Source organism: Prionailurus bengalensis, chromosome X (assembly GCF_016509475.1).
Source record: "Prionailurus bengalensis isolate Pbe53 chromosome X, Fcat_Pben_1.1_paternal_pri, whole genome shotgun sequence".
Lineage (NCBI taxonomy): Eukaryota > Metazoa > Chordata > Mammalia > Carnivora > Felidae > Prionailurus > Prionailurus bengalensis.
This window is the reverse complement of record NC_057361.1, coordinates 64,415,751-64,487,839: the sequence shown is the minus strand read 5'-3', so window position 1 is coordinate 64,487,839 and position 72,089 is coordinate 64,415,751. Positions and strand designations below refer to the sequence as shown.

At 36.5% G+C, this 72,089-nt stretch overlaps 1 protein-coding gene across 1 annotated transcript; it reads left to right on the top strand.

Moving 5' to 3' along the window:
* The first annotated feature begins 16,956 nt into the window (after positions 1–16,956).
* Positions 16,957–65,826, top strand: CYSLTR1 (cysteinyl leukotriene receptor 1). The gene is given in 5 exon segments (XM_043569893.1): positions 16,957–17,460; positions 19,264–19,413; positions 58,151–58,236; positions 61,913–62,302; positions 62,304–65,826. Coding segments are annotated over 2 exon segments (1,023 nt in total). The 5' UTR covers positions 16,957–17,460; positions 19,264–19,413; positions 58,151–58,236; positions 61,913–61,939; the 3' UTR covers positions 62,964–65,826.
* Positions 65,827–72,089: the final 6,263 nt, after the last annotated feature.

Genomic DNA, 72,089 nt, shown 5'->3' with positions numbered 1-72,089 from the left:
CATTTTAATTGGCTTTCATGTACTTTTTAATTTCCTCTTTAACTTATTGGTTAACCCATTTATTCTTGAGTACTCTTTTTTTCTAATGTTTATTTATTTTAGAGAGAGAGGAATGAGCCAGAGAGGGGCAGAGACATAGGGAAACACAGAATCTTAAGCAGGCTCCAGGCTCTGAGCTGTCAGCACAGAGCTCAACGTGGGGCTCAAAACCACAAACAGTGAGATCATGATCTGAGCTGAAGTTGGACACTCAACCAACTGAGCCACTCAGGCACCCCATGTTAGGATGTTCTTTAATCTCCAAGTATTTCTTGTTCCAAATTTTTTTCTTGTGGTTGATTTCAAGTTTCTTAGCATTGTGGTCTGAAAACATGCACAGTATGATCTCAATATTTTTAAACTTGTTGAGTGCTGATTTGTGCCCCAGTATGTGATTTATTCTGGAAATATTCCATGTGCATTTGAGAAGAATGCTTATTTCACTGCTTTAGGATGAAATGTTCTGAATATATCTGTTAAGTCCATCTGGTCCAGTGTGTCATTCAAAGCCATTGTTTCCTTGTCGATTTTCTATTTAGATGATTTGTCCATTGTTCTAAGTGGAGTGTTGAAGTCCCTTACTATTATGTTATTATCAATGAGTTTCTTTATGTTTGTGATTAATTAATGGGGCATAAATGTTTACAATTGTTAGATCTTCTTGGTGGATAGACCCCTTGATTATGATATAATGTCCTTCTTCATCTCTTGTTACAATCTTTATTTTAAAATCTAGATTGTCTGAGATAAGTATGGCTACTCTAGCTTTCTTTTGGTGACCATTAATATGAGAGATGGTTCTCTATCCCCTTACTTTCAATCTGAAGGTGTGTTTAGATCTAAAATGGGTCTCTTGTAAACAGCATATAGATGTATTTGGTTTTCTTATCCATTCTGCTACCCTATGTCTTTTGATTGGAGCATTTAGTCCATTGACATTTAGAATTAATACTGAAAGATATGAACTTAATTCTACTGTGTTTCCTGTAGAATTCAAGTTTCTGATGGTGTTTTCTGGTCCTTTTTAGTTTATGTTGTTTTTGGTCTTTTTTGCTTTGTCTTTTCTCCCATCAGAGGGCCCCTCTTAAAATTTCTTGCGGGCTGGTTTAGTGTTCACCATACTCGCTTAGTTTTTTTTTTTGTTTGTTTGTTTGTTTTGGTCTGGGAAACTATCTCTTCTTCTATTTTGAATGACAGCCTTGTTGGATAAAGAATTCTTGGCTGCATATTTTTCCAATTCAGCACGTTGAATATATCCTGCCACTCCTTTCTTGCCTGCCAAGTTTCTGTGGGTAGGTCTGTTGTAAACCTGATCTGTCTTCCTTTATAGGTTAATGACTTTTTTCTCTTGCTGCTTTCATGATTCCTTCCTTGTCTGTGTACTTTGTGAATTTGACTATTATATGCCTTGTTGATGGTCAGTTTTTGTTGAATTTAATGGAGGTTCTCTGTGATTCTTGGATTTTGATGTCTGTGTCTTTCCCCAGGTTAAGAAACTTTTCCACTATGATTTGCTTGCATAAACCCTCTACACCTTTTCCTCATTTTTCATCTTCTGGGACTCTTAGGATTTGGATGTTCTTCCTTTTCAGTGAGTCACTGACTTCTCTAATTCTTATATAATGCTCTTTTGCCTTAGTTTCCGTCTTTTTTTCTGCTTCATTACTCTCCATAATTTTGTCTTCTATATCTCTTATTCACTGCTCAGATTCATCCATCCTTGCCACTGTGGCATCCATTCAAGATTGCACCTCAGTTATAGCATTTTTAATTTAGTCCAAACTAAATTTTACTTATTTTATCTCCACAGAAAGGGATTCTATGCTTGTTTCAATCCAAGCTAGTACTCTTATTATCGTGATTCTAAATTATAATTCAGACATCTTGTTTATATCTGTGTTGATTAAGTCCCTGGCTGTACTTTCTTTCTGTTCTTTCTTTTGGGGTGAATTCCTTTGTTTTGTCATTTTGGAGGAAGAAAAACAATTAATAAAATAAAAACTAAAAATTAAAAAGAGCAAAAACAAAACAATAAAATCAAATAAAAGAACCTATATCCTATGTATGTTTTGGTCTGATTGTTGGAATAAGCTTGACTGAATAGAGAAAAAAGGGAAAAATAAAAGAAAAAAAATAAGAAAACATCTAAAATTTTAAAAAATGTTTACAGGGGTGCCTGGGTGGCTCAATTGGTTGAGTGTCCGACTTCAGCTCAGGTCATGATCTCACAGCTTGTGGGTTCAGGCCCTGCATCGGGCTCTGTGCTGATGGCTCAGAGCCTGGAGCTGCTTTGGATTCTGTTTCCCCTCTCTCTGCCCCTCTACCACTTGCACTCTGTCTCTCAAAAATAATAAAATAATAAAACATTAAAATTTTCTTAAATAATTTATACAATAAAATAGAATAAAATTAATTGAAGAAGGTAAAATAGAATAAAAAATAAATTTATAAAAATAAAAATATAGTAAAAATTTTTTAATTTTATATAAAAACAGAAAACAAAAATAAATCTTTTTTTGTATCCAAGAATAAGAAAAAAAATAGATGGACCAGCAAACAGAATGATATCTGAATGAAATTACATCCACTTTCCCCTAGAAGTCAAACTATGAAGCACTTTATTGTCCATACATTAAACAGGTAGACAGACTTGTGATGGTCCTCTAGGCCTTGGTTGGTGAAGTTGGATGAGGCTTGGTGTAACGGCTCCATTCTCCACTAGGTGGTGCTTCTTAGTTTACTGGGGTGGATCAGTGTGGTGCTCCAGCCTGTGTGTGTACATGTGTAGAAGAGGTGAAAATGGCGCCACCCAACTTCCCAGTCTCTAGTACCAGAACTCTGTGCTCTCACCAAATGGCAATCAAGCACCCCCCCCCCCCCGCTTCATCTCTGGCTTCCATGCACTCCCTGCTTCTCTACTGTCTGCCTCCAAACCATTGGCCTGTCAGGCAGCACCTCCCCCCTGAATTTTATCTCAGATGGGTCTGTGTTTCCAAACCCCTCACTTCTGAGGGCCCTGCTGCTAGGACCCAATCTGACCCTCTGGGGGAGGGTCTCACCAAGCAATGGCCAAGTGCCAGAATGCCCCTGGGAACATACTTGTGATCACAATGTTGCAGAGGCTCAGAAGTTGTGGCCAGGTGTTGGCTTGCCCCAGAATAAGTTCATGATATCACAAAGAGACAGTGGTTCAGGGATTATGGTAATTCACAACACACAACCAGCTCCAGGTTTCACTGCACCCTAGACACTTTGTCCAATACCAGCAACTGTGTTCCCTAGGGTCCCCTAGGACCTTTGCCTGTGGGGAGGCTGTACAGCCTCTACCAAATTCTCTCCTAGTAGGGGACCCCCTTATCCCAGTGTGGCCCACAGACCCCTCGGACCTTGCTACCAGCTCCTGAGGATTTGCCCTTCCAAACAGAATGTTTCCAGCCATTGGGGAGTGGAATTCCAACACTGCTCTGCCTTTTTTATAGAGTCCTAATGGTATTGGAAGCCTCTCCTTTCTCCCTTTCTTGTTCAGTCACTTGTGGATGTTTCCACTCTTTCTCTTTCTCCCAGCTACTTTCAGGGTGAGTGCTTTTCCTGTACTCTCCCCACTTTCTCTGTCTTCTCTCTATAAATACTGCTCACTACCTCCCACAACTTCTCTATCCCCCAATTCACCTCGCTGCACCATGTGTCTGCCAAGTTCTGCAGCTCTAGTTATGCAGATTGTTGTGTTAATCCTAAGATCAGTTTTCTAGGTGTGCAAAATGGTTTGATTCTGATTTAGCTGCATTTCAGGGAGGAGAGAAGCAGAGAACTTCCATGCTGCCCCACCATGTTGGGACCCTGCCACTGCTCTGCCAGCCTACATTCATTCTTTAGTAGGATGTTCCTTCCAATTTTTTTTCTTGTGGTTGACATCAAGTTTAACAAGAGTTTTTCTCTAAAAATATGCATGGTATGATCTCGATCTTTTTTGACTTCTTGAGGGCTGATTTGTAACCCAGTATGTGATCTATTCTGGAGAACATTCCATATGCAATTGAAAAAAAATGTGTATTCTGATGTTTTCAGATGAAATGTTCTGAATATATCTGTTACCCATCTGTTCCAGTGTGTCATTCAAAGTCATTGTTTCTTTATTGATTTTCCACTTAGCTGATCTGTCCATTGCTAACAACCAGGACATTTAAGAAGAAATTACAAAATACATGGAAGCAAATGAAAATGAAAACATGACAGTCCAAAACCTGTGGGATGCAACTAAGGTGGTTCTAAGAGGGGAGTATATTGCTTGCAATACAGGACTACCTAAAGAAGTAAAACTAGTCTCAAATACACAACATAACTTTATGGTAAAGGAGCTACAGAAAGGAACAGCAAATAAAGACTAAAGCCAGTGGAAGAAGAGAAATAATAAAGATTAGTGCAGAAATAAATATGGAAATAAAAAACAGGTAGAACAGATCAACAAAACTAAGAGCAGGTTCTTTGAAAGAATTAATAAAAGTGATAAACCCCTAGCCAGAATTATCAAAAAGAAAAGAGAAAAAACTCTAATACATGACAGAGGAGAGAACACAACCAACATCACATAATTATAAGCAATTATAAGAGCATATTACACACACACACACACACACACACCAACAAACTCAGCAATCTGGAAGAAGTGAATAAATTCCTGCAATCATGCAAACTACCAAAATGGAAGCAGGAAGAAATAGAAAATTTGAGCAGACCCATAACCAGCAAAGAAATTGAATCAGTAATCAAAAATCTCCCAAAACAGAAAAATCCAAGACCAGATGGCTTCCCAGTGGAATTCTACCAGACATGTAAAGAGTTAATACTTATTCTTCTCAAACTGTTCCAAAAAATAGAAAGGGAAGGAAAATTTCCAAACTCATTCTATGAGACATTACATTGATTCCACAACCAAAGATCCCAATAAAAAAGAGAATTACAAGCCGATATTGCTTGAACATGGATGCAAAAATTCTCAACAAGATATTACCAAATCGGATTCAACAGTACATTAAAAGAATTATTCACCACGAACAAGTGGGATTTGTTCTGGGACTGTAAGAGTGGTTCAATATTCACAAATCAATCAACGTGACACATCACATTAGTAAAAGAAAAGAACCATATGATCTTCTCAATAGGTGCAGAAAAATTATTTGACAAAATACAGCATCCATTCTTGACAAAAACTCTCAGTTGAGTAGTTATTAATGAAACATACTTCAACATCATGAAGTCCATATATGAAAGACCCACAGCTAGTATCATCCTCAATGGGGAAAACGTGAGAGCTTTTCCTCTATGGTTAAAAACAAGACAAGGATATCCACTCTCACCATTACTATTTAACATAGTAGTGGAAGTCTTAGCCTCAGCAATCAACAACAAAAAGAAATAAAAAGCATCCAAATAGACAAAGAAGTTAAACTTTCACTATTTGCTGATGACATGATGTTATATGTATAAAACCTGAAAGACTCCATGAAAAAAATTGCTAAAACTAATACATGAGTTCAGCAAAGTTGCAGGATATAAAGCCAATGTACAGAAATCTGTTGCATTTCTATACACCAATAATGAAGCAGCAGAAAATTAAATCAAGGAATCAATCCCATTTACACTTTCAGCAAAAACATTAGATAACTAGGAATAAACCTAACCACAGAAGTAAAAGATCTGCACTCTGAAAACTAAAGAACACTTATGAAAGAGGTTGAAAAAACACAAAGAATCATTCCATGTTTGGAATATTCATAGATTGGAAGAACAAATATTTTTAAAATGTCTACAGTATCCAAAGCAATCTACAGATTTAATACAATCCCTATCAAAATAACACCAACATTTTTCACCGAGCTAGAACAAACAATCTTAAGATTTGTATGAAACCACAACAGACCCCAAATAACCAACGCAATCATGAAAAAAGAAAGCAAAGTGGGGACATCATAATTCCAGACTTCAAGTTATATTATAAAGCTGTAGTCATCAAGATAGTACTGGTACAAAAGCAGACACATAGATCAATGGAACAGAATAGAAAACCCAGAAATGAACCCACAATTATATGGTTAACTAATCTTCAACAAAGCAGGAAAGGATATCCAATGGTATAAAAACACTCTGTTCAACAAATGGTGTTGGGAAAACTGGAGAGAAACATGCAAAAAGAATGAAATTGGATCACTTTCTTACACCATACACAAAAAATAAATTGAAAATGGATGAAAGATCTAAATGTGAGACAGGAAACCATCAAAATCCTAGAGGAGAAAACAGACAGCAATCTCTTTGACCTTGGCCTAAGCAACTTCTTACTATACACATCACCAGAAGCACGGGAAACAAAAGCAAAAATGAACTATTGGGACCTCATCAAGATCAAAAACTTCTGCACAGCAAAGTAAATAAGCAACAAAGCTACAAGACAGCCTAAAAAATGGGGGAATATATTTTCAAATGACATATCTTATAAAGGGTTAGTATCCAAAATATATAAAAAACTTATCAAACTCAACACCCAAAAAACAAATAATACAGTTAAGAAACGGGAAGAAGACATGAATCAACATTTTCCCAAAATTGACATAGAGATAGCCAACAGACACATGAAAGATGCTCAATATCACTAATCATCAGGGAAATATAAATCTAAACTGTGAAGAAATACCACCTCATACCTGTCAGAATGCCTAAAATTAACAACACAGGAAACAACAGATGTTGGCCCATATTCAGAGAAAGGGGAACCATCTTACACTGTTGGTGTGAATGCAAACTGGTGCAGCCGCTCTGGAAAACAGTATGGAGGTTCCTCAAAAAAGTTAAAAATATACTTTAATAAAATACTAAAATTTAAAAAGGAAAATAGTTTTTTAAATAAAACATAAGTCAAGAAGTGCTCACTTCACTTATTCCTAATTTTCTTCAGGGGTTATCCTATTGGACTGACAAGTTCTGAGTTAATTTCACATGTGCAGTAGACAAAACATGGCCCCAAGAAAAATGTAGTATGAAGAGATTTTTAGGTTTCTAGCCTCTTTCTTCTGTGTTTAAAATGTTCTTCTGACTTGCTGCCCTGAGAACCTATTAAGTACAACTAAACTATCTGATACACTCTTAAAAGTCTGAAAGGAGGCACAGTTATGCAACATGGAGTGCTTATTTATATATAATGCTACCAGCACTTCCTGCTTAAAACAGGAAGGAAGAGAAGGACTGACAGTTATAAAACAAAAATAAGTAAATTATGAGTCCTCTTTATCTCAGAAACAAAGAGACAGACTTTTACAGGTACCATTTTGACTAATCCTGATGACTCCTCATTTGTTTAAATGATAATGGACTCAAGACAGCCTAGAGATTGAATAGTCATCATATTCAAAAACAAAAAGTAGAATCAGACCTATAAATACAGAAAACAAGCTGATGTTTACCAGAGGGAAGTGTTGTGAGGGGATGAGCAAAATGCGTGAAGGAGAGTGAGAGATACAGGTTTCCAGTTATGGAATGAAAAAGTCCCAGGAATAAAAGGCACATCATAAGGAATATGGACAGTGATATTATAATAACATTGTATGGTGACAGATGGCAGCTACGCTTGTGGTGAGCATAGCATAACATTGAGAATTTGAATCACTCTGTTGTACTCTTGAGACTAATGCAACATTTGTATCTATATTCAAATAAAAAGAAAATTTTAAGAAAAATCTTAAAAATAAGTCAATAATTTTTAATCTATTTATAAATTGAGTTTGACCTAAATATAGTTACCATCTGATTATGTTCTGTATGTGGAAATTTTATTGGCAGTAAGAATAAACAAATAATATTTGTGCGAATCCAAAGAGAAAAAAAGTGCTTCATTTAGAAAAAAGTGGACATTAGAACCATTTCAGAGGAGGGTGCATACAAATAATATCTTTATGCAAATGATAAATTTCAATATTCTCTAAAAAGAGCATTTCTCCATCAACATTAAGCTAATAACAAATAATGATCTCAGAATTTTACAGTGAATTCCTATTTTTTAAAGTGCTTTCATAAACTTCGTTTGATCAACAGTGAAGAATTGGAAGATAACAGTTCAGATTCCATGCTAAGAGATGTAATAGGGGCGCCTGGATGGTTCAGTCGGATGAGCACCAACTCTTTATTTTGGCTCAGGTCATGATCCCAGGGTTGTGGGATTGAGCCCATGTCCAGCTTTGTGCTGAGCATGGAGCCTGCTTGAGATTCTCTCTCTCTCCCCCTCTGCCTCTCTCCCTGGATCACATTCTCTCTCTCTCTCTCTCTCTCTCTCTAAAAAAGAATAAAAGAAAGAAAATAGATGTAACAAAAGTGATCAGTTTATGTTCCTGAACACCAGATAAACCTTTACTCCTCATCCTATTAAGTGTATTTTCCTGCTATAAGGAAAATGTTCAACCAACCAGTAACCACACATTTGTCTCCTTCCTTTCCCATATTTCTTCTCTATGGGTGAGAAATAAATTGTCATGTACAACTTCATGGAACAAAAGGTAATCTCTAAACTAACAAAATGAACTTGAGGTTGATCCATAGAAGTATGTTCAAAATCAAAAATCATGAAATTAAACAAACTAATCCCTTTTTTCCATAACCATATCTATTATACTTCTAAGGATTCAGCTTAGTCCCATGAGACAAATACTATATTCTGTGTGTTTTTTTAAGAACAGTAAACAAAATCTTCATTTTTGTTTGTTTTAGTCAAGTTCAAAGCTTCAAGCAGCCAATCTAGGTACCAGGTACTAGGTACTAGGTATTTAGTAGTGAGGAGCCTTCTGGGCTAAATTGTGATGCATGTATTTATTGGGATATAATCAATATCAAGTAAAGCACTTTGGTCACCTGAAAGCAAAAGTAAAAAAAAAAATTACCAAAAAGTGTAAATTGGAAAAACTGCGGAAATAGAAATGAAAACAAAAAGTAAAGATTCTACATTGTATTCAAATTTGTGCCTAATATTTCCTGAGGGTTGGCTCACTTGTACAAATCACCAAATCACCAAACCAGAAAGGCTACAATGTGGGAAAGTTCTTAACACTCCAAACCAGAAGTCATCCTTCAGGACAGTGTCTAATTCCTGGTTGGTAATTTTAAAATATAATAACTCTGAGTGAGCAAAACCATAGTGTGAATAAAAATAAAGCTATGTTTATTGGAAACATTATGCCAGGCACTATTGCATTTAAGCCTTGTAACAACCCCATAAGGTAGTGTAATTATTGGTTCCATTTTACAGACCAGGAATTTAAGGAGCTAAGAGGTTGAATAACTTACCCAAGATCACAAATAGTAAATGGTGGAACCAAGATTGAGCCCAGATCTGTCTGTCTCCAGAGCTTACACTATTAACTACTAGTGCATACAATGCCTCAGAATATAGTTACTTCTGCTACCAACTACTCCATCTAAAGGAGGGGTTCTGAAAGGAAAAATGAAAAAGGGGAGTCATTGAAAACACTTCCATTGAAGCACTTTCCCTTCTTGGCCAGAGAATTGATTGGTCCCTGCCTAAATAAAGGAAATGCATCAAAGACAGCTTCTAAACACGTCCCTGGGGCATTTCCCAAGATACTAGGAAATAACAATTACGTTGTTTGTATAGCTACTGACAGTTCACAAGCATTTTCACATGCATTAGCTCACTCTTATTTCTAGTGAAGTGATATAGTCGCAATTATTAACCCTTTACTGTTATTAATTACAAATGGGAGAACTGACACTCAGAAAATTCAAGTGACTTTCTCTCTTCCAGGTCACACCAAAAGTGATGTAGCCACAGTGAAACCAGGTTTTGGGATTTCATTTTCAAGTCAAATAAATGTTTTCACTTTACCTTCAGAAATCTCAGGTAGCTAAGGCAGTTTTACAAATAGCACTTCAGTAGCCCATACACACAGAAAACACATACAAGTAGGCCTGTCAGATATTGTCTCTGTGCAAGCTTACCTCCAGGTATAAAAATAGCCTTTTGCAACTAGATCCTCAATGGCATCAATTCTCTGCTCTTGGATTATAACACCCTACAGGGTCCCAAATTATCTCAAAGTTACCTAAATTTCCCTCAAAAAATTTGCATGAGAACTCATGCAATATTTTAGGTGAGAAGTAGCACTGTGTAGAAGAGAATGGAGAAATAGTTAATGAAATAATTTTATCTGCATATTTCCTTATAGCTTATAAAGCATTTTTATGGCTCTCATTTTATTTTAAATGTTACAAAATAGGGATTGTTGATATTTTTTTCTAATAAGAACACTTAGATTCCCCATCCATAGTGGATGACCTCTCCTATGAGAATCAGTTCTTGGTTCACTTCTCCTTAGTGAACTTGGTTTTAAAGGCATCTAAGAGAGGACTCTCAGTGTGCACTACATTTAATAGTATTTCAGGCTTATGCTAGCAAGTATGGAGTAGCAAGAGCTTTGAGGAACTGTGGATTTCTTAAATACTCCTAAAATAACTCTTAGTAGTTGCCAGTCTCAACAGGAATTTATACTACTGTGATTTCATAGAAAATTTTGTTTCCCTGAAGAAACCTGAACTAATACACTTTTAAGTTGTTGTAGATAATCACTACAATTAAGGAAAGACCTACTTCTCACTAAAGATTTTGTCTAATTACTCCATTACTGGTCATCTCCTGGATCAAAAGCTGAGGTGGTGTCAAGTCCAACCAGCCCTAGTTCCTAGGTTTGCAGTCTATTTGCAGGTTCCCTGACCACACACATCCAGCATACTCTCTCTTATTTCAGTGGCCAAACTGACCTACCAGTCCAGCCAGTTTCCCCACAAACACCCATCTCTGCTCAACTCAGGGGCATTAAATGTAAGGAAGTAAAGCTGGAGTTGATCATCATTACTACACTTTCCATTTGTATACCTTTTTTTTCACTCCACTTTTATGTATACTATCGCTTTTGGTCCTGTCAGGGAAGACAGATAAGAACTGTACAAATCCATGTAAAGGAGGTCCCTCATTCATTCTAACTAGATGCTTTCCTCCCAAAACTTCAAACCCACAAATAAAGTTACATACAGTCAGTGTACCTCAGTTATGCCCATAGATCTATAATGAGATAGAAATAACTGCAGGGTATGGAAATAAATCTGTTTACTCTTTGTTTTCTATTTTTTTAATGTTTATTTATTTTTGAGGGGGAGAGAGACAGAGCATGAGTGGAGGAGTTCAGAGAGAGACCGACACACACACAGAATCTGAAGCAGGCTCCATCCAGGCTCTGAACTGTCAGCACAGAGCCTGATAAGGGACTCAAACCCAGGAGCCATGATATCATGACCTGAGCTTAAGTCAGATGCTTAACTGAGCCACCCAGATGCCCCAAACTGCTCATTTTAGATTGGGAATTCCGAAACCTGATTCTTTTTACCAATTTTGGCAGTTAATTATATGACCTTGCACTTGTGATATTTCTTACTCCAATCTAGATATTTATTTTAAAATCTGTTCTATTTTTGGGGCGCCTGAGTGGCACAGTTGGTTGGGCATCCGACTTCAGCTCAGGTCATGATCTCACAGTTCATGAGTTTCAGCCCCGCATTGGGCTCTGTGCTAGCAGCTCAGAGCATGTATGGATCCTTCTCTCTCTCTCTCTCTCTCTCTCTCTCTCTCTCTGCCCCTCCCCTGCTCATGCTGTTTGTCTCTCTCTCAGAAATAAATAAAAATTAATTTTTTTAAGTTCTAACTTGTCAATTATTTTAATGAAAGCTGTAAAGTTTTACTTACAGTGCTTTTGGAAAATGTCATATACTGTTAGAAGCAACATTTTTTTTAAATTTAGATTCAAATTAGTTAGCATGTAGTGCAACAATGATTTCAGGAGTAGGTTCCTTAGTTCCCCTTACCCATTTAGCCCACCCCCCTCCCTCTTTTTGTTCTCCATATTTGTGAGTCTCTTATGTTTTGTTCCACTCCCTGTTTTTATATTATTTTTGTTTCCCTTCCCTTATGTTCATCTGTTTTGTCTCTTGAAGTCCTCATATGAGCGAAATCATATCACTCATATGAGGACTTCAAGAGATAAAAAAAATTTTAATAAAATCTATTCTATTTTTTATTTTAATTCTAGTACAGTTAACATACAGTGTTATGTTAGTTTCAAGTGTACAAGATAAATGTACTCTCACTCCCATTCACTTATTTCACCATTCCCCCAACCACCTCCTCTCTAGTAACCATCACTTTCTTCTCTACAGTGAAGAGTTTTTTGGTTTGTCTCTCTTTTTCTTCCTTTGTTCATTTGTTTCTTAAATTCCACATACGACTAAAATCATGTAATATTTCTCTTTCTCTGACTGACTTCTTTCACTTAGAATTATACTGTCTAGCTCTATCCATGTTGTCGCAAATGGCAAGATTTGGTCCTTTTTTTTCTGGCTAAATTATGTAACACCTTTATCCATTCATCTGTCAGTCGACAACATGGGTTGCTTCCATAATTTGGCTACTGTAAATAATATTGCAATAAATATAGGGGTGCATGTATCCATTTGAATTAGTGTTTTTGTACTTTTTGTGTAAATACCAAGTAGTGTTGCTCCTGGACCATAGGATATTTCTATTTTTAACCTTTTGAGGAACTTCCATACTGTTTTCCACAGTGGTTACACCAGTTTACATTCTCTCACCAATAGTGCAAGAGGGTTCCCCTTTTTCAACATACTTGCCAACACTTGTTATTCCTTGTGTTGTTGATTTCAGCCATTTTGACAGGTGTGAGGTGATATCTCATTGTAGTTTTGATTTATATCTCCTTGATTATGAGTGATGTTGAGCATCTTTTCATATGTCTGTTGGCCATTCTGAATGTCTTCTTTGCAAAAATGTCTATTCATATCTTCTGCCCATTTTTTAACTGGATTATTAATTTTTGAGTGTTGAGTTCGATAAGTTATATTTTGCATACTAACCCTTTATCAGATATGTCATTTGCAAATATCTTCTCCCATTCCATAGGTTGTCTCTCAGTTTTGTTGGTTGTTTCATTTGCTGTGCAGAAGCTTTTTATTTTTATGTAGTCCCAAGAGTTGTTTTGTTTTTGTTTTTTGAGAGAGAAAGAGAGAGAGAGAGAGAGACAGTGTGTGTGTTTGAGCAGGGGAGGGGCAGAAGGAGAGGGAGAGAGAGAATCTTAAGTAGGCTACACGCCCAGCAAGGAGCCTGATGTGAGGTTTGATCTCACGACCATGAGATGATGACCTGAGCCAAAATCAAAAGTTGGACACTCTACAAACTGAGATAACCAGACACACCAGTTTATTTTTGTTTTTTTTTCTCTTGTCTGAGGAGACATATCTAGAAAAATGTTGCTGTAGCATATGTCAGAGAAGTTACTGCCTGTGTTCTAGGATTTTTATGGTTTAAGGTCTCCATTTTGAGTTTATTTTTGTATATGATGAAAGAAAGTGGTCCACTTTCATTCTTTTACAGGTGGCTGGCCAGTTTTCCCAATACCATTTGCTGAAAAGATTTTTGTTTTACGTTGCATATTCTTGCCTCCTTTGTCAGAGATTAATTGACCATATAATTGTGGGTTTATTTCTGGGCTTTCTGCCCTATTCCATTGACCTATGTGGGGTTTTTTTTTCATGCCAGTAGCGTACTGTTTTGATTACTACAGCTTTCTAGTATAACTTGAAATCTGGAATTGTGATACATCCAGCTTTGTTTTTCTTTTTCAAGATTGCTTTGGCTATTTTGGGTTTTTTGTGGTTCCATAAAAATTTTCAAGATTGTTTTTTCTAGTTCTGTGAAAATGCTGTTGGAATTTTGATAAGGATTGAGTTAAATCTGTATATTGCTTTAGGGTGCATGGGAATTTTATCAATATTTCTTCTTCCAATCCATGAATATGGAATATCTTTCCATTTGTTTATATCATCTTCAATTTCTTTCATCAATGTTTTAGTTTTCAGAGTACAGGTCTTTTTTCCTAGGTATGTTATTATTTTGCACGCAATTATAAATTTGATTATTTTTTTAATTTCTTTTTCTGTTGCTGCATTATTATGGTATAGAAACAAAACAGATTTCTGTAAATTGATTTAGTATCCTGCAACTTTACTGAATTCATTTATCAGTTCTGGTAATTTTTTGGTGGAGTCTTTAAAGTTTTCTACATATAATATCATGTATCTGAAAATAGTGAAACTTTTTGCTTCTTCCCTACTAATTTGGATGCTTTTTATTTCTTTTTGTTGTATGATTGCTGTGGCTAAGATTTCCAATACTATGCTGAATAAGAGTGGTGAAAGGGGACATCCTTATCTTGTTCCTGACTTTATGGGAGAAGCTCCCAGTTTTTCACCATTGATCGTCACTAAAATCTATTTTAAATCTGTGGTTTTCAATGCAGTTGCCACTATCCACATTACATGTGCCTATGAGCATCTGAAGATGGCTAGTTTTATTGAAGTATTTTATTTTATTTTATTTTATTATTATTCTACATTTTAGTTTAAATAATCACTTTGACTAGTGGCTACCACATTGGACAGAACAGAATAACATAAGGATGTTGACTTTAATGACCTGTATGATCTGTCCTAGGTTATCTATGCTATTCTGTACAAGTTTTATTCAAACTCATCTAAAATTCTGTTAGTGTACCCTGACCTCACCAGAAGTGAAAATCCGGGGTTGCTTTATACTCATGCAGTGAGTGGGCCCTGAGGCAGGAAGAAAGTGTTGAATGCCATATTTTCACAGCTTAGACTGATATATTTTTATTGTCTCTGAGTTTCCATGAATTGAAATAAAAGGATGAATCACAGCTATCTCGGTCTCTGTGAATGAATGTACATGTGTGTATATCACTGTACTATGAGTATAGTAATACTCTTTATCTTCCTTTCCAAAGTGCCATTAGTGTTTATTGTGGAACAATTTCAGTTCTTGGAGGAAAAAAAAATGATTCCTCTTGATTTTATGGTGAAATGAATACATCTTAAGAAAGTCTCTTTCTCTCTGGTTTCAGTTTCCTCATCTCTAATATGAGAGAGTTGGACTAGATTTATTTGGTTGACAAAACAAACAAGGCAGAAAGCTAACAGCTGGTGACACATGATAAATTAGACCTGTGATCAATTAGACCCTCAGGGACTCTATTGAATAAAAAGTCTAAGCAAAATGATTTTAAGGCTCCTTTTTCAGCTCTATAAGCTCATGTAAACTATGAATCCTGTAGCTCATAATTAATGAGTAAACATTCTATGACTGAAAATCCTTTAACCTTGTACCAAAGTCCTAGTTAATTAAGACAGTGTCTCCATCCAACTATATATTATTCCCCCTCTTCTTCACCATTCCCTACTTGGTCCTCTCCAACTCAGTAATAAAATAAGAACTGAAATAATCTGGGAAAATGAGAAAGAGTAGAGAGAAGGCAGCAAAGAGGTATCAGTTTTGGCATTTCATCATTTCCTGGAATGGTAAAAAAAATGTTAGTTATTATATCAAACATGATATAAATTGATGCAGCTATACAGGGAAAAGACCCAATTGTGGATGGATGGAGCACTGCCCTTCCCATCACTCAGGAAGCAGAGAAGCAGCTAAGGAAGGAAATAAGTAGGGGAGCACACATGAGCATCACATGGCATCCCCTCTCTGTCATAGCTATTGTGGTGACATCTTGAAGCTCAAATATGTTAAAACCTTTCTCTTTTCTTCATTATCTGAGTACAAACTACTTTTCCACTATAGCTCAAGATGACTGTAATAGTCCAGACTAGAGATGAAGTGATAACTCATATTCTGCCTCCCTTATTAACTTTCCCCTAGGCCTCTGGGGATCCAAACTCAGCTGAAAAAATTCTAGTTATAATGTCACTTTAGCTAGTAAATGCCCCAGGGGAGGATTGAAGAGTCTGGTCTTGGATCCAAATGTTATCTCTCCCTTTAATTTGCTTGGACAGCTTTCTCTCTCATCCACTACCATAACTAAGAATTCTATGAAAGAAAAAGTAGGTTTCAGAATTTTTAGTGCCCTTGCCTCAAGTTTCCTGTCATATAATTGAGGTACCTACATATGCAAAGTTTGAGTATATGACTTTGCATCTACAGCAAGTAGTAAACAGAGGGCTGTTGCTGGGCTCATGTTTTACTGAGTACCAAATTAATTATTAATTATTAGTTATGGGAACATGTTTAAAAGGTGTTAAAATGAACATACTTGTACCCATCCCCATATATACCACCCTAATGTAGCTCAATATAATTGATGTAAACAATTCACACCTTGTTGTTCTCATCCATTTTGTTTATAATATCAAAGTGCCACCCCAAGCTCCAATCAAGGCATAGCAGACTGCCATATCCCTATTCTCCAGAAGACAGGGCATCCCATTGTTCCAACACTCCAGAGCCTAACCAAAATCTAAGAGTATTTACCTGCCTTCCAGATTCCTAATACAGGACTACTGATGGCAAGTCTAGCCATTCCAGGTCATTCTCAGCGTGATGGAAACAAAACTACCTTTAATCCAATGGAGGCAATGTCTGTCATGGAGATTTGGGGAAATCAGACTCAAACTAAGACAATTATTTTCCAGAACATAAGTCACCAAAAAGAAAAAGAATTTTTTAGAGTATGGATAGAGCCACAAATACAATTAAGGAAAGAGAGACAGACACAGAGAAAGAGACAGAGAAAGAGAGAGATACAAGGAGGGTGAGGGAGACAGAGAGAGATACAAGGAGGGTGAGGGAGACAGAGAAAAAAAGAGAGAAAGAGAGGTGAAATTTATCTTGCCTAAAATCAAGTTTCACATAATGGCAGTTAGATTACCATATCCTGGTAGGACTATCTTTCTCCGCCTACAAATACTCTAACCACCCTTAAGTCGTAAAAATTAGAACTAAACTTCACAGAGTATACGCCTTCCTGCTTCCCATCTCAGTGCAGCTACAAGATTTCCCGAGGATTCTGTTGCTAGAGCTAGGCATAAAGTCTCACTTATATACACAACAACCTGCACGTCTCCAGTTTCTATTCCTCCTCCTTCCCTCTGCTTTCCCCTCCCCCACTTTGCACCAGAGAAGCCAAATTTAGGCGTGCTTTACAGTATGAGGACTAATCTGAAAGAGGAAGAAGAATCTGTATACATTGGCTAGCATATGTGCCCTGCCCTCTCTCTTCTTGAAAATCGCAGCAACTCATCTTTTCAAAGAAGTCTGCCTAAAGAACAGGCATCCTGTGAATGGAGTGTGCTTTTAGAACCCTCTAGGGTATTGAAATTCATTGTGGAGCTCACTAAGAAGGTTACCTCTCCAAGGGACGACTTATGGAAGACTTGGAGCTTGCCTCTGAGAATGAATGCAAAAGGACCCTAAACTGTCAGTCTTGAAGGTAGCAGGTAAGAAGATTTGATGTTTCAATGCTATGACTAAAATAGTTTGTAGTAAAATTCTTCTTTTGGCTTTTTGGCTTTTGGCTTTTTGGGATTTTAGCAAATTCCCAGGAGTTTGAGGGTAGCTAATCTGCCTTGCCTGTTTTAAATTAGACTGCTATTATGAATTCTTTATACTTTACTTATTGGCCAGAGATTTGATAATCTAATCAGTCTGTCAACAAGTGTTGTTCAGTGCTTCTGTTGGGGCTCAATATGGCAAAATATACAGGGGACACTACCCAAGTCTCCAGCACATTTGCAATTAAGTTAGAAATATATGAGTGAAGTCATATGATTTTTGTCTTTCTCTGACTAATTTCACTTAGCATAATACCCTCCAGTCCCATCCACGTAGTTGCAAATGGCAAGATTTAATTCTTTTTGATTGCCGAGGGAAGGGAAACAAAAATAATATAAAAACAGGGAGGGGGACAAAACAGAAGAGACTCATAAATATGGAGAACAAACTGAGGGTTACAGGAGGGGTTGTGGGAGGGGGATGGGATAAATGGGTAAGGGGCACTAAGGAATCTACTCCTAAAATCATTGTTGCACTATATGCTAATTTGGATGTAAATTTAAAAAATAAAAAATAAAATAAAATAAACAAATAAATAAAGTACCTCATAATAATTTTAAAAAAGAAAAAGAAATATAAGGCATATTTTAGAATCTTATTTCAAGGGCTCAGAGGAGTTTCTCTAATCTGTAGTGGCAGTTTCTTTCATTATGGAAAAAAAAAACTATAAAGGGTTATCCTGAGTATACATGCAAACTCTCAAGTTTGGCCAAGCAGACAAGTTTCCACATTGCTGATAAAAGTAAAACAAATAGTGAAGAATGACCTAGCTTATTCACAAAGTAGTTTCACATTCATTATCCCACTTGAACCTCTCATCCTCATGCATTTTAGACAGGGTAAGTGTTACTATCCCTGTTTTGCAAATAAGGAAATAGACTCAGAGGCATTAATAAATTTTCTAACAGATTCTAACTAGCAACTGCAAACAGAAAGCTCTCACAACTATAAATCGATATAAGGAAATTACATGATCTATTTAGTAATTTAGACATATCTGACATACACCAGGTTTCCACAGAGCCAACACTGTATACATTTCAATGAAAATTTTTGACCAGGAACATAACTCTACTTAGCAGCAAAGAAGCTTTTTTCAAGGGTAAACAAATGAGTCGATGAGTTCCACCCCTAGATAAAAAGAAAAAAAATCCTTGAATTTAGTGGTTCTGCCTTTCAGTACTCTGATTGTTTTGAAGACTAGAGAGAGGCCATGACATATAATTATCAGCTGATTATTCTAAAATAAAATGTAAGTAAACCTGGACTTCAGACTGTACTATGTTTCAAATACATTAGTGAAATTTGCTTCTAGATAATTTTAAGTTTTGGTATCTATTGCAATCACTCAAAAATATTTTCTGTTGTTGTTTTGCTATTAATTTCCCAATTAGAACTAAAGGTGGTCTCTGTTTATATATCAAATTAATGACCTCAGGTACTACATTTACATCCTTAATACACCCTTAATAAAAACTGTTTCCCTGGTCCCCAAAATAATCAAATGACTGCACTAGCCAATCAATTCCTATAAATGACAGTGAACCCAAACAGTATAGGTAAAAGAAAGTTTCCAGATTGAGTCCAGTCTGAATCCAGCATTTTTGTGTCTTCCTAGCCCAAAATCATCAATTTCATTTTCTACTACTTTGCTTTCTTACTCTTAATCAAACTTTTGATGTGTTTAGGAAGTACTTATCTGAGAAAAAGCAAGATTCTACCATGGTGCAGGAAATTATAAATTTGCCTTTGCGAATCACTGACTGATAATAAGGCATTAAAGGATGGCACTGATCCTAAGGGACATATCTAATATTGTGGATTTGATGCCATGAAAGGTAACTATCATAATCTCTTAAATAACATAGCTCTGCATTGATCTACTTTGATCCATTTTGTTATTTCTTATGTTCTTATTAAAATATCTAGAATCTATTGTAATCCAGTTAAACAAATGTCAGTTAACCTCAATACAGTGTGTGACACAAAGGTAAGATGAAGTTCCTGCTCTTGGGGAACTTACAATGTTGGTGGGGATATAAGACTTACAGAACATAAAAATATGAGACAGTAAACCAATGTTATATTTTTAATGGCAAAGGGGTTTGGAGAAGAAAGATAGCAGTGGGTTGGGCTGAATGGAGATGGCTTCATAGAGGAGATAAAACGAGATAGGCTTAAATAAACGTCTACAATATGGGACCATGCTAAACAAACCTTCTGTGCACATAGTAAGTGTTCAATGTACGTTGTTTGCATTCAATTCTAGTCATAGAAATGACAGAAATACATTGCATCAAAAGTGAATTTGGTACCTGTAGTGTACACCAAAGAACCTGATTTGGCTAGAGTAAAGGGACTGAGTTGAGGAGTAACAGTAAATAAATTTGGACAGAAATGTAAGCCCAGATTATTAGACTTTGAATTCCGGGCACTTTTTAATGGGAAATCATATCAGCAAGCTTTGAATAAATGAGTATATGATGGAAAAACATTTTTAGTTGATTAATCTAGCAGAGTTTCATAGGCTTAAGTACATTTGAGAAAACTGGAGATGGAGAAGCCACTTAAAGAGTAGAAATTAATTAGACTATAGGATAGGTGGATGCCAGTGGAAATGGAATGGAGAAACACTCAAGGAGACATTTAAGAGGAATAATAGATGGAAATTGGTGAGTGATTAGATATAGGCAGCATAAGAAAGTCAGAGCTGTCCCTAAAATTTTGAACCTGTGGGATCTGGGAAGTGGTGCTACACTATACACAATAGGTAATTTGGGGATGGAAATTGGGAATGTAAGACGTGATGAGTTCTGTTTTTGACCTGTCAAGTTTGAGGAGATGGCAAAAATTCCAAGAAGCAATGTCTTATGGATAGTTGGAAATAATGACCCTGACTGTGAGTGATGGTTAAGTGGTGGAAGCCAAAATTAAATCTGGGGCATGTGACAACCAAGGCCATAAGATTGGCCCATCTTAGAGAAAGCAAATCTAAGAGATGACCAAAGACTGAAACTTGTGCAGTGCATACATTTTCGGTCAAGAGAAAGAAGAGACTCCTGAGAAATAAAAGCCACAGAAATATAGTTCTTCTCAAAATATACCAAGAGTCTTGACAAAAGGTGTCAGGTTATATATTCTTTTAAACTTCCTCTCCCCAAGTATAACTAGCATAGTGCCTTATACATACCATGAGCACCCAAAAAAATATTGTTATTCTACTATAAACAAGCATGGAGATATTTTGTTTCAAGTTATCTTTGAAACTGGACTCTGTCATAAACTCTGCAACCTAACAGTGGTATCTTTAAACTACCTTGCTGCATGTATTTCAATGGGAAGGAAACTTGGCCTGGGTAACTGGAAGTTTATCCTAGATTTGCCTTTTAATCAGTTGTGTGTCCTCTAGGAAATTGTTGAACATCAGTATTTCTTGGTTACCTCATGTATCCAATGTAATAATGAGCTTATAAAGATATTTTTCAGATCTGCTAAAATGATAAAGTGAAAGGGACTTGAAAATACAAACCATCATCCAAAAGGATTTTGTTTAAATTCCATTCTAGGAGAATAAGACACATAACAAGACTGCATGTGGACTGAGTAGGACCAGATACTTTCTGCTCCCAATACTGTACCTCTAAACAGGGGCCTCATTCTAAGTAAGCATCAGCAACTGCAATCAGCAATTCTAAGTAAGCATCCTATTTTTAGGACGCCAGTAGGAGCCAACTCTCTGGTTACTTTTAATTCTACCATACCTATGCAGTCCTCAATGTGCATGCCAATTTGTTGATTTGCATTGAGGAAATACAACTGCTAAGAGGTCTGCTGTACTCATAGCAGGTGGTGGCACATTCTCATCCTTACAGAAAAGGCACCAAAGTAAGCCATTTAACTTGATTTGATAAATCCAGACATCTCAGATCCATTAATTCATGTTACAGTACTGGTGTTAGTTACAATTACTTTTGCTTTCAACTGATAATTCTTCATAGGCCGGTAGAAAAGACCACTGTTTAAACAGGTTGTGCACAGCAAAACTCTTCTATCTTGCTTCCTCATTCCATCCCATTTTACTACATCCTATCATAACTTCTCTTTTCTTTGTGCCCCACCAGTTTTTCTTCTGGATTTAGGAGAGAAAACAGAAACAAAAATATTTAAATATTTGGGGCAAGTTAGAGATGGGCTCTGGTAGAAATAGGGGGAAAGACACAAAACAGAAAAGTAAACATAGACCCCTGAGCATTTAAACACAGAGGTGGTTTTCCTTTTGATGAATAAAATGTCATTATCATATTTACAGTGTTTGTAGAATCAATACATCCCAGACATTTGAGATCCTACTTAAATGTAGCTAATGGAAAAAGAAAAGGAGCTGATATCTAGACCTAGAGTCCCCTGGAACATTCAGGCTTTCTTTTATTATTTTTTAATTCCCTCCTTAAAAAGGAAAGAAAAATCCAATTTGGTATCACATTTTAAGATCTCTAACATGTAAGAATCCTAAAATTTCTCATCTATTTGAGATTAACAGTCTGTTTTTACACATGGCTGTATTTGTGTTGTCATGGATTTAAAATAAGTGGAATTAAGCTAACAATAACAACACTCAAACCTCTCTGACACACCTTATGTAAATATTCCAAAGTTCATAGGAAATTCAGGCCTCAGAAAATATAAAAAGTTTCTTTTCATCATAAATTGGTTACCTATTTGTTTAATCTGAATTTAAATTATTTGAAGACCTTATTTGGGCCTTCAATAAAAAACAGTCTCCTAGAAAACAGTTATCCTGCTTCCAAGATCCAGGCATCTAAATTCCAAGAAGTTAGAGGTAGGCCTCAGAGTCAGCTGTGATCAATGGTTTCAGAACGTAGGGGGATTCCAAGTTGCTGGTAATTAGGTAAAGACTTAACAGGTATCCCTGGAAGAAAGTAGGTCCTCTAGTTAGTGCTTTATAAAAAGTCCAAAAGTATGTAAGCTGTCTGTAACATATTTCTATCACCCAGACTAAAGTTAGAACTGTCTTCACACTATGCACTCCCACCACACCCATGCACTCCTCAATATCTCTATTGCTATTTTGTGACTTGTGTATCCCTTCAGGTATGTTCCCGATCACTTTATTCTGATTATACAGGATAAAACATTTGTGTCACAGTACTATGTAAAGGGACACACTGTGTCTTTAGCTCTGAATACCACATTCCAAGTTCGTTTGGGGCTTAACACTGTCCTGGGTTTGGAATCCAGCTGTCTGACAACAGAGTGGCCCAGTGTTATTAATGTAATGTTCTCCCCTTAATGGTAAATAAGCTATTGGAGGGAAAAACTTCTTAGAAATGTCAACAATGTAGTGACTCCCATGTAGTTTCTAATACCAGTGAGAATGCCGCTAAGCATTTCCATGGAAATGCCAACGTAAAAAGCTACTTATTGTGATAATAAAGTTATAGTGATGAGAGGAGGGTCTTTCTGCTCCCCTCCCCAAAATTATTTATTGCCATGGAGGAAAGCCACTGAAATCATTAATACAAGCCATGTTGTTTATAGATTAAAACCTTATGGAGGATGTGTAGCTTTGCTCCAATTAATGACCAATCACTCAATAAGCACTTATTGCACATTTTTCTTTTTTTAATTCTATTTTTTAGAGAGAGAAAACACACAAGTGGGGGAGGGGTAGAGAAAGAGGGAGATAGGATCCAAAACAGGCTCTGCACTAACAGCAGAAAGTCCAATGTAGGTCTTGAACTCAGGAACCGCGTCATGACCTGAGCAGAAATCAGATGCTTAACCGACTGAGCCACCCAGGTGCCTCTATTACACATTTTTCTATTTGCAAAACATTGTGACAGGCTAGGTTTGTGGTTCACAGAGCTTAAGAATAAAAAGGCTGGACTTTTTTTCTCCCACCCTATGGGAGTTCACAATCTACCTATGGAGACAAGATTTATTCTCATTAAAAGATACAAGATAATAGAATAATGACTGCCATATTATTGGTAAAGACAATAAACATAATACAAGTTGAAAGAAGAGAGATATTAGTGTAGAATGGGGTGGCCAAAGTAGGTGTCAGGAAAAAGAACCTGAGCTGAGCCTAGTATGAGTATGAAAAAGTCATAAAAATTTACATCTGTGTAGTGTTCTACAGTTAACAAAACATTTATATTTGCTGGTTCTCCTATTTATTATGCATCATTCAACAAACACCTGCTGTATTAAAAAATTAACTAAACTTTGTCCCCATTTATTAAGTTGATGGGGAGAATCCCTTCATAATGTATATGTACACTTTAAATACATTACAATTTTATTTGTCTATTATACTTTAATAAAGCTGGGGAAAAATTGTACCTCACCTCCTTGAGATTATCTTTATAGGGTAAACAGAACAACTAACTTTTATCATTTGGCAATAATAGGATCATAAAGAAAGCAAAAAGGTCACTGTGGCATTGGCCAAATAAAAGTAGGGCCCCACTGAGCTGTACTTTCATGAAAATTAAGTTTCCTGCATCTTGCCGCTGCTCAGCAGAAGTATCTGCCTTAGAAGACTGAACCCTATGTCCTAACCTCCCCCACTTCCTCTTCTGCCTTGGCCCTGCCCTCCTCACCCTATCCCTGTTGGCAGTCGTCCAACACATGCACACACCATCCGGTGCATGCTAGCATTTATTAGAAAGGTAAAGGAAGTCTTGAGTGAGGCATTATGCTTAATGTAATCATAAACTACCCCCAAATATTGATTTAATTTTTAAGTCTCTCCTGGAGGCTGAATTAAAAAATACTCATAAACCCCCAACCCCAAACCTTGTATAGCCAGACACATCCTTGGGTCTTGGGATTCTCATCAATCTCTCACCTATACCACTTCTGATTTCTCCTTCAGTCCCACTAAACTACTTTTGCTTTCTTGGTTTTATGTTCTTTGCCTTCTGTTCCTTCCTAAATATGTGGATTCTTCTGCCCCACCCCTTTTACTTTCTTCTCCAGTGATCTGTAGTGTTAATCCACAGGTCACAGTCCCTTACACTTTTTTTTTTCAGGTTTCTTTTTTAATAGACTCTACCCTGCTAGCGAAGTCCATATTTTACTTCCACTTTATGCCATTATCTAGATTCCTGCACAATAGCATCTGTGTTTCCACACTAAAAACTTGCTCCTTCCTCCACCCACCCCTAGACACCCATCCTGAGGAATTAAATACTGTATTACTCAAAAGTGCCTAATACTGCACAGTTATTCTTCCAAAGTTGCTCGATTAGGAGAGGAAGAGAGCAAAACTGAATAAAGCAGACTCACTGTCTTTAATAGGCTCACTGTCTAAATGGATATGACAGATATGTAATCAAGAAGAGTGATTACAGCACTCTAATAAATATGGTAATAGTATCACAAACAAGGGAACATTTACAAATAATAAAAACTTCAACTTAAATCTTGAAGTATAAGTATACATTTTCCAAGTTCACCTCTTTGTCTAGTGAAAGAAGGTACATAGTTTGAGTATCTTCAAGTAGACAAGATATGCTGATATAAGGATCCTGATCTAAGTTGGTGAGAGAAGGTCAGGAGAACTGCAAGATAAGCCTCAACAGAACTTTGAATTTACACATGAGAAATGAGGTCAGTAAAGATCAACTCTGACTACCAGCTTCTGTGCCAGAGTGACTGGAAGATGTTTAATGTCAATGAAAAAAAAAAGTCCTTTGGAAGAGTTGATTTGGGAAGGAAGATAATATATTTGTATTTAAGCATGTTTAAATTGAGGGAGGAAAACATAAGATTCAAGAAGAGCAATATTCTAGGCAGTTGAAAATGAAAGACTAAAGTTCAGGTGAATAGTTTGTGGCTAAGACAGAGATTTGAGTCATCCACATGAAAGTGATCATTTTAAAACATGAGAGTTAAGTTATCCAAGGGAAAGAGAGAACCAAAGAGATAAACACCAAACATTCGCATTTCACAGATCTTAGATACACTAACAACCTCAATTGGCTATCTGAAAAAAACTGTCATTGACGAAAGGAGACCAAAGGGAAGAGTGGGTATTGGGGTATCAGTGTGGTAGTAGCAGATTTGGACTGAAGGTTGTAGTGCCTGGGTTCTAGTCCCAGCCCTGTCATTATCAATACACTCTTGAGCAAGTCATCACTACTTCACTCCCATTCATAGGTTTCATTTTTAAACATGTAAAAGTACATTGGAACAGGATCTCTAAAATCACTTCGACTCAATCTGGCACCTGTTCTTTGAATAGCAAAAAGCACATTCTACTGACATGGCTCAGTAATACAATTTTCTTTTAAAATAATGGTATAGAGGGGTGCCTGGGTGACTCAGTCCATTGAGCATCCAACTCTTGATCTCAGCTCAGGTCATGATCTCACGGTTTGTGAGATGGAGCCCCACATGGAGCTCTTTGCTGACAGCACACAGCCTGCTTGGGATTCTCTCTCTTTCTCTCCCAAAATAAATAAACTTTAAAAAAATAATGGCATAGAATCTCACTAGACATTCATTGTGTTCCTGCTGTGTATGCAAATTACTATGGTAACCACTCTAGAAGAAAACTGGGGAAGTATAAAAGGAAGTAAAGTGGGAAAAGAAAACATGAAGATATAATCCCTGTTTCCAAGGAACTTGAAATCTAGTTGAAATTACTGGCCTCATATTCAGCTTATGCACAGTAAGTCATAATTCTGCTGCCAGACTTGTGTATCATTTTTATATTGTTTTGTTTAAATGTTTGTTTATTTTGAAAGAGAGAGAGAGCAGGGAAAAGGTAGAGAGGGAGGGAGACAAAGAATCCAAAGCAGGCTCTGCACTGTGTAGGGCTTGAACTGACAAACCATGAGATCATGACCTGAGCCCAAATCAAGCATCAGACACTTAGCCGAATGAGTCACCAAGGTGTCCCCATACTTGTGTATCACTGTAGTTTGATGAGAAACAAGCAGCTTAAATTTATCTCTTATACAAATTTGTACCTATTTTTTGCTTTCATAAAATGCTCTGGAAAAAAATCCCTGCTCCTGTTTCAAAAGTTACAACAAAGGAAAAATAAGTAGTAATATAATAAAAGAACTATACATCTAAGGTGACTCAGTAAAACAATTCTGAAATGAGTTGGTCTGATTCAACATATTTACTGAGCAACAAGTGTAATGTTCCTTACTAGGTTCTACAGAAACTATTTTATTATAAATTATATCTTATCTTTGTCCTCAAAAGTGTCTAAAAGTTAGTAGTGGACATTATGTAAATATACAAATTACTATAAGAAAAAATAAAAACAGGTAGAAATACAAAATTGAATTCTGTAATTGAACCATTGGCCACTGTGGTCAACTGCTCTCCAAGGTTCTGTCGTCCTGAGAATATCCTGTACTTCCTGATTCTTCCTTCCACATTTAACCTTTCTACAAACTTTCTCTTCACTGTGCCCTCTACAACACCATTTTCATTATAAGTTCTTCTACATCCTAAATCGCTTCAAATAATTCTCCCACCACTTCATTGTCTTATGTAAAACTTGGTCCTCCCCATCAAAAGTAAGCTGTTTATTTTTCTACATCTCATCTACTGTGAAACCTAGAGAGTCTGTTCAATGTCTCCTGGCTTCCTAGTGCCATTTTAAATCATTACTTTTCTACTATAATGCAAACAGCCATTCACTTCTGCCACCCTTTAATCTTCCTTATTAATATCACCATTTATTGACCTCCTAGTTATTTTTCCCTAATTCACTGAATAATTTAGCATTCGGCTTGTGGTTTTCCTCTTTACCCCAAATCCTGCTATCACCTTTGTAACTTCGTATTCCATATAAACAACTAACCTAGGAAACTGATTTTAACTTATTTGACCTCCTTATTTAGAACAATATGCATTCACATTCTACCTTACCTACTCATTCCATGGCCATACTTGGAACCTCAATTATCACACAACTGAAATCTGAAACTCCATTGTACCACACTCTCACCACAAACTCCTAGACTTTCAGTTCTCTCACACCCTTATTGCTACTACACCACTTCTTAAATCTCAGTGAATCTTCCAGTCCCTTGGTCCCTCCCTTTTCTCCCAATCTGTTAAAACTTCATAGTTTCATTGTTAACCACCCTTTTGGTAGCATTCTCAATCAATCTCCTTACCTATTGTTCTTCCGTAAGTTTTCTCTGTTACTCCCAATCTTATACCAATTTAACCATTTGTATTTTTTCTTTCCTACATGCATGCTGTTAAACACCACTGGATAAATCACATAATTGTGTAGACTGGGGCCACTAAAAATCTACACTATCCAATTTCTCTTGGGCCTTCAGAGTCTTGGTCATAGTTCTCTTCCATTTCCCAGAGCTACCATTCAAACCTTTACCAATTGTCAGAAGACCTGAACCCAAGTGAAGCCAACTTTTTCTCACCAGACACCATCATTTCTTATTTTACCAAGAAAATTAAACCTCAGGGATGACCAACCTCTATTTTTTTCTGCTCCACTTCCACTTTCATTTACATGTCAGTATTTTCTCTCACTCTGCACCCTCTAATAGCTCCCTAATCCCTAGAGGATAAACCCAAATTCTCTAGAATTTCAAACCCCATAGTCCAATGACATACAGATACATACACCCAAATATGCACAGCTGCACACACCTTTATCTTATATTTCATCCTTATCACATTGTTACTTTTCCCTACACATATCAGGTTATTTCTTATCTCCAAGGCTTTGTTCATTCTACTTTCTAAACCTGCCTAAAATGCTCTTCTCCACTGCCCTACTCTTCTATATTTTATGAAGCCTTTACTAACATACATGAACAATTTGTATTTCCATTCTGTGTCCTTTATATTCTTCTATTGCTACAGCTGTAGTGGTGCAGTGAATTAATTTGTTAACACATCTGTGTCTCCCTTTAGTGGAGTGTAAACTTTTGATGGGCAGGGTTTGTGTCTTATTTTCCAAAGTGTCTAGGATAGAATTGACATATAGTAAGCAGCTAATACATCCTTTTTGATATGACTAACATATCACAATGGTACAGAAGACAAGGAAATGTTTTAAGAAGGATATGATGTAAGAGATAGTCATAAAGATTATTAGAATTACATATGATAGCAATGAGGAAAAAGAATATATCAGATGACAAAATGGCCTGAGCAAAGGAAAAGAGACCAAATAAGGATGGAGCTTGTCATAAGTTCACATTTATATATTATACATATAATAAATGATGGAGAGTGACACTATAATGTTAAGATAGAATATTATTGTGGTCTTAAATGCTGCATCAAGCTTAACTTAAGTCACTGGAGACCTTTGAAAGGGAAGTGATATGATTAAAACTGTGCTTTAAGATGAATAATCTGGCATAAGTGATAAGGATAGACTGAATAGAAGCAAGAAAGTTAAAATGAAAATTGTAACTTCTAATATTCATTAAAAATAGTCTCATATTATAACCAAAAAGAGGATCAAGAAATAGATCGATCCTTGGCTTATGTGCAGTTGTCTTCACAACAGTTTGTTCAACTGCCATGATTTGTACCAGTATTTGAATTTGTTTTATGTCAGTGTTTAGTGCTAGAGCTTGTATTATCTATAACGTAACAGTGTTGTGTAGTAAAAATAGCAATGGACAGTGAGTCAAGCATCCTGACTCTGCCACTAATTCTGTGTGTTACTTTTGCAATCATTTTATCTTTCTGGGTCATAAAGAGAGTTGAATTAGATGCATTCTAAGTTTTGTTCTGCCTCTAAAATTCTATAAAACTACGTCATTGAATCCTAATCAGAGATTTTTATTTCCCTTTAGGGAAGCTTCAGTCAATGGAGTATTTCTGTTTAAGAATTGTTTTCAGTATCCTGACATGTACTTCCTTTTTTATTGACTTGTTCACAGTGACCTGGTTTCACCTAACAGTTGTGTGGGAACATAACTATTACCCCTTCTCATATGACTCAATCTGTGATCACGTTTGGTCTCAAATCCTCAGGAAAGCCTGAACACTGGGACACTGCTAAGTTACATTTTTTCCTGCCATTTCTTGTTGTAAAGAGTGCCCAGGTATCACAGGTAACATTTTTCAAATAATTGGATATGTCTTAGAGAAACAAATCTGATATTATGCTAACAGATTTACAGTAACAAAAGGGACTCTAAGAAGCAACTTAGTATAAATTAGTGGGAAAAAATTTATATTTGCTCCTATAGGCAATTAGAAGATTCTGAGGAGGGGGTGCCTGGGTGGCTCAGTCAGTTAAGCATCCAACTTCACCTCAGGTGATGATCTCACAGCTGGGGAGTTTGAGCCCCATATTGGGCTTTTTGCTGACAGCTGAGAGCCTGAAACCTGCTTTGGATTCTCTGCCTCCCTCTCTCTCTGCACCTTCCCTGCTGGCTATCTCTCTCTCTCTCTCAAAAATAAATAAACATTAAAAAATTTAAAAATGTATGATCAAGATGGTGTTCAGTGAGAACAACCTCCTCACTGCTGATTTATGAACAAATTAAAGCTTGCTTTTCACATGTATACCTAGCTTGTTCATTCTTCCTTCCTTCTTTCCTTTCTTCCTTCCTTCCCTCCTTCCTAGTTCTACTTGCAACAAAACACTACATTTCCTGACTGATATTTAAGAAACTATACAAACTTCGGGGTGGGGAAGAGCTAAGATGGTGGAGGAGTAGGAGGACCCTAGGCTTGCCTCCTCACTCCAACACAGGTAGATAAATATCAAACCATTGTGAATACGCAAGAAATTAATCTGAGGATGTACAGAACAAACTGCACAACTAGAGGGAGAGAAGAGGCCACATTGTGGAAGGTAGGAGGTGTGGATATGTGATTTGGAGGAGAAATGGAACACAGGTGTTGTGGAGGGGAGGCATGTCTGGCCACAGGGAGAGATGAGACAGAGACAGAGACAGAGACAGAGACAGAGAGAGGAATGCACAGGAGATCACACAAAGAAAACACTACCTCAAAGCCATTGGTTGGTAAAATTAGAGGGGCTGATTTTCCTGAGATTTACAACAAGTGAGGCTCGAAGACTGGAGTTTTAGAGGTCCATAACATGGCCAGTATGGAGCCTGGCAAGTGCTGCAGTGTTCCTGTGGAGAAAGGGGGCAGATAGCCCAGTAACAGATGACATGATCTGAGGATCTCCTGTGACACACTGGGAGAGATGGTTCCCCCTTCTTGGAGCACAGAACGTAAAGGTGGCATTGCCTCTCTGGGGACAAGAACCATCAGGAGCCCCCACTCCTCAGCATAGGTGCAGAGGTACCTGCTGAGGGCAGTTAACCTAGGCACTGACTCTTTGCTGTGCTTTACTACAAAATCCAGGCTCTTGCACTTTGATGCAACTGCCCTTCTGGGACAAACCTAGATCAGTCCCAGTGCAGCAAGACCCTCCCTCAGATAAGCATGAATCCCCACAATTCCAAGTCTTTAAAGTTTGGGAGAGTTTTAAAACACCCTGCCTGCCTGCCTGGAATAAAACACATGTGCAATGCACTACTGGGAAGGCACACAGCTCAGACACAAACAGGGTGAATGCAGGGATCTAAGGGATGCCAAGACACAAGAATGGAGATTATTTGCTCATCTTGGAGGGCTTCCTGGACAGTGGTGGGTGTAAAATCCCCTCTACAGAATGAGGGAAGGGTCTGGTGCCATTTCTGTCCTCCCCCCTTCAGCATAAACTAACTTCTGTAAGCAGAACAGACGGCACCAACACTAGTGGCCAAAACCGCTTACAACAAGGTCTGCCCCCTGCACTCTGCAGGTGCTGTTTTTCTGGGCAAGTGTGCCTGAGAATCAGAGCAGCAGGCCCTTCACACAGAAGACCAGCACACACCCACACCCACACACACACACCATGTCTACTGACCATAGAGTGCCACAAGGCTTCAGCTCTAGTGGAAATCACATCAGATCTCTTTTAACAAGCAGACAAGAGCTCGTCTAGAAGAAACCAACCACAATCTGGCCAAGGTCCAAACACTCCCCACTGGAGTCAAGGAGAAACACTGCACAAGACAGACATGGGAAAAAGAGCAGCCAAAACACAATAACAGAGTGCACACAGGAAACACCACAGATACTTACTTCTTGCAGTGCCAGGCCCTGGACAATATATGACCTCTTTTATATAAAGTCATTACTCTCAGGAGCAGGAAACATAACAGGTTTTCCCAAACCTAAAACACAGAGGAAGACAGAGACCTAGACAAAATGCCAAGATGGAGGAATTCATCCCAAAAGAAAGAACAAAAAAGGTTCTCACCAGGGATCTAATTGAAACAGATATCAGTAATATGCCAGATCCAAAATTTAAAGCAACAACCACAAGGGTACCAGCTCAGCTTGAGAAAAACATAGAAGACACCAGGGAGTTTGTAACCACAAGATAAAAGATCTAAAAACTAATCAGGCTGAAACAAAAATGTTATAACCAAGATGTAAAATCAACTGGTGTAATGACCACAAGGATGAAAGAAGCCAAGAATGAATAAGTGGTATAGAAGATAAAATTATGGAAAATAATGAAGCTGAAAAGACACAAAGAAAAATATTGGACCATTATTGTAGATGTAGGGAACTCAGTGACTCCATCAAATGTACTAACATTCATATCATAGGAGTCCCAGAAGAAGAAGAGATGGTAAAGGAGGCAGAAGGTTTATCTGAGGAAATAATAGCTGTAAATTTCCCTACTCTAGGGATAGAAACAGACATCCACATCCAGGAGGCACAGAGAACTCCCATCAAAATCAACAAATTAGGCCAACACCAAGACATATCATAGTTAATTGTGCAAAATATAGAGATAAATAAAAAAAAATCCTAACAGCAGCAAGAAAAAATAAGTCCCTAACTTACAAGGGAAGATACATAAGGTCAGCAACAGATCTGTCCACAGAAACTTGGCAAGCTAGAAAGGAGTGGCATAATATATTAAACATGCTGAATGGGAAACATATGCAGACAAGGATACTCTATCCAACAAGGCTGTCATTCAGAATAGAAAGAGAGATAAAGAGTTTCCCAAACAAACAAAAACTACAGGGGTTTATGACTACTAAACCAACCCTATAAGAAATATTAAACGGGACTCTTTGAATAGGAAATTAAGACTAAAAGTTAAGAAGACTATAAAGGAAAAGAGAAAACCTCCAGAAACAACAAAAATAATCATAAAATAGCACTAAATTAATATCTATCAGTATTCACTCTGACTGTAAATGGACTAAATGCTCTAATCAAAAGACATAAAGTGCCAAAATGGATAAAAACACAAGACCAAATCTATATGCTGCCTACAAGAGACTGATGTTAAACCTGTAGACACCTGCAGATTGAAATTGAAGGGATGGGGAAATATTTATCTTGCAAATGGATGTCAGAAGAAAGCTAGAGTAGCTATATTATAGAAGACAAACTAGATTTTAAACAAAAGATTTTAACAAGAGATGAAGAAGGTATTATAATAAAGGGGTCTATCCAACAAGATCTAATAATTGTAAATATTTATGCCCCCCAACCTGAGCACCCAAATATGTAAAACAATTACTAGCAAACATAAAGGAATTCAATGATAATAATGAAATAATAGTAGGGGACTTTAACAACCCACCTACTTACAGCAATAGACAGATAATGTAAACAGAAAATCAACAAGGAAATGATGACTTTGAATGAAACACTGGGCCAGATGGACTTAACAGATTTATTTGGAACATTTAATCATAAAGCAGCAGAATACATATTCTTTACAAGTGCTCTTGGGACATTCATCAGAAATGATAACATACTAGTCACGAATCAGGCCTCAATCAGTAAAAAACGATTGAGATTATACCATGCATATTTTCCAACCACAATGCTATGAAACTTAAAGTCAACCACAAGAAAAAGTTTGGAAAGACCACAAATACATGAAGGTTAAAGAACTCCCTACTAAAGAATAAATGGGTCAATCATAAAGTTAAAGAAGAAATTTAAAAAATACATGGAAACTATGAAAGTGAAACCACTAAAGTACAAAATTTTGGGGATGCAGGAAAAGCAGTCATAATAGGGAAGTATATAGCAATATACACCTACCTTAAGAAGCAAGAAAAATCTCAAATACACAAACTAACTTTACACCTAAAAGAGCTAGAAAAAAATAACAAATGAAGCCTAAAGCAAGAAGAAAAGGGAAAATAATAAATATTAGAGTAGAAGTAAATGATACAGAAACAAACAAAAAAATAGAACAGATCAATGATACCAGAAGCTGATTCTTTGAAAGAATTTTTAAAAAATGATAAACCTCTACCAAGACTTACCAAAAAGAAAAGAGAAAGGACCCAAATAAATAAAATCATGAATAAGAAATGAGGTATCAGAACCAGCACCAGAGAAATACAAACAACTATGAGAATATTATGAAAAATTATATGGTAACAAATTGGGCAATCTTGAAGAAATGGAGGAATTCCTAGAAACATATAAACTACCAAAAGTGAAACAGAAAGAAATAGAAAACTAGGACAGATTGAGAACCAGCAAAAAAATTCAATAACTAATCAAAAAATCTCCCAACAAACAAAAGTAAAGGGCCAGATGGCTTCCCAGGGGAATTCTATCAAATATTTGAAACTATTCGTACCCATTCTTCTTGAAGTGTGCCCAAAAATAGAAATGGAAGGAAATCTTCCAAACTCATTCTATGAGGCCAACATTACCTTGATTCTAAAACTAGACAAAGACCTTACTAAAAATGAGTATTGCAGGCCAATATCCCTGATGAACGTGGATGCAAAAATTCTCAGCAATATACTAGCAAATCGAATCCAACAGTACATTAAAGAATCATTCACTGCTATCATGTGCGATTTAATCCTGGGCTGCAAGAATAGTTCAATATTTGCAAATCAATCAACATGCAGTACCGCGTTTTTTTTTTTAAAGATTAAGAACCATATGCTATTCTCAATTGATTCAGGCAGAAAAAGCATTTGACAAAGTAGAGCATCCATTCATGATAAAAATCCCTCAATAAAGTAGAGATACAGACAACATACCTCAACATCATACAGGCCATATATGAAAGACACACAGCTAATGTCATCCTCAATGTGGGAAAAATGAGAGCTTTTCTACTGTGATCAGGAAGAAGACAGGGATGTCCACCCTCAACGTTGTTATTCAACATAGTACTGAAAGTCGTGGCCTCAGAAATCAGACAACAAAAAGAAATGAAAGACCCCCAAATCGGGAATGAAAAAGTCAAACTTTTACTATTTGCAGATGACATGATACTCTATGTAGAAAACCAGAAACACTCCACGAAAAAAATTGGGTAGAACTGATATGAATTCAGGTAAGTCGCAGGATACAAAATCAATGTACAGAAATCTGTTGCATTTCTATACACCAAAAATGAAGCAGCAGAGAGATAAATCAAGGAATCTGTCCCATTTACAATTCCACCAAAAAACTATAAGATACCTAGGAATAAACCTAACCAAAGAGGCAAAAGTTCTGTACCCTGAAAACTATAGAACACTTATGAAAGAAATTGAAGATAATGCAAAGAAATGGAAAAATGCTACATGCTCATGGATTGGAAGAACAAATATTGTTTAAATGTCTATAACTACCCAAAGCAATCTACATATTTAATGCAATCTGCACCAAAACACCACCAGAATTTTTCACAGAGCTAGAACAAGCAATCCTACAATTTGTATGAAACCACAAAAAAACAAAAATGAATAGAGCAAAGCTGAAGGCATCATAATTCTGGACATCAAGTTTTTAATACAAAGCTGTATGTAGTCATTAAGACTGTATGGCACTGGCACAAAAACAGATCCATAGATCAATGGAACAGAATGGAAAACCCAGAAGTGGACCCACAGCTATATGGTCAACTAATCTTCAACAAAGCAGGAAAGAATATCCAATGGATAAAGACAGTTTCTCAACAAACGGGAAAACTGGAGAGAAACATACAAAAAATGAAACTAGACCACTGTCTTACACCATACACAAACATAAATGCAAATCGATGAAAGACCTAAAGGTGGAACAGGAAACTATCAAAATCCTAGAGAAAGACATGGGCAGAAACCTTTTTGACATCTGTCATAGCAACTTCTTACTAGATATGTCTCCTGAGACAAGGGAAACAAAAGCAAAAATGAGCTATTGGGACTTCATTAAAATAAAAATCTTCTGTACAGTTAAGGAAACAATCAACAAAACTAAAAGGCAACCTTCAGAATGGGAAAAGATATTTGCAAGTGACATATCTGATAAAGGGTTAGTATCCAAATCTATAAAGAACTTATCAAACTCAGCACCCGAAAAAAACAAATAATCCAGTGAAGAAATAGGCAAAAGACATGAATAGACACTTTTCCAAAGAAGACATCCAGACGGCCAACAGACACATGAAAAGATGCTCATCACTCATCATCAGGAAAATACAAATCAAAACTGCCATGAGATATCACTTCAGACCTGTCAGAATGGCTAAAATTAACACAGGAAAAAACAGATGTTGATGAGGACACAGAGAAAGGGGAACCCTCCTACACTCTTGGTGGGAATGAAAACTGGTGTAACCATTCTGGAGAACAGTATGGAGTTTCTTTAAAAAGTTAAAAATAGAACTATCCTATGACCCAGCAATTGCACTACTAGGTATTCACTCAAAAGATACAAAAATACTGATTCAAAATGACACATGCATGCCAATATTTATAGCAGCATTACCAACAATAGCCAAATTATCAAGAGCCAAATGTCCATCAACTGATGAACAGATAAATAATATGTATACATATATTTCATAAAATGGAGTATTACCCAGCCATCAGAAAGAATGAAATACTGCCATTACCAATGACATGGATGGAGCTAGTGCATCATGCTTTGTGAAATAAACAATAAGTTAAGTGAAATATACTGAGTGAAATAAAACAAATACCATATTGATTTCACTCATATGTGGAATTTAAGAAATGAAAGAGATGAAAAAAAGGGGGGGAAATGAGAATGACTAACCATAAAACAGACTCTTAACTGTAGAGAACAAACAAGTTTGCTGGATGGAGGTTGGTGGCAGGAAGGGTTAAATATGTGATGGTTATTAAGGAAGGTACTTGTTGTGATGAGCACTATTATATGCAACTGATGAATCACTAAATTCTACTCCTGAAACTAATATTACACTATATGTCAAATAACTGGAATAAAAAGAAAACTTGAAACAATAACAACAAAAAGGAAACTACACAAACTTACTAGGCATTCACTCTAGTTACATCTCCTAACTCATTTTTCAAAATTATTCAGTTTTAACCTGTAGCTACCAACTGGTTACATCTGCATAAAGTAATGATTCTGTTTCCTTGCCTGTTATTAAGGATATCAGTTAAGAGTTATTGGCCAAGGCCCACACTGTGTAATATGGCTTATTACAGTCTCAGACCAATGCAGATCAGTTATCATTCTCAAGAATATTCCTGCCAATTCAATACCAATCAGTAACACCTTTGAGGACTTACCATGTCCCAAGCCTGGACTAAGATTGTTGAGAACACAAATATGAGAAAGACATGGTACCTTCCCCAAAAGCTTCAGGTGAGAAGAGCTAAGCCAGGTACATAAATGTAAATAACAGAGGCTCATAAAATACTTTTAATAAATTGATATAATATTAGGCATAAAGATATAAGTTCTATAGTTATACCACATTTTTTTGCTTTATTATTGAGTGTGTTATGAAGAATAAAAGTAAATTTTAAAACAGGCTAATTGGCTCTTCTGTTTACAAAGTCAGCTTAACTTCTTTTAAAAAAATTTTTTAATGTTTATTCATTTTTGAGAGACAGAAAGAGACATAGTGCAAGTGGGGGAGGGGCAGAGAGAGAAGGAGACACAGAATCCAAAGCAAGCCTCAGGCTCTGAGCTGTCAGCACAGAGCCCGACATGGGGCTTGAACTCATGAACCATGAGATCATGACCTGAACCAAAGTCAGATGCTCAACTAACTGAGCCGCCCAGGCACCCCTTAATTTCTTCTTAATACAACTAGCACTCTTACTATATTTTCTTATTTATTTTTTAAGCTTTTATTTAAGTTCCAGTTAGTTAACATACAGCATAATATTAGTTTTAGGTGTACCATATAGTGATTCAACACCTCCATACATCACCCAATGATAACACAAGTGCACTCCATAATCTCCAGAACATATTTAATGCATTCCCCACCCAAATCCCCTCTGGTAACCATCAGTTTGTTCTCAATAGTTAAGAGTCTATTTCTTGGTTTGCATTTCTCCCACTGTTTTTTTTTTTTACCTTTGCTCATTTGTTTCATTTCTTAAATTCCACATATGAGTACAATCATTTGTCATTTGCCCTTCTCTGACTTATTTTGCTTAGCTTAATACTTTCTAGCTCCATCCATATTGTTGCAAATGGCAAGATTTAATTCTCTTTTATGACTAATATTCCATTGAATATATATGTTACATCTCCTTTATCCATTCATGAATCAGTGGACATTTGAGCTGTTTTCATAATTGTTTTTTGTTTCCATACTTTGGCTATTATAGATAATGCTGCTATAAACATTGGGGTGCATGTTTCCCTTTGAATTAGTATTTTTGCATCCTTTGAGTAAATACCTAGTAGTAAGATTGCTGGATCATAGGGTAGTTCTATTTTTTTAATGTTTATTTATTTTTCAGAGAGAGAGAAAGAGAGAGAGAGAGAGAGAGAGAGAGAGAGAAAACTGGGGAGGGGCAGAGAGAAGGGAAGACACAGAATCTGAAGCAGGCTCCTGGCTCTGGACTGTCATCACAGAACCTGACGAAGGGCTCAAACTCATGAACAGTGAGATCATGACCTGAGCTGACATATGATGCCTAATGGACTGAGCCACCCAGGGGCCCCTGGGAAGTTCTATTTTTAGCTTTTTGAGGAACCTCTGCACTGGTCTCCACAGTGACTGAACAAGTTTGCATTCCCACCAGTAGTGCAAGTGGGTTGCCCACTTTCCCCATCCTCACCAACACCTGTTGTTTCTTGCGTTCTTCATTTTAGGCATTCTGACAGAGTGAGATGATATTTCATTGTAATTCTGATTTGCACTTCCTTGATGGTAAGTGATATTGAGCATCTTTTCATGTGATGTCTATTCATGCCCTCTGCCCACTTGTTAATTGGATTATTCATTTCTGGAGTGTTGTTTTATAAGCTCTTTATATATTTTGAATACTAACCCTTTATTGGATATGTCATTTGCAAATATCTTCTCCCATTCCTCAGGTTGCCTTTTAGTTTTGTTGATTTTTTTCCTTCGATGTGCAGAAGATTTTTATTTTGATGTAGTCTCAATAATTTATTTTTTATTTTGTTTCCTTTGCCTCAGGAGACATATCTAGAAAGAAGTTGCTATGATCTATGTCAAAGAAGCTACTGCCTATGTTCTCTTCTAGGATTTTGATGGTTTCTTGTCTTGCATTTAGGTCTTTCATCAATTTTGCATTTGTTTTTGTGTATGATGCAAGAAAGTAGACCAGTTTCATTCTTTTGCATGTTGCTGACCAGTTTTCCCAGCATTATTTGTTAAAGAGACTTTTCTCATTAGATATTCTTTACTGCTTTGTGGAAGATTAATTGACCATATAGTTGCAGGTTCATTTCTGGGTTTTCTGTTCTGTTCCATTGGTCTATGTGTTTCTTTTTCTGTCAGCACCATGTGGTTTTGATCACTACAGCTTTGTAGTATAAATTGAAGTTTGGAATTGCCATGCCTGTGGCTTTGATTTTCTTTTTCAAGGTTGCTTCTTTTTGGAGGTCTTTTGTGGTTCAATACGAATTTTGAAATTATTTTTTCTAGTTCTGTGAAAAATGATGTTAGTATTTTGACAAGAATTGCATTAAATGTGTAGATTGCTTTCGGTAATATAGACATTTTAAAAATATTTGTACTTCCAGTCCATTAGCATGGAATGTCTTCTGTTTCTTTGTGTTATCTCCATTTTCTTTCATCATTGTTCTACAGTTTTCAGAGTACAGTTCTTTAACCTCTTTGGTTAGGTATATTCCTAAGTGTCTTATGGTTTTGTGTGCAATTGTAAATTGGATCAATTACTTGATTTCTCTTTCTGCTTTGTTATTGCTGTATAGAAATGAAACATATTTCCATACATTACTTAATTCATTTATCATATCTAGCAGCTTCTTTGGTTGAGTCTTTCATGTTTTCTATATAGAGTAACATGTCATCTGCAAATAAAGTTTTACTTTGCCAATTTGGATGCCTTTTATTTCTTTCTGCTGTCTGATTGCTTTAGCTAGGACTTCCAGTACTGTGTTGAATAAGTGATGAGACAGGACATCCCTGTCTTGTTCTTGACCTTAGAGGGAAAACTCTCAGTTTCTCCCCATTGAGGATGATATAAGCTGGAAGTTTTTCATATATGGCCTTTATTATACTGATGCATGTTCCCTCTAAAGCTACTTTGTTGAGAGGTTTTTTTTTTTTATCACGAATGTATGCTGTATTTCGTCAAATGCTTTCTCTGCATCCACTGAAGTGATCATATGATTCTTACCATTTCTTTTTCTAAGGTGATGTATCATGTTGATAGATATACAAATATTAAACAACACTTCCTACCCAGGGATAAATCCCACTTGATCATGTTGAATGACTTATTTAATGTAATATTGGATTCAGTTTACTAGTATTTTGTTGAGGCAGAATTAGTGTCTGTAGTTCTTTTTTAGTGGTGTCTTTATCTGGTTTTGGTATCAGGGTAATGCTGGACTCATAGAATGAATTTAGAAATTTCTTTTCTTTTCCATCTTTTGGAATAGTTTGAGAAGAATAGGTATTAACTCTTCTTTAAATGTTTGGTAGAATTAGCCTGTGAAGCTATCTGCTGCTCCCTTCAGTTTTGTTTCTTGGGAGTTGATTATTGATTCAATTTCTATCCTTATTATTGGTCTCTCCAAGTTTTCTATTTTTTCCTATTTCAGTTTTGGTAGTTTATATGCTTCTAGGAATTGATTCATTTCTTCCAGTTTGTCCAATTTATTGACATATAGTTTTTCATAATATTCTAATTATCTGTATTTCTGTGGTACTCATTATTATTTCTCCTAATTTCTGATTTTATTTATTTGAGTCCTTTCTTTTTTTCTTGATAAGTCTGGGTAGAGCTTTTTCAATTTTATTAATTTTTTCAAAAAATCAGCTCCTGGTTACATTGATCTGCTGTATCATTTGGGGGGGGGGTTAGCTTGGGTTTTTTTTTTTTTAGTTTCTGTATCATTTATTTCTGCTCTAATCTTTATTTTTCTTTCTTCTGCTGGTTTATGTTTTGTTTGTTGGTTTTTTCTAGCTCATTTATGTGTAAGTTTATATCGTTTATTTGAGATTTATCTTGCTTCTGTCAGTAAGCCTATATTCCTATAAACTTCCCTTGTAGAACTGCTTTTGTTGCATCTGAAATGTCTTGGATCAGGGGCACCTGGGTGGCTCAGTCGGTTAAGCATCCAACTTCAGCTCAGGTCATGATTTCACAGCTTGTGAGTTCGAGCCCTGTGTCAGGTTCTGTGCTGACAGCCTGGAGCCTGCTTCTGATTCTCTCTCTCTCTCTCTCTCTCCCCCTCTCTCTCCCTCTGTCAAAAATAAACATTAAAAAAATTGAAGCATTTTGGATCATTGTGTTTCAATTTTCTTTTGTTTCTATTTAGTTTTTTTTATTTCTTCTTTGATTTCCTGGTTGATCTATTCATTGTTCAGTAGCATGTTATTTAATCTCCATGTATTTGTGGTCTTTCCACATCTTTTCTTGTGGTTGACTTCTAGCTTCATAGCATAGTTGTCAGAAAAGATGCATGATATGAGGTTGATATTTTTGAATTTGTTGAGGCTTGTTTTTTGAGCTAATATGTGATATATTGTGGAAAATGTTTCATGTGCACTGGAGAAGAATGTGCATTCTGCTGTTCTATGATGGAATGTTCTGAATATAGCTGTTTAGTCCATCTGGTCCAGTGTTTCATTCAAAGAAATTGTTTTCTTGTTGATTTCCTGCTGAGATGAGCTGTCCATTGATGTAAGTTAGGGTGTTAGTGTCCCTTACTATTATTATGTTATTATCAATTCCTTTATGTTTATTATTGTTTTATATATTTGGATGCTCACACATTGTGTGCATATTTATAATTGTTTTATCTTCTTTTTGGATTGTCCCCTTTATTATTATGTAGTGTCCTTCTTTGTCTCTTGTTACAGTCTTTGTTTTGAAGTTTATTTTTTCTGATTATGAGTATTGCTAGTCCAGCTTTCTGTTTGACATCCATTTGCATGATAGTTTCTCCATTTCCTCACTTTCAATCTGCAGGTGTCTTTAAGTCTAAAATGAGTCTTGGAGGCAGGATACAGATGGGTCTTGATTTCTTTTAATATTTGAGAGATAGAGAAAGACACAGAGTATAAACAGGGGAGGGGCAGAGAAAGAGGGATACACAGAATCTGAAGAAGGCTCCAGGCTCTGAGCTGTCATCACAGACCCCGATGCGGGGCTCAAACCCACGAACTGTGAGATCATGACCTGAGCCAAAGTCGGATGCTCAACCAACTGAGCCACCCAGGCGCCTCAGATGGGTCTTGATTTTTTATCCATTATGACACCCTATGTATTTTCATTGGAGTGTTTAGTCAATTTACATCAAAATTATTTTTATATGTATTTATTGCCATTTCATTACTTTTTTTGTGCTTGTTCCTAGAGATTTACTCTGGTCTTTTCTTTCTCTCATGTTTTGCTGATTTTTAGTGATATATTTGGATTTCTTTCTCCTTATTCTTTGCATATTTATTAGTGGCTTTTGATGGTTAACCTTAGGTTTGCATATAACCTCTTCTGCAAATAGCAGTGTATATTAGGTTGATGGTTGTTCAAGTTTGAACTCATTCCTTTCTCCTCTCCTTGTCACATTTTTGATGTATGTTATTATATTTTATATCCCTTTTTTGTGTGTGAATTCCCTGACTTATTTTTTTTAGAAATATTTATTTTTACTGCTTTTGTGTTTCCTAAATTTATATTGTTTCCTTTGGTCTCTTCTTTTTACTCAAAGAGTCCCCTTTAATATTTCTTGCAGGGCTGGTTTAGTGGTCACAAACTCTTTTAGGCTTTGTTTCAGAAACCGTTTATCTCTCCTTCTATTCTGAATGATAGCCTTGCTGGATAGAATATTCTTGGCTGTGGGTTTTTCCCATTCAGCACTTTGAATGTCATGCCACTGCCATCTGGTTTGCCAAGTTTCTGTTGATAAATCTCCATAGCCTTATGGGGCTTTCCTTGTAAGTTAAGGACTTATTTTGTCTTGCTCCTCTTACAATTTTTCTTTATTATTTTTCAAAGTTAATAACAATTATGTCTTGGTGTTGACTTGCTTTTGTCGATTTTGATGGAACCTTTTCAAAATGATGTCTGTTTCCCCAGTTTATGGAAGTTTTCAGTTATTATTTCTTTTTTTTTAATATGAAATTTGTTGTCAAATTGGTTTCCATACAACACCCAGTGCTCATCGCAACAGGTGACCTCCTCAATACCCATCACCCACTTTCCCCTCCCTCCCACCCTCAATCAACCCTCAGTTTATTCTCAGTTTTTAAGAGTCTCTTATGGTTTGGCTCCCTCCCTCCCTAACTTTTTTTTCTTTCCTTCCCCTCTCCCATGGTCTTCTGTTAAGTTTCTCAGAATCCACATAAGAGTGAAAACATATGGTATCTGTCTTTCTCTGTATAACTTATTTCAGTTAGCATAACACTCTTCAGTGTCGATGGAACTGGAGAGTGTTAGGCAAAGCTATTATTTCCTCACATAAATTTTCTGCCCCCTTTTCTCTCTCTTCTTCTAGGACTCATATAATATGAATATTACTATGTTTGATGGAGTCACTGAGTTCCTTAAGTTTGTTTTTGTGCTATATAATTCTTCTTTGTCTCTTTTGTTCAGCTTTATGCTTTCCATTATTTTGTCTTCTAGGTCATTAATTTGTTTCTCCGATTCTTCTAATCAGCTGTTCATTCCATCAAGCATGTTTCTGATCTCATTTATTGCACTCTTCATCTCTGATTCTTTTTTAACTTTTTTATCTCTGTGGTAAAGGCCTCCCATATGTCTTCCATTCTTTCCTCAAGCCCACTGAGTATCCTTATGATCACTGCTTAAGTTCTCCATCAGATATGTTACTTATATCTGTTTCACTTAGATCTCTGGCTGTGACCTTATCTTGTTCTTTCATTTGTGAAAAATTCCTCTGTCTTCGTATTTTGTCTAAGTCTCTACTTTCTCTGTGTTAGAAAAGCCATTTATATCTTCTTCTCCTGAAAGTAATGGTCTTATGAAGAAGATACCATGTAATGCCCAGGTCGGCTTTCAGTAAATGCCTCCATTGTGTATTGTGTGTGCTCTGCTGTTATATTCTGGCTCCTGTGTCCTTCATCCCAGTCATCTACAGAGGCTCTCCTTGCCTACTGCGGGCAATGTTTGGTCTCTGATCTGAATGTGATGAGTTTTAGCTAGGTGTGCTCTGGTCTGCTTGTGAAATGAGACCTGTCACAACCCTTACTGGAACTGAGGCCTTGTAAAACTCTCTGGTTGGGAGACATGGCATGTGTAGGGATTTTACTGGTTTTCCAGTGGAAAGTCCCGCCAGACTAAGGAAAGCATGACTGAGAAGGGAAGTTCCACCAGAGCCAAAGGGTTGGAGCTTGGTATAAGCAAGTTAGGCAGCCAGTGTCTGTGCTGTACTGCTTCCTGTAGGTGGCTCTGTGTTTATGCTGAGGGGTAGGGAAAGGAAATGGTGGCCAACCAGTTCCTTTCCCTGACAGGTGTGTCCATAAATGCTCTCAGTGATGTGCTCTGATAAGAGCAAATAATATCCCCACTGTGTGCCCCAAGTGTTCTTCAAATGATTGCTTTCATGCTGTCCTCCTCTGGGTTGTTTGCCTGTCTTCTCTATAGGAGCAGCTCAGTGCCTTCCAGGCTCTATCCCAGCCAATCCTGCTGACCTTTTAAACTCTAGATTTTAATCCCTGCTGGTTGCAAGAACTCACGAAATTCAGCCCCTCTTGTTTTCCACACCAATGGCTTTGGGGAAATGTTCTCCTTGTGAATTTCCTTGTGTTCTTATCTCTCTCTTGCCCTTCTCCAAGGACCATAGAACCTTTTTTTCCAAAGCACGTGAAATCCATTTGTCCGCTATACCATGTCTTGACACTTCCTGCTTTCTTAAGTGTACAGTCTTCTCTACCTTTAGTTGTGGAGTTTGTTCTGTCCAATTTTAGGTCAATTTCTGGAGTATTTTGGATGATGTGATAGTTATCTAGTTGTGTTTGTGGGACGAGGTAAGCCTAGGGTCCTACTCTGCTGCCATCTTCCTGCTCCTCTTTTAGTATTTACTACATACTGGTCTTGTATTTTTACCAATATCTTTATATTGTAAATGTATTCTCTAAGGTCACCACTGACCTCCTAATCCAATCACTATGAACTTCATTCTCTTTGGTCTTTTGGAAACATTTAAAATCAATTGTCATATTTTTCCTTAAGATTGTTCTTAAATCTAAATATTTTCTATTTGGATGTTTCTTTCAAATTGTAAACTTTAAAATAACTACAGTTTATAACCTAACTGTGAGTTTTGGGTATTTTAAAAAACAGTAGTCCTCTTGCTTGTTCATGATGTAAACTGAAGAAATTTTCTGCTATCCCCTCACCACCATAACCAATATCTACCTTTCAAAAACATACATTTTTAAAGCAAACAAACTTATCTTAAAATCAACCATGTTCCTTTACCTCTAATTTTGAAATATTTCACTGGTTTCCTATATTTTGGAAAACAAATGGGCTCAATGTAAATGTTCACATCATCTCCTTGCTCCTTATAGAAAGTATATTTCTCCCCTAATGCAGACTAACTTTTTTCCTTGGGCACTTAATAATCCAAATGAGTGAGTAATTTTTCCCACGTAAAAAGATTTGTAATTTGCTTTATTCCAACAAAATGCAATCAGTAGTATAAAGTCCCCAAATTCAGATTAATACAGCTGCTCTTATTTTTGTGTTTTCAAACTCTTTTTCACAGTATTTAGGGAGCAAATTTCAGAATTAAGTTCTCCTAAGATCATTTTAGAGTCCAAATGACAGAACACAAACAAACTCCCACCTGTCATTCTGTTGATTAAAGTTGGCTCTGGCATCTCCCCTAATTAGGGTTATTAGAGACATCACATACACTTGACTACCTCTCAAGATGTTACCTATAAGTAAACAAAAATGTTTCTGATTTGTTTATATTGGATAAATAACAACTTCAAAATAGATGTTTCATTTCTCAAAAGATGATTCAAGTGGGGCAAAGCTGGAAGTGGACCTGGGGGGAAGGGGTTGGGTAAAAACAATGGATACTTATAAATGATGACAAGATAACATTAAAAATAAATTAAACAATGGTATTATAACACATAGTCTCAGGAAAAAAAATCACTGATCTGAAGAGCAAGGATATTAGCTTACTTTGGTGCATTCCTATTCTACACACAAGACACAGGCCTGTCTCAACAATCAGAATTTTAAACTAGCATGTCAGAGTAACCTTGTACCTGACCAAAGTTTTGTCAAGAGTCACTATTACAATAGTTGAACTGTCACTTTCATTATACAGAATATCTTAGTTTGAGAAAACTGTACGTCCAAAAAGATGCCACATATTATTTCAGGGCTCTCTGTCTGAGAACTCTAAGCACTCTTTCGTACTTACTAGTGGATTTTTCCTTTCTCCAGCTGGTAGTTCTTTGGCCTCTTCCATTATTTTCTTTCTCTGTAAGACAGAAGGTTGGATAGGAGATTAAGGCTAGATTGTGGAAGGGGTTGCCTGAAATATAAGGTTGGCATTTTATTATAGTCATTGTAGGCTCTTGAACAGCAGAAAGATTGGTGTATCCAAAGGTTAAAGAATGACCACTGTAAAAAAATAAATAAATGAATAAAAAGAATGACCAGTGTGGCAGTGGTGTGTAAGATGATTTTGAGAGAAAAGAGCCTGAAATTAATGGGGTATGAGAAACATCTCCAGGAATTACAAAAGTTCAGCATGGCTAAAATACAAAGTGCATGTAAAAAGTAGGTAATAATGTCATCTATGTATGAGGTAATGAGAGCCAGAAGTGAAGAAGTAACAGTAGGAATGAAGATAAATGAAGAGGGAAAGATTAAGACTTAGTATCAGACTATATAAAAGTTAGCTGGAACTGGAGCAAAATTGGGAAGGAGTCAGATTCCTCCTCCCTTCCCCCACCCCCAGCATCTATGGTGTTTTCCCTATCTGTAATTTTAACTTCAGTGTTTTCAAGTCTCAGATTTCCAGTGCCTTTTTGCTATTTTCCTCTTTCCACTATCAGCTTTAACAAAACTCTTCCAGACTCTTTCCATCTAATGGCAATGACAGAGTCTGATAAATTTGGGGATTGAATGACCTAAAGACAATGTCATTTTAACAGAAATTAAGGCTTATTATATACTCTGCAGGATAAATTTCACATATTAGCTAAGATATGAATGGATGTGCTGTTCATCCTGGCACCCTAATACCATATGATCAAGTAGGATGGGCATCTCATACAAGAGATGACAAAAAGGAAACAGCAAAGATGACTTTAGGGGCTTCTCTGTTAGATCTGAAGAATGGTGTTCATACTACCAAAATAAGAATGGTGTTCATAATACGAGAACAAGAGATGGTGTAACTTGTTATTGTAAAACAAAAAGGGTAAGGCTGGCTAGAAAGACTTCTGAGCCTTAGAAAGTGGGACAGCTTGGGGGAGGAGCCAAGATGGCAGAATAGCATGGAAGGTTTTTGTGTGTCTCGCATCCATGAAATACAAACACCTAGAAAACTGATTAGAGGATTAACACAACAATCTGCACAACCTGAACCACAGAATTCAGCAGGTACATGGCGTGGAGAGGTGAATTTGGGGAGTGAGAAGCCGCAAAAGGTAGGGAACCCCTTTTGTGGGTGGAGAGAGGATGGAGACTGGGGGGGGGGGAGCATACCGGAAAAGCACCCCTCCCCAAAAGCAGCTGGAGAGAAAGTGAAAAACTGGAAATAGCTGCAGGGACTAAACTAAAAAAGGAGAAAGAAGAAAGGAGAGGGTTTAAGTTCCGTTAAGACTGTAAATAAGGGGAGTGCAGTCTGCAACTCCACAGATCAATACCTGGAGGTGCTCTGGTGGGAAGGGTGAATCCCCAGGCACAGAGTGGGGTCCGGGAGGTTCTCAGGCCACACAGGAAAAAGCAGTTCCACTGCTGGAAGGACATTTGGTGAAGACTGTTGAAACCACCTGGTCCCAGCAGACCTCGGAAAACGGCCACATTCACTGGTGCTTGAACAAGGTCATTAAGGGTGAAGCCTGGTGCCAGATGTATGTTGTGATTTTCTGTAATCCCTGAAACGATGCTGCTACACTATCTTGAAAATTTTTTCTGGGGTGGGCTGGCACTTGGCCGCAGTCTCGGGGCACCGGCAGCAACAGGGTCCAGCAAGCAATCCTGGGTGCAGCCAACATTCGGCCATTGCTCAGTGAGACCCTCCTGCAGAGGGGCAGAATGGGTCAAAGCCGAAGTCCTTCAGAAGTAAGGCGCCAAGGAAAACAGCCACATCTGAGACAGAACTTGGGAGAGAGGTACTACCTGGGACCTGGTCATGGAGAGTGAAAAGGCGGGGAGTGGACGAGAGCTGAAGACAGAGGACAGGTGCACGATTGCTGATCCGGAAGAGACTGGGTAGCTGGGTGGCGACATATTCACTGCTCCTGCTCATGCACATAAGCATCTACAAACACTGCAACAATCCACCCCAGTAGGCTAGCAGCGCTATCTAAAGGCGAGTGGAGCTGTTACACTGAGCCCCTCCCAACTGGGCCAACTTCACTCTTTAAGAACACAAGTCTTACCGCCGATTTAGATTATGGACTACAAACTGCTACATAGACTGACTTCTATGGGAAAACAAAGTAATTTCAGTCCTACTTCAATCTGTTAGCAGGTTCATCTATTCAATTTTCTTTTTTATTTTTTTTCTTTTTCTCTTTTACACTTCTTTTCTTTTTCTTGAATACAGAAAGAAAAAAATTCATTTTTATTTTCAATTTTTATTAAAAATATTTTTTTAATTTTTATTACTATACTTTTTAGTTTTGTGTAAATTTTTTTCAAATTCTATTTTACTTCTATCATTTTATTTTAGTCTACTTCAGTGTATTCAACATTTCAAATTTTCAAGCAATTTCCTTTTTACTTTTTTCTTTTCTTTTTTTCTACTTTTCATTTTGTTTCTTGAATGCAGAAAGAGAAAAACTTCATTTTACTTTCAATTTCTATTAAAAATATTTTTAATTTTTTACTATATTTTTTGCTTTTATGTAAATTTTTTCAAATTCTATTTTATTTTCATCATTTTGTGTAGTCTACTACAGTGTATTCACTTTTTTAAATTTTCAAATGATTTCCTTTCCTTTTCTTTCTTTTTTAAATATTTTCTCTTTTTAATTTCTTTTCTTTTTTCTTGAATACAGAAAAAGAAAAACTTCATATTTATTCTCACTTTTATTAAAAATATTCTTCTTTAATTTTTTTCTATTGTATTCTTTACTTTTGTGTATACTTTTTCAAATTCTATTTTACCCCATCATCTCATTTTAGTCTACTTCAGTGTATTCGTTTTTCAAATTCTCAAACAATTTCATTTTTTTTTTCTTTTTCACACTTTTTTTTCTCTAATCTGTCAAAGCACTTTCAACACCCAGACCAAAACACACCTAGGATCTAGCATCATTTATTTGATTTTATTCTGTGGATGTGTTTTTAATTTTTAATATTTACATTTTTTAATTTTAATTTTTTTGTAATTTCAATTTTTCTACCTCATTAATTCCTTTTCTCCATTCAAAATGACAAAAGGAAGGAATTCACTCCAAAAGAAAGAGCACAAAGAAATGACAGCCAGGGATTTAACCAACACAGACACAAGCAAGATGTCTGAACCAGAATTTAGAATCACAATAATAAGAATACTAGCTGGAGTCAAAAATAGATTAGAATCCCTTTCTGCGGGGAAAAAAAAAGTCAAAAATAGCCAGAATGAAATTAAAAATGCTATAACTGAGCTGCAATCACAGATGGATGCAGTGACGGCAAGGATTGATGAGGCAGAACAGAAAATTAGCGATATTGAGGACAAACTTATGCAGAATAATGAAGCAGAAAAAAAGAGGAGGATTAAGGCAAAAGAGCACGATTTAAGAATTAGAGAGATCAGTGACTCATTAAAAAGGAACAACATCAGAATCATAGGGGTCGCAGAGAGGAAGAGAGAGAAATAGGAGTAGAAGTGTTATGTAAGCAAATCATAGCAGAAAACTTTCCTAACCTAGGGAAAGACACAGACATCAAAATCCAGGAAGCAAAGAGGACCTCCATTACATTCAACAAAAACCTACCATCAACAAGGCATATCATAGTCAAATTCACAAAATACTCAGGCAAGGAGAGAATCATGAAACCAGCAAGGGAAAAAAAGTCCCTAACCTACAAGAAAGACAGACCAGGTTTGCAGCAGACCTATCCAGAGAAACATGGCAGGCCAGAAAGGAGTGGCAGGATATATTCAGTGTGCTGAATTAGAAAAATATGCAGCCAAGAATTCTTTACCCAGCAAGGCTGTCATTCAAAATAGAAGGAGAGGGGCACCTGGGTGGCTCAGTCGGTTGAGCGTCCGACTTCGGCTCAGGTCACGATCTCGCGGTCCGTGGGTTCGAGCCCCGCATCAGGCTCTGGGCTGATGGCTCAGAGCCTGGAGCCTGCTTCCGATTCTGTGTTTCCCTCTCTCTCTGCCCCTCCCCCATTCATGCTGTGTCTCTCTCCATCTCAAAAAAAAAATAAACGTAAAAAAAAATTCAAAATAGAAGGAGAGATAAAAAATTTCCCAGACAAACAAAAATTAAAGCCGTTTGTGACCACTAAACCAATAAATTTTAAGGGGGACTCTCTGAGGGGAGAAAAGATGAAGAAAAAAAAAATATATATATATATACATATATATAAATACCAAAAGCAACAAAGATTAGAAAGGTCCAGAGAACACCACCAGAAACTCCAACACTACAAGCATCATAATGGCAATAAATTCATATCTTTCAGTACTCACTCTAAACATGAATGGACTCAATGCTCCAATCAAAAAACATAGGGTAACAGAATGGATAAGAAAAAAAGATCCATCTATATGCTGTTTACAAGAGACCCACTTTAGACCTAAAGACACCTTCAGATTGAAAATAAGGGGATAGAGAACCATCTATCATCCTAATGGTCAACAAGAAAGCTGGAGTAGCCATACTTATATCAGATAATCTAGACTTTAAAATAAAGACTGTATCAAGGGATGCAGAAGAGCATTATATCATAATCAAAGGGTCTATCCACCAAGAAGACCTAACAATTGTAAACATTTATGCACAAAATGTGGTACCACCCAAATATATAAATCAGTTATCACAAACATCAAGAAACTCACTGATAGTAATACCATAATAGTAGGAGACTTCATCTCCGCATTCACAGCAATGGACAGATCATCCAGTCAAAAAATCAACAAGGAAAAATGGTTTTGAATGACACACTGGACCAGATGGACTTAACAGATATATTCAAAACATTTCATCCTAAAGAAGCAGTATATACATTCTTCTCCAGTGCACATGGAACAAAATAGACCATATACTGGGACACAAATCATCCCTAAGTACAAAAAGATTGAGATCATACCATGTGTCTTTTCATACCACAATGCTATGAAACTCTAAATCAACCACAAGAAAAAATTTGGAAAGGTAACAAATACTTGGAGACTTAAGAACATCCTACTAAAGAATGAATGGGCTAACTAAGCAGTTAAAGAGGAAATTAAAAAGTATATGGAAGTCAATGAAAATGATAACACCAGAAGCCAAAATCTCTCAGATACAGCAAAGATGGTCATAAGAGGAAAGTATAAAGCAATCCAGGCCTTCCTAAAGAAAGAAGAAAGATCTCAGATACACAACCTAACCTTACACCTTAAGGAGCTGGAAAAAGAACAGCAAATAAAACCCAGAACCAGCAGAAGACAGGAAATAATAAAGTTTAGAGCAGAAATTAATGCTATCGAAACCAAAAAAGCAGTAGAACAGATCAATGAAACCAGAAGCTGGTTCTTTGAAAGAATTAACAAAATTGATAAACCACTAGCCAATTTGACCAAAAAGAGAAAGGAAAGGGCACAAATAAATAAAATCAAGAATGAAAAAGGAGATATCACAACCAACACAACAGAAATAAAAACAATAATGAGAGAATATTATAAGTAATTATATGCCAATAAAATGGGTAATCTGGAAGAAATAGAAGAATTCCTAGAAACAGATACACTACCAAAACTGAAACAGGAGGAAATAGAAAACTTGTACAGACCCATAACCAATAAGGAAATCGAATTAGTAATCAGAAATCTGCCAAAAAACAAGAGTCCAGGGCCAGATGGCTTTCCAGGGGAATTCTAGCCAACATTTAAGAAAGAGTTAACACCTATTTTCTTGAAGCTGTTCCAAAAAATATAAATGGAAAGAAAACTTCGAAACTCTTTCTATGAAGCTAGAATTACCTTGATTCCAAAACTACACAAAGACCCCACTAAAAAGGAGAAGTATAGAGAGATTTCCCTGATGAACATGGATGCAAAAATCCTCAACAAGATATTAGCCAACTGGACCCAACAAAAAATTAAAAAAATATATTCACCATGACCAAGTGGGATTTATACCTGGGATGCAAGGCTGGTTCAATATCCACAAAGCAATTAACGAGATTCATCACATCAGTAAAAAAAGGACAAGAAATACATGATCCTCTCAATAGATGCAGAGAAAGCATTTGACAAAATACAGCATCCTTTCTTGATAAAAACCCTCAAGAAAGTAGGGATAGAAGGAGCATACCTCAAGATCATAAAGACCATATATGAACAACCCAATGCTAATATCATCCTCAATGGGGAAAAACTGAGAGCTTTCCCCCTAAGGTCAGGAACAAGACAGGGATGTCCACTCTTGCCACTGTTATTCAACATACTATTGGAAGTCCTAGCCTCTGCAATAAGACAACACAAAGAAATAAAAGGCACACAAATTGGCCAGGAGGAAGTCAAACTTTCACTCTTTGCAGATGACATGATACTCTATACGGAAAACCCGAAAGATTCCACCAAAAACCTGCTAGAACTGATCCATGAATTCAGCAAAGTTGCAGGATATAAAATCAATGCACAGAAATAGGTTGCATTCCTATACACCAACAATGAAGTGACATAAAGAGAAATCAAGGAATAGATCCCATTTACAGTTGCACAAAAAACCATAAAATATGTAGGAATAAATCTAACCAAAGAGGTGAAAAATCTATACACTGAAAACTATACAAAGCTGATGAAAGAAATTGAAGAAGACACAAAGAAATGGAAAAAGATTCCATGCTCCTGAATAGGAAGAACAAATATTGTTAAAATGTTGATACTACCCAAAGCAATCATCATATTGAATGCAATCTCTATCAAAGTAACAGCAACATTCTTCACAGAACTAGAACAAATAATCCTCAAATTTATATGGAACCAGAAAAGACCCCGAATAGCCAAAGCAATATAGAAGAAGAAAACCAAAGCAGGAGGCATCACAATCCCAGACTTCAAGCTATACTACAAAGCTGTAATCATCAAGACAGTATGGTACTGGCACAAGAACAGACTCTCAGACCAATGGAAAAGAATAGAGAACCCAGAAATGGACCCACAAATGTATGGCCAACTAATCTTTGACAAAGCAGGAAAGAATAGCCAATGGAATAAAGACAGTCTCTTCAGCAAGTGGTGCTGGGAAAATTGGACAGCGACATGCAGAAGAATGAACCTGGACCACTTTCTTACACCATACACAAAAATAAACTCAAAATGGATGAAAGACCTCAATGTAATACAGGAAGCTATCAAAATCCTTGAGAAGAGAGCAGGCAAATACCTCTTTGATTTTGGCCGCAGCAACTTCTTTCTCAACACGTCTCTGGAGGCAAGGGAAACAAAAGCGAAAATGAACTACTGGGACTTCATCAAAATAAAAAGCTTCTGGGGGTGCCTGGGTGGCGCAGTCGGTTAAGCTTCCGACTTCAGCCAGGTCACGATCTCGTGGTCCGTGAGTTCGAGCCCCGCGTCGGGCTCTGGGCTGATGGCTCAGAGCCTGGAGCCTGCTTCCGATTCTGTGTCTCCCTCTCTCTCTGCCCCTCCCCTGTTCATGCTCTGTCTCTCTCTGTCCCAAAAATAAATAAACGTTGAAAAAAAAATAAATAAATAAATAAAAATAAAAAGCTTCTGCACAGCCAAGGAAACAATCAGCAAAACTAAAAGGCAACTGACAGAATGGGAGAAGATATTTGCAAATGACATATGAGATAAAGGGTTAGTATCCAAATTCTATAAAGAACTTATCAAACTCAACACCCAAAAAACAAATAATCCAGTGAAGAAATGGGCAAAAGACATGAATAGACACTTCTCCAAAGAAGACATCCAGATGGCCAATCGACACATGAATAAATGTTCAACATCACTCATCATCGGGGAAATACAAATCAAAACCACAATGAGATACCACCTTACACCTGTCAGCATGGCTAACATTAACAACTCAGGCAACAACAGATGTTGGCAAGGATGTGGAGAAAGAGGGTCTCTTTTGCATTGTTGGTGGGAATGCAAGCTGGTGCAGCCACTCTGGAAAACAGTATGGAGTTTCCTCAAAAAACTAAAAATAGAACTACCCTAGAACCCAGCAATTGCACTACTAGGCATTTATCCACGGAACACAGGTGTGCTGTTTCAAAGGGACACATGCACCCTTATGTTTACAGCAGCACTATCAAGAATAGCCAAAGTATGGAAAGAGCCCAATGTCCTTCGATGGATGAATGGATAAAGAAAATGTGGTATATATATATACAATGGAGTATTACTTGGAAATCAAAAGAATGAAATCTTGCCATTTGCAACTATGTGGATGGAACTGGAGGGTATTATGCTAAGTGAAATTAGTCAAAGAAAGACAAAAATCACATGATTTCACTCATATGATTACTTTAAGAGGCAAAACATATGAACATAACTGAAGGGAAGCAAAAATAATATAAAAAGAGGGCAAAGGACAAAACAGAATAGAGTCATGAATATGGAGAACAAACAGAGGGTTCCTGGAGGGGTTGTGGGAGGGGATATAGGCTAAATGGGTAAGGGTCACTAAGGAATCTACTCTTTTCATCATTGTTGCACTATATGCTAACTAATTTGGATGTAAATTTTAAAAAATTAAAAATTAAAGAAACAAAAGAAAGTGGGACAGCTTTACATCATAAGATTAGCACTAGTTTAGAAACCACTAAAAATGCTTGTGTTGCCTTTAGAGGTTCTGACCAAGTTAATATTCTGAGAGCAGCTAATACATTCAAAGAAGAATTGAGTATTTCTCTCAAATGTTAACCTAAAACTCAGGGAATATCTTAATAGTCTTAAATCAAGCTTTCAAACAACTTTTGTCCATATTTCTCTTCAGTAAAGCCATAGATCTCTCATCCTACTTGCTCTTTTTTCCCTAGGATTAAAGTAAACCAAGGAAAAAAAGTACCCTGGTCTTCATAGTTTTATACAATGGGAAACTGAAAGGAAATTCAGAGATCATATAATATAAACCTATTTAATTGCAAATAAGTGAAAAGATCACAGAGTGGAAGTGATTTATTCAAGATCACACAATTAATCACCCACCATAGTCTGAGGATGGTCCAGGTCTTATGCCTATCAGTTCTACAAACTTTGTACCATGTTCATTGTCTTTCTACATGCAAAGATTCTCTCTTATTTTGATAAGACATTAATGAAAGTATATAAAAATTAATTCAAATCACCCAATATTTAAAACACATTGAACTGTACATAGCATGAAATACAAAAAGAATAAGACTTGTTTTTTGTTATTTAATTCTAGTGGAACTGGAGTGGGAATTATGAAGAAGTTTAAATTGAAAAACCAGGAGATGAGTATGACACAAAACAAGAAATGAAAATGATCAAGAACAGTAAAAACAAAATACTGCAGAACTTTAATGGAGAAAGATACTAAATTAGATTGAGAAGAACAGGAATGACTTTTTTTATTAGAAATGAAAAAGAATCACTATTACTATCTTCATTTGATAGAAGACACAAGCCTAGGGACACTTGTATATCATCAGCTCTACCCAGACCATGCTTAGAGAACACAAAGTGTATAAGTCATTCTTGTTTGTAGGTAGTTCTAATGCAGCAACAATAAAGACTATGGTACATGAATTGGGGCCTTGTATTCTCAGATTATCTCTGTATCTCTTATTTCCCTCATTCACTGGAGCTTGACCATGTTACAGGTTCAATGGAAGTTAAGGGCTGAAGGAAAGAAATTTACACACACACACACACACACACACACACACGTTCATGGACTTCAAATGACCCAAATAAAAGTTCTGAGCAACTCCTGAATTAAATAATTAAAATTTAAAAATCACATACTCATACTCTTACTTTTTTGTCTGACGTCTACCCACCCAATCACCCAGATAAGAATGGTAGAATCTAATTTTGGCAGAAACTGCTGTCAGAGACAAGAATCCTCTAGGAAGCTGAAAAAAAAAAAAAAGAAAGGTAATGAGTCAAAGTATTGAATGCCCACTATGTGCAAAGCTCAGAATTTCTTAGGAAATAATAGAAGACACCTCAGAATCCCAAACTTGAGGAAACACTACACTGTTGCCCAGACAATGTGACATTTACTTATTTGTACATGTAGTGTGAATTAAGTTATAATTGCACAGCTACCATGGAAATGGATAACTAGTACATTAGTCTGGTAATATTATACTTCTCACAGATAGGTCTTGGAAATTCATAAACTTTCTTTCTCTTTGCACACTAGGAAAAAATATGTTTTGTCTAAATACAAAATTGTGACAGAGCCAAAGTTAATTTTCTCTATAAATGAATGGAATTATATAATTTAAGGTTCAGAGAAGACTTTTTTCATTCGATATTCTGTCAGTATACCTTTATTGATTACAGAGACCTAGGACAAGCTAAGCAAAAAAAAGTTTACTGAATAAAAGCCAACACAGTTTGACTAATTTGACTAATTCCCCACCTTCAGTCCATACTTCATCCAGACTGCTAGTAGTACATTACCTATGTCAACTCCTTACCTGGAGAAGGAGGGAAATTCAGAAAGGGAAAAGAAGTTGGAGAACATCTTAAAATGATTATCTGAACACAGGGTGGATTCAATACATATTTTATAGCTATAGGTTGAGATTCCTACTTTTAAATATATCTATATTTTATATTTCTGAATTTCCTTTATTTTCCTTGTGATTTCCTTTTTTTTCAGCAGAGTTATTTACAAAGGCCCAGTGTGTTTATACTTGCTAAGAATAAACTGGAGGAAGGTGTTTATTTTGTTGGTACTTAGACCATAGATAAATAAAAAAGTGGCCAGTCTCCGTAGTCCTTGCAGACAGGGATGAAAATTGCCATAGGGGAATACAAATTTAGGGGGGAAGTATCCAGGTTGCTAATGTTTCATGAAAACCCTTCTTTGTTCATTTCTTGGAGATTTGTTATACTTTGTTAGATTTTCTGATATGGTTTAATTGAAGAGAAGAAGCATATACTCATGAAAAGTTAACTGTACAAACTACAAAACAGTTGGTTTCTGCAGGTATATAATATATGCCAAATTAGTGATATAAACAATAACTACTATTATGAGATTTTTAGGGAGAAGAGTCCAAGGTCCTCTAATCTATTATTCCTTAAAGGAAAATTGTCCCTAAACCATTCCAGACAGATATATCTGAAATTTTTAATGTTCTAAGTCTTCTTTCTAGCAAACTATATCTTCAGATATGAACTTCCAAATTATTTCCCCTTTGAACTTAATACCAAATGGTTTAGAAAAGAAAATAGGGAAAATATCATGGTTTCATAGAGAGAGGAGTATTTTTATGATACTGTGTTCATCTTTAGATATGGAAGCTTCCTGCACACAGAAACAAATATCTGTGATCAGCCCTGGTCTGTATTCCAAGTTTCTCCCCTGGGGATGTAAAAATGAATGGAAGGAAAAGAAGGAAGCATGGAATCCAATAACTAGCCCTAAATCTGTCCTAAAGCTGTGATGTCCCATGACACACTCTGTATCTGTACTTAAGGCCACTAAGCTCCCATGACCCTTCTAGAATACTTCTAATGTCATTAAATTTTTTTTCAATCTTATGATTTCAGCTTAGGCTTCATCTGAAATTACATTATAAGAAGCACTGACCACTAACTAGGAACATTTGTGAAAGGCACTGCAGTGTCAGAAAGAGGTATGGCTCCATTTTCTAAATCAATCTTGTTTCTTCAACTTGCAAATTATCTTAACAAAGTAACCTTTTTTGTAATCTGAACCAAAAATTAATTTTATGTATGTTTATTTCTTGTTTATATTAACCAATTAATAGCCCATTTGCTTTGTTCTAAGATAGTTCTTATCATACTGTGTTGTAACCTCTCCATACTTCTCAGTCATCACTCCTCTCCATGAACAGATTATGAGCTGCTTGAAGGCATGGATGGGATCTTAGGTATCTATGTATCCTTACAGCATAGATCTCATTATTGGGGGATCATACATAGTAAGTTCTATAAAAATGAATTAAATGTTGTTTAAGATAAACAAAGCCATCATTTGTGAAATGAGTGCCTTAGACTAAGTGATCTCTACCCCTCCAGGATTCATTACTTGTTTGAAAGTTTTATAATTTTCTTTTTATAATCTAATATAAGTCATGGATGTGACTTAATTATAAATAAACAATTGAAACTAAATACAAACATTACTAGGAAAACTTAAGTTGGTCTGTAAGGACTAGAAAGTTTATTAATGGGACAAATGACCATCTGTTTTTCATTAATTTATTTATCAGTTTTATTTGGCATCTTTTATTCAAAGATCTGGGAATTTCAAATTTCTAATATTTAACAGAAAAATAAATGGGTGGTCTGTGTCAAGATATGAATGTTTTTTAATCTTACAGTTAGCTTTATTATTTAGTGCTTTTCTTAATACTTTAGGAAGCAACTTTGCTTTAGGCTCTGAGGGTAGAATAATTTTAAATGATATTGGAATGCAAAAATAACTCTAAGTGGTTTTAAATTATAAATAATACTTTAAGGGGCACCTGGGTGGCTCAGTCAGTTAAGTGTCCAACTCTCGGTTTTGACTTAGGTCATGATCTCAAGGTTCATGGGTTTTGAGCCCTGCATCAAGCTCCACTCTGACAGTGTAGAGCCTACTTGGGATTCCCTCTCTCTCTCTGCCCATCCCCTGCTCATTCTCTCTCTTAAAATAAGTAAATAAACTTAAAAAAAAACCTTTCAGGGGCGCCTGGGTGGCGCAGTCGGTTAAGCGTCCAACTTCAGCCAGGTCACGATCTCGCGGTCCGTGAACTCGAGCCCCGCGTCGGGCTCTGGGCTGATGGCTCGGAGCCTGGAGCCTGTTTCCGATTCTGTGTCTCCCTCTCTCTCTGCCCTTCCCCCATTCATGCTCTGTCTCTCTCTGTCCCAAAAATAAAAAAAAAATAATAAAAAAATAAAAAAAAAAACCTTTCAGATAACAAACTTGTTCACCATTCATGTATTCATTCATTCAACCAAAATTTATTGAGCACTTATGGTCAAGGTACATATGTATTAGCCCTGTGTGACATGCTTTCTTATATATCAACAAGATAGTCTGTAAGGAAAGACAACATATATGTACAAATTGCTGATCTGAAAGATAAATTTAAAGTTCCCCAGAAGAGAATATGATAGAAATTACTGTGGAAGGAGGATAAGGAAATTCTTAGTCAAGGAGGGTGTAATTTGAGCTAAAGGGGGGGTAGTTTTTGCATATACATAGATGAAACAAAAAGCATTTAGGGAAAAAGAAATACCATGAAAAAAGATAGCAGATGGGAAAACATGTAACACATGTCCCTAGCATAATAAAATAGTTGTTTCATTGAAGTACAGTGTGTGTAGGGGTGCCTGGGTGTCTCAGTCCGTTAAGTATCCAACTCTTGATATTGGCTCAGGCCATGATCTCTCTGTGAGATCAAGCCCCGCATAGGGCTCTGGGCTAACATCACAGAGCCTGCTTGAGATTCTTTCTCTCCCTCTCTCTGCCCCTCCCCTGCTCATGCTCTATCTCAAAATAAATAAATAAACATTTTTAAAAAAAGAAATATAAGGTGTGTAAAAGAGAAAAGTGAAAGAGAAGCTAAGAAAATTCAGTTGCAACTAGAGTGTAGAGATCCTTAAATATCAGGCCAAGAAGCTTGGATTTTATTCTGAAGGCACTCAGTGACCATTGAAGGTTTTAGAACAGAGCATGACATAGTTGAAAGCTCCAATATAGGGAAATTATTCTGGAAATAATGATGTAGTGAGTAAAGATGGTGGTAGGAAAGACAGATGGTAATTATCTAATATCTTTCAAGTGTAGTTCTTAAAACAAGTTATATCAAAAATCTCAACAGCACCATCTAGTGCCTCAGCATAACACTGCCCAGTTTGTGGAAAACCTAGTAATAGGGCTAACAAAAAAAGACTAGATTAAGCTTAGGTGGTTTCCCTTTTTCCCATAATTGCACCTGAGTTCAGGGAGCCAATGGTGAAAGAGGTGGATAGCTGGAAAAAAACCCGAGAAATAAACCAGAAGTTGGGAATAGTCACCTCGTTTTTCTCTTTGATCTTAGATATCCACCCTCATTGTTTTTGTCATATACCAACAGTTCTTGGTGAAAAATAATGAAATTTTTTAATCAAAGAAAAAATGGAACTGGCCAAGTTGTTAGCAGTAGTAAACCCGGAAGTTATATCCCACCTACAACCACTACCATAGCTGTCTGTTTCTGTATTTATAATTCAGAGACAAGATCAGTCCCCTCTATTGTTGGGACTTCTTTATATTCAGTCAGTCTTTCCACCTTACAAACCCCAACCAACTCTTTCTTACTAGGGAGCAGAAGCTGTGTAAAAGTCCAAGAAATAAGACTTCAGTAAAAAATTATCCACCATATTATACATTGATGAGGTGCTCCCACTTTCTTAAAGAATAAAAGAATCTGGAGGAACACTAGAAATCATTACTTCTACATTGTCTCATCCCTAGCTCTATCTGATCAGAGCTTGTTTACTGCCTTAATTGACCGTCTTGATATAACTTAACTAAATTAGACCAAGTAACAACCCCTTGGTATAAAGAGAAATGATCATGTATTGTTGAATAGTATGACTTTGAGAGTGAGTCTAGGAAGAGAATAAGGATAAACAGTTACAATACCCTTACCCAGAAAGTATATTTCAACTAGTTATGCTACATCTTTCCTCAGAGCCTTAACTTATGGTGCAGATTTTAGAAACGTGTTTTACCTCTGGAACTTTTTTCTCTAATTAAAGCAACTGGATGAGCATCAACCAGCAGATGTTACCTAGGCAGCTTTCTTGAAGAAAACAAGCATTTTCACCTAGATCATATTCTCCAAGTGAATTCAATACTCTTCCAATAGGTAGATGATGATAGATATATAACTATAGGTAGATAGAAGATAGATGAAATTTATATTTATGAAACTACTATCTTTAAAGATTTTATCTAATAGAGAAACAAACTCAATTAAAAGGAAGATTTACAGAATAGTACTAGAGTAATATGACTTAAAGAAAAGCAGAGATGTTTTAGCTATGTCTTGAAGATTAAGAGTAAGTCCATTAGGCAAACTTGGATGGAAAAAAGAGGGGAAAAAGAGTTTTCTTTGAGCCTGTAGGACCCAAACCCTTCTCTTGGAGGCAAGATGCAGCTGAATATCTCTTCATTTCCCCACCACTTGTGCTTCCTACCATGGTCAAAAAGTATATATAATGACACTACAAAGTGAAATCTTAGTACTTCCTGTAATTTATTATCTGGTAAAAAATGGCAAGAAAAAAATTTTTATATATATGTATGTATTTTAGGCACCAAGCAGACATTCCTAGAGAAATATGGATGGAGTTGGAAATCTGACAGTTTCTTCTGCCAGTAATAACACGTGCAATGATACCATTGATGACTTCCGCAATCAAGTGTATTCTACCCTGTACTCTATGATCTCCGTCGTGGGCTTCTTTGGCAATAGCTTTGTGCTCTATGTCCTCATAAAAACATATCATGAGAAGTCAGCTTTCCAAGTATACATGATTAATTTAGCAGTAGCAGATCTACTGTGCGTGTGTACACTGCCTCTCCGTGTGGTCTATTATGTTCACAAAGGCATTTGGCTCTTTGGTGACTTTTTGTGCCGCCTCAGCACCTATGCCTTGTATGTCAACCTCTATTGTAGTATCTTCTTTATGACAGCCATGAGTTTTTTTCCGGTGCATTGCAATTGTTTTCCCAGTCCAGAACATTAATTTGGTTAAACATAAGAAAGCCAAATTTGTGTGTGTTGGCATTTGGATTTTTGTAATTTTGACCAGTTCTCCATTTTTAATGTCCACATCTTACAAAGATGAGAAAAACAATACCAAGTGCTTTGAGCCTCCACAGGACAATCAGGCTAAAAATCATGTTTTGGTCTTGCATTATGTGTCATTGTTTGTCGGATTTATTATTCCTTTTGTTATTATAATTGTCTGTTACACAATGATCATTTTAACCTTACTGAAAAATTCAATGAACAAAAATCTGTCAAGCCGTAAAAAAGCTATAGGAATGATCATAGTTGTGACAGCTGCCTTTTTGATCAGCTTCATGCCATATCATATTCAACGCACCATCCACCTTCATTTTTTACACAATGAAACTAAACCCTGTGATTCTGTTCTTAGAATGCAAAAGTCAGTGGTCATAACCTTGTCTCTGGCTGCATCAAATTGTTGCTTTGACCCTCTCCTATATTTCTTTTCAGGGGGGAACTTTAGGAGAAGGCTGTCTACAATTAGAAAGCATTCTTTGTCCAGTGTGACTTATGTACCCAAGAAAAAGGCCTCTTTGCCAGAGAAAGAAGAAGAAATATGTAAAGAATAATTTAAGCCTATTTCTAATGCAAATCAATGAAAAGAGTTTCCCAAACAAGTATTATCTCAAACTATTTGTAATAAAAATAAGAATTTCCATTAATAATTTACAAATACTTAAATGAATGTGTGCCTATAAATATATCTCATTTATGAATCCACACTGTTAGGGGTTGTAAAGATATTTTAAGTGTTAAAAATTCGGTCCACAACTATGAACTAAATTATAAGTGGTTTGTTTGATCATTCACCAAAAGGTGAAGAATATTTTTGTCTTGGCATTGTTAAAAAAAATGGATCTGAGATCAAAGTTTTTCTCCTCAAATAAAAACTTTACAAAGGATAAGAAATAGCTTTTTAAGATACAAAATTAGCAATTAGTCCCCAATCATCCTAACATATCCCTTTGCAGGCATTTCATCAGATGAGAACTGGAATAACCGAGGACCTACATAAAATGTCCCATCACCCTCTTTCTTTGTAATATTGACTGACTAGGCAAAGTAGGGCCATTTTTTTTCCAAAATAGAATATGCAAGTGATAGAACAGTAATATCCTACCAAATAGTCCTAAAGGCCCCATGCAATGTGCAATCTGGAAACTGAAGAATATAAGCCTGGTCAAAAACCAGTTTGTGTCCAGTTTTCTTCTGCTCCTAACCCCAGGCTCTCAAAAGAGAATAGTGGAGTTTTTGTGGCTTATTGACATTATTATAGGTAATTCTCTCCCTATATGACATACAATCCCTCCTTAAGAAACTAGACAACTGGCACCTCCATATATGAACAAAAGTAATTTAAAATTTATCTAAAGAAGAGAGAAGGGATTCTACTTTTCTTCTACATGCTTATTACTGGTATCAAAACTAGCTCCAATAGGTTTCTGAATAAAAATTTGAATGTTGATATTACAAATTGTTTTAAGAAGTACTTATATTTATACAACTATGTCAGAGATTTTGCTCTATGATATACATTTATGAGTAGAAGTTGTTTTATTATTGTTTTATACTTTTTACTTCTTTATTGGCATATTGACAGGAGTATCAAGGATATATTTACAGTGGGTTTTATATTACAGTGGAATCTTTGTTCTTAAGACACAACTTGATTATAGCTGAAATATAATATTCATGGCAAGGTTTTGCTGAAGTGTGGTCTGTTCCTTTATTATGTGTTTCAAAAGGCACATTACCTCAGAGGAAATAAATGATAATGGTGAAGAAAAAAAGAAAGTTATGAAAGGAGAAGTTCTATCTGAATCTTCCATGTGTATGTTATTTCTATTTCACTTCTAATGTTGCAGCCCTTTAGGAAAACACTCAAACCAGAAATAAAGAGGACTTCTAAGGCATAGTAATAACTGGTGCTTACTTATTTTTATTTTTAACATACCTGAGATTTAGCAGTATCTACACTTTTATCCTATACCATTTTTCCTTGGTTGAGACAAAGATCAAACATACTATTTATCAAAAAAATCAGTCCTCATTTATCATGTACTAAGCTTTCTGTTATTCAGTAAGTATAGTGTGGTAGAAGAGCACTAAATTGGAAGCTAGAACACCTGGTTGCTAATCTTGTCTCTATTACTTACAAGTGGTATAACTTTAAGCAAGTGACATGAGTTCTGATCGTCAGCTTCCTCATTTATAAAATAAGAATAATAATACTCCTGCCTTATTACAGGGCATTTTTGAAACTCAAATGTGATCATAACACACATACAGATGTTAACATACAGATGTTAAAGTTTTACTTTTAAATAATTTTAAAGTATATAGATGGTTTTGTTAAAAATAATGATTCGTATTTATTACATGGATTCTAAATTTTGAAAGAATTAGAACAAAATATAGGCATAGTGAAATTCTAATGCACATAAAAGAAACTTGTGTCTTACTTATTCCCACCTCTAGGTGTTTTCCTATGTTTTCACTTCCACTAGCAGTCCCACTTTCTCCCACATAGAAACATACCATAATTCAATCACCTACAATCTAACCATGATTTGTTATTCTTTAATGTCATTTATTTTTGTATCTTATATGAAACTGTTTAGTACTTATTTTCCTTTTTTAATATGTGTATGTATTTTCTCCCAAAGTGGAATCATCATTTTATGGGATTATAAATTCCTTGAGGTTGAAAAATATGCCTTTTAACCATGGTACCTAATAATTATTGAGCTTTTATTCTGTTTTAAGTGCTTTATCTATATCAACTCATTTAATGCTTACAATTTCCCTGTGATATATATAACATTCTTATCCCTGTTTTGCTGACTTAGGAACCAAGGCACAAAGAAATGAAGTAAATGTCCATTGTCAGGCAGCTAGTAAGGATCAGAACTAAGATTCAAATCTAGGTAGTCTGACTCCAGAGCTCAATTCCTTAATTTTCTATGCTATCCTGCTGGACCATGTTCTATCTTCAAAATAAAGAGAAGCAAGGGTTTTTCAATGATTTATTTGTTTATTTGACAAAATACATTTAAATAACCTACAGTCTTAATTTGTTTACATGAACACATGAACCATGAACTAAAGCCTATGATTTTATTTGGAAAAAAAATCTTAAGAATATTGTATACTATCCTAGAATATTGACATTAGAAGGACTCTAATGTTTATAATTTTTAATGACTATATAATACCCTGTGGCATTACCATGACACAGTCTTCACATACATTTGGTCTATAACAGTTCTTTGAAATCCCATCAGCTATTCAAGTTCATTTTCATTATACACTTGACTTTTTTTAATTTTGTTCAGCTAATATAGGTCTGTATCTCAAAAAACGATTTCAAATGTTGAAGCAATGTTTTGTATTTTGTTCTCCAGAATAAACATAAATGGCTTTGTATACTCATCTCAGACTCTAAACTTTGGGATTTGGAGTTCTCAAAATCACCTGGCTTTCACTCTAAAGATTTTTCATTTTTAATTGACTTTTAAATGGCCTTTTGAGATAATTAAATATATACCTCAATATTTAACTTTTACTAATCCTTTAGTAACTCCAACAGTGAAAATTTTTTAGGAACTTGAAAGATGAGATTATATTTTAGAGCAATGTAAATTTGTTGGCCCTTTTTAGTAAGTACTGTACTGGAGGTAGGAAAAGAAGCTCACTTATTCTATTCATCTTCATGTGTACATCCTGGGTTAGATTGCCTCGGTCCAATACTAAAATAACAACGTGGAGGAAATTTTAGGAAAATTTCAGAGTAGGAGGATCCTAAGCTTACCCCATCCCATGGAGACACCTAAATAACAGCCACCTCAGTGCAACTAACCCAGAAAATTACCCAAAGACTGGAAGAATAAACTGTCCACAGTTAATTGTAGAGAGCAGGCAACATCAAAAATGGTAGGAAAGTCACCCAGTTTGAAACCAAACTTCTGGTAAGACTAACCACAAATGAGAGGGATACCACAAACACAAAGAAAGAAGAGGAACAGACCTCAAAACAGGCACCCCAGACATGAGGACCTGCAATGGGAAGACAAGTCCACATAAAACTTGGTTTTGTAAACCAGTGGAGCTTAACTTCATGAGTTATTACAATCAGTGAGGCTTAAATTTAGGTATTTTAAAAATCAGCAGGCTTAGCTCTGGGAAAGCTGGAGGATGATAGGAAAATGAATCCCCACCCTTAAAAAAACAGCATAATAAACAATTCTGGCAAGATACACCATAGAAGCAGCAAACTGAAAAATACCTAGTTATATGGAATGGAGATTTATTTACTAATCTGAGAACTTGCACTTGAGGGACAAGAATCTTTAGAAGATTTATCCAAGAACAAAAGAGTGGGTAGGCACCATTTCTGCAACCCACCCTCAAACCTAGATGCCCAGATACCTGCATGAACCAGCATGAACACTTGCCACATAGCTTGCTAACACTGAGCTCACCGTACCCATGGTCTCCCACAGACTTGCCCCACCAAACCCAACCCACTTGTAGGAGTTCCTCCAAAGTGGCTCTGACCAGCTCTCATTCTGTATACCCCAACAGTGACTAGTACCCCTCCAAAGTGATGCTTGCCCTGAAAAAAACGGGAAGATAAACAAACACATGAGTTCAACTTTATCCCCATTAGTGGCCTAGAAGCAGATCACTGAACTGACTTCAGGCCCTGCCCACCAACAAAAAGAAGCATAAAAATAAAGCCCTGTAGTTTAAAGTCACTGAAAACTCCACAGATGTACTGTAGGCAGACATGTGGTCTGACGGCAAGACCTGCTCACCAAAAGAAGCCTCTCAGGGGACAACACAGAAATAGCACCCTGGAGTTCAATGTGACCCAAACCTCAGCAAGTGGGCTGAGGGCATACTTTTGGTCTGACCCAACTACAACCCAAAAGTGTCCCAGCCTGACCCATTAAAAGCACAAGGATCGAGCCATTCTTGCAAAACAAAGAGGTTTTGCAGCTGACTGGACTGAAGACAAACACAACTCAACCAAACATTAGGGTACATGCAACACACATAAGAGACACCACTGAAGCACCTGGTTCTGGTGCACAAGGGTACATGGCACTACAAGGCACTGCAAGACCTCTTCCTAAGACCACTATTTTCAAGATCAGGAGACATGGCTGACTTTCCAAATACATAGAAACAAACAGAGAGTTAGATAGAAGAATATGTCCTAAATGAAAGAAAAGGAAAAAAAAACACAGTCAAAAAGCAAAATGAATCAGAGATAAGCTATATACCTGATAGAGAATTCAAAGTAATGGTGATAAAGATACTCACTGGACTTGAGAAAGGAGTGGAGGATCTCAGTGAGACATTCAAAAGAGATTGAAAATGTAACAAAATAAACAATCAGAGATGAAGAATAACATAAATTAACAATATACTAAAGGGAATAAATAATAGACTAGAAAATGAACAAGAATGGATCAGCAAGAAGGATGACAGTAATAGCATCAAACTGAACAAAAAAATAATAAATGAAAATGTGTTAAAGGAACTTGGTGACATCAAGTGTAATAACATGTGCATTTTAGATGGGTCACCTGGGTGGCTTAGTCAGTTAAGTGGACAACTATTGATTTTGGCTCAGGTCATGATCTCACATGAGATCATGCCCCATGTCAGGCTCTGCACTGACAGAATGGGGCCTGCTTGAGATTCTCTCTCCTCTCTCTCTCTGTCTCTGACCCCACTCACATGCTCTCTCTTTCTCTGAAAATAAATAAATGAACATTAAGAAAAACATTTGCATTATAGAGATACCAAAAAGGGAAGAGAAAGAAAAAGGGGCAGATAATTTACTTGAAGAAACAATAGTTGAAAAATTCCTTATCTTGGAAAGAAAACAAATATCCAGATCCAGGAGGCACAGAGAGACCGCCAACAAAATCAACTGAAGGAGATTCACACGAAGACATACAGTAATCAAAATGGCAAAAGGTAGTGATAAAGATAGAAGTTTATTTTTTTAACTTTTTAAATATCCATTTATTTTTGAGAGAGAAATAGAGAGAGAGTGCAAGTCAGAGAGGGGCAGAAAGAGACACTGAATCTGAAGCAGGCTCCAGGCTCTAAACTGTCAGCATAGAGCCCCACACAGGGCTCGAACCCACAAACCATGAGACATGTCCTGAGCCAAAGTTGGACGCTTAACCAACCGAGACACCCAGGTTCTCCAAGAGAGAACTTTAAAAGCAGCAAGAGAAGAAGATTTAAAGAAATGGAAAGACATTCCCTGCTCATGGATTGGAAAAATAAATATTGTCAAAATGTCAATACTACCCAAAGCTATCTACACATTCAATGCAATCCCAATCAAAATTGCACCATCATTCTTCTCGAAACTAGAATAAGCCATCCTAAAATTCATATGGAACCACAAAAGGCCCCGAATAGCCAAAGGAATTTTGAAGAAGAAGACCAAAGCAGGACGCATCACAATCCCAGACTTTAGCCTCTACTACAAAGCTGTCATCATCAAGACAGCATGGTATTGGCACCAAAACAGACACATAGACCAATGGAATAGAATAGAAACCCCAGAACTAGACCCACAAACGTATGGCCAACTCATCTTTGACAAAGCAGGAAAGAACATCCAATGGAAAAAAGACAGCCTCTTTAACAAATGGTGCTGGGAGAACTGGACAGCAACATGCAGAAGGTTGAAACTAGACCACTTTCTCACACCATTCACAAAAATAAACTCAAAATGGATAAAGGACCTAAATGTGAGACAGCAAACCATCAAAACCTTAGAGGAGAAAGCAGGAAAAGACCTCTCTGACCTCAGCCGTAGCAATCTCTTACTCGACACATCCCCAAAGGCAAGGGAATTAAAAGCAAAAGTGAATTACTGGGACCTTATGAAGATAAAAAGCTTCTGCACAGCAAAGGAAACAACCAACAAAACTAAAAGGCAACCAACGGAATGGGAAAAGATATTCGCAAATGACATATCGGGCAAAGGGCTAGTAACCAAAATCTATAAAGAGCTCACCAAACTCCACACCCAAAAAACAAATAACCCAGTGAAGAAATGGGAAGAAAACATGAATAGACACTTCTCTAAAGAAGACATCCGGATGGCCAACAGGCACATGAAAAGATGTTCAGCGTCACTCCTTATCAGGGAAATACAAATCAAAACCACACTCAGGTATCACCTCACGCCAGTCAGAGTGGCCAAAATGAACAAAGCAGGAGACTATAGATGCTGGAGAGGATGTGGAGAAACGGGAACCCTCTTGCACTGTTGGTGGGAATGCAAATTGGTGCAGCCGCTCTGGAAAGCAGTGTGGAGGTTCCTCAGAAAATTAAAAATAGACCTACCCTATGACCCAGCAATAGCACTGCTAGGAATTTATCCAAGGGATACAGGAGCACTGATGCATAGGGCCACTTGTACCCCAATGTTCATAGCAGCACTCTCAACAATAGCCAAATTATGGAAAGAGCCTAAATGTCCATCAACTGATGAATGGATAAAGAAATTGTGGTTTATATACACAATGGAATATTACGTGGCAATGAGAAAAAATGAAATATGGCCTTTTGTAGCAACGTGGATGGAACTGGAGACCGTGATGCTAAGTGAAATAAGCCATACAGAGAAAGACAGATACCATATGGTTTCACTCTTATGTGGATCCTGAGAAACTTCACAGGAACCCATGGGGGAGGGGAAGGAAAAAAAAAAAAAGAGGTTAGAATGGGAGAGAGCCAAAGCATAAGAGACTTAAAAACTGAGAACAAACTGAGGGTTGATGGGGGGTGGGAGGGAGGAGAGGGTGGGTGATGGGTATTGAGGAGGGCACCTTTTGGGATGAGCACTGGGTGTTGTATGGAAACCAATTTGTCAATAAATTTCATAAAAAAAAAGCAGCAAGAGAAAACAGTTACATACATAAAAAGGAAACTCTACTGAGCTATCAGCTTATATTCTTTAGCAAAAAAAAAAAATTTGCAGGACAGAAGTGACTAGCATTACATATTCAAAGCACTAAAAAGAAAAAAAGCATGCAGCCAAGAATACAGCAAAGTTATCATTCAGAATAGGAGAGATAAATAGTTTCCCAAACAAAAGTTAAAGGAATTTATTACCACTAAACCAGCCTTACCAAAAAAATTTAAAGAGAATTCTTTGAGTGTAATAGAAAGGCCATAATCAGGAGGAAGAAAATTGGGAAAGGAAAAAATTTCACAGGTAAATCCAAGCATAATAAAAATAGTAGATTAATCGATCATAAAAGCCATATATGAAAAACCCAATGTTAATATCATCCTCAATGGGAAAAAAACTGAAACCTTGACAGGGATGTCTGGAACATGACAGGGATGTCCACTATCACCACTGTTATTCAACATAGTATTGGAAGTCCTAGCCTCAGCACTCAGGCAACACACAGAAATAAAAGCCCTCCAAATTGGCAAGGAAGAAGTCAAGCTTTCACACTTTTCAGATGACATGATACTCTGTACAGAAAACCCAAAAGATTCCACCAAAAACTGCTAGAACTGATCCATGAATTCAGCAAATTTCATGATATAAAATCAATGCACAGAAATTGGTTGAAATCCTATACACCAATAATGAAGCAGCAGAAGAGAAATCAAGGAATCGATCCCATTTACAATTGCACCGAAAACGATAAAATACCTAGGAATAAATCTAACCAAAGAGGTGAAAAAACCTATACATTGAAAACTATAGAAAGCTGATGAAAGAAATTGAAGACACAAAAAAAAAATGGAAAAAGATTCCATGCTCATAGATAGGAAGAACAAATATTGTTAAAATGTTGATACTACCAAAAGAAATCTACATGTTCAGTGCATTCCCCATCAAAAATAACACCAGGATTCTTCACAGAGCTAGAACAAACTATCCTAAAATTTGTACGGAACCAGAAAAGACCCCAAATAGCCAAAACAATCCTGAAAAAGAAAACCAAAGCTGGAGGCATCACAATCCTGGACTTCAAGATGTAATACAAAGCTGTAATCATCAAGACAGTATGGTACTGGCACAAAACAGACACTTAGAGGAACCTAGAAATGGACCCACAAATGTATGGCCAACTAATCTTTGACAAAACAGGAAAGAATACCCAATGGAATAAAGACAGTCTCTTCAGTAAATGGTATTGGCAAAACTGGACAGTGACATGCAGAAGAATGAACCTGGACCACTTTCTTACACCATACACAAAAAGTGAACTCAAAATGGATGAAAGATATAAATATAATACAGGAAGTCATCAAAATCCTTGAGGAGAAAGCAGGCAAAAAGCTCTGTGACCTCACCCACAGCAACTTCTTACTCAACACATTTCCAGAGACAAGGGAAACAAAAGCACAAATAAACTATTGGGACCTCATCAAGATAAAAACCTTCTGCACAGCAAAGGAAGCAATCAGCAAAACTAAAAGGCAACAAATGGAATGGGAAAATATATTTGCAAATGACATATAGGATAAAGGGCTAGTATATAAAATCTATAAAGAATTTATCAAACTCAACACCTAAAAACAAATAATCCAGTGAAGAAATGGGCAAAGGACATGAATAGACACTTTTCTAAAGAAGACACCCAGATGGATAACAGACACATGAAAAAATACTCAATATCACTCCTCATCAG